The sequence below is a fragment of the Cuculus canorus genome, chromosome 9 (genome assembly GCF_017976375.1).
Source record: "Cuculus canorus isolate bCucCan1 chromosome 9, bCucCan1.pri, whole genome shotgun sequence".
Classification (NCBI taxonomy): Eukaryota; Metazoa; Chordata; class Aves; order Cuculiformes; family Cuculidae; genus Cuculus; species Cuculus canorus.
In genome coordinates, this window is record NC_071409.1 from 17,298,987 (window position 1) to 17,351,544 (window position 52,558).

At 39.4% G+C, this 52,558-nt stretch overlaps 2 protein-coding genes across 8 annotated transcripts; one reads left to right on the forward strand and one right to left on the reverse strand.

Annotated features, from left to right (window-relative positions):
• Positions 1-5,700: 5,700 nt before the first annotated feature.
• Positions 5,701-10,901, forward strand: DNAJC19 (DnaJ heat shock protein family (Hsp40) member C19). 6 transcript variants are annotated; one of them, XM_054074160.1, is made up of 7 exons: positions 5,812-5,965; positions 6,047-6,098; positions 6,380-6,453; positions 6,822-6,898; positions 7,784-7,854; positions 9,126-9,216; positions 10,666-10,901. In XM_054074160.1, exons 1-6 carry the CDS (start codon positions 5,954-5,956, stop codon positions 9,194-9,196), a joined length of 357 nt encoding a protein of 118 aa, XP_053930135.1. In that variant the 5' UTR covers positions 5,812-5,953; the 3' UTR covers positions 9,197-9,216; positions 10,666-10,901. The 6 variants fall into 6 exon arrangements, with proteins under 6 accessions (XP_053930136.1, XP_053930135.1, XP_053930134.1 ...); XM_054074159.1 differs by lacking the exon at positions 10,666-10,901 and adding an exon at positions 10,467-10,659; XM_054074161.1 differs by lacking the exons at positions 5,812-5,965; positions 10,666-10,901 and adding an exon at positions 5,701-5,805 and having other exon boundaries at positions 9,126-9,831.
• Positions 10,902-11,041: 140 nt separating this feature from the next.
• On the reverse strand, positions 11,042-47,923 carry FXR1 (FMR1 autosomal homolog 1). Of its 2 annotated transcripts, XM_054074156.1 has the most exons (17): positions 47,802-47,923; positions 38,054-38,106; positions 33,873-33,966; positions 32,529-32,600; positions 30,963-31,111; positions 30,411-30,504; positions 29,293-29,409; positions 29,023-29,193; positions 23,850-23,928; positions 21,038-21,147; positions 20,006-20,092; positions 19,064-19,271; positions 17,223-17,426; positions 16,353-16,553; positions 15,520-15,600; positions 12,928-13,019; positions 11,042-12,067 (listed from the first exon to the last, which is right to left on the reverse strand). In XM_054074156.1, the coding sequence occupies exons 1-17, from the start codon at positions 47,850-47,852 to the stop codon at positions 11,897-11,899; spliced, it is 2,034 nt and encodes a 677-aa protein (XP_053930131.1). In that variant the 5' UTR covers positions 47,853-47,923; the 3' UTR covers positions 11,042-11,896. The 2 variants fall into 2 exon arrangements, with proteins under 2 accessions (XP_053930131.1, XP_053930132.1); XM_054074157.1 differs by lacking the exon at positions 15,520-15,600 and having other exon boundaries at positions 47,802-47,921.
• Positions 47,924-52,558: the final 4,635 nt, after the last annotated feature.

The following is a 52,558-nucleotide window of genomic DNA, read 5'->3' on the forward strand; positions in this document are numbered from 1 at the left end:
AGTATTATTTCAGCATGAATTGCAGCTTGCCAGACCACTTGTTATGCACAGTTTCAGTGTCATAGTCATTCGACAGACTTCCTATTAATATCAGTCTGGGTAGGCTCTTACATGATCCCCACAGGGCTCAATTTCTTGGGGACAATAAAGTCATAAAAGGGATACTTGAGCCAAAACTTCACCAACAAAGCTGAGGATAGAGATTTCCTTACCTTTGATTTGAAGACCAAAATGAACACGTTTCTTAACTGTCCCTCATTAGCAGTACCTTTAAGCACAAATTCAAAGAAGTGAAAATAAAAAACAACCCACTCAAAACTGGCACTACATATTCGTTCATGAAGTATTACATTATGCTCTGCCACACAATCATTACTTTTCCATCATGGAGAGACAAATTCTGATCCCATTTTACATATGACAGGCAGAGATTAATCAGCCTGTTCATAGGATACAGTGAGATGTCCCAGGGTGAGACTTATGAAATTAGTCAGTGAAGAAGGAAATGCATTCTCTGACATTTCAAATTAGGGTTCAGAAGTATTGACTGGAATGAAGAAACAAGTCTCTATCTCTCCCCCAAGCCAGTAGCTAGAGCTTTTATCTGGAACACAGGGGACCACAACACAGGCTACACACCTGGTAAATAATCAAGGATTTATAGAAATTAGCAACAGTCCTAAATAAAAGAACTAAATAGAAGATAACTGTCCCAGTGTCAATACTCTGAGAAACAGTGTACTTGCTGAAGATCTGAGAGACCAGCAGCAAGTTTTCTGATTTTGTGCTATTTCTCCTGCTATGCGTGACCACACTTACTACTAGGTTGTCTTAAATACTTGACTCTGCTTCCAAAGAATGGTCTGGTAAGGTCCCAGCTCCCCAGCGTTCATACTGTAAGAAGAGATTTAGAGGTGTCCCTAATCCCTGTCTCTCCTTCCCAAATGAGGTGTTCCAGAAGACCTAGACTACCCTTCTGGCTTCTCCCAGTAAAAAAGCTAGTTGATGTGCTGATCTCATCCTGCTCCCTTCCCACTTGCTGGCTGCATGTCACTACTGAAGTGACAGCAGGATGTGCTTCACTGTTTAGCAGTCCATCAGAGTGGGTTTCTTCCTAAGTGAAATCCAGATAAACTTGTATGTTTCAAGAAAAAAAGAAAAAAAAACCTAACAACAAAGCCACAACCAAACAACTTACAACATTGCAGACACATCATATCCTCCGTTCCACATATACCAGTTTCTCAGCAACACTTTTATTAAATAGTCCTATCAAAACAAATGAGTCAAAAGGGTTATACACAAATTATTTCTTGTTGGCTATGTATTTAGAAGGTAATGTTCTTCCTGCTTCGTTTCAGTTAATTCGATAGCTGTTTGGGTTGAAACAGTCTCTGCATAGTCCATAGGAATTTTTCCTTCTTACCATTTAAAAATCTGACTGTATGCCTCCTAATCCTTTCAACTGTATCCACATTTCAGCAAAAGCCTGCCTGTGCTTTGCTGTGGTTTTTCATTTCTTTCGTGCTCTGCCTACAGTCTTGAGTCTTCTCTCACAAAGCCAGTCAGCTGCTCTTCAAAGAAAAGGAGCAATCATCTCCCACTCTGTCAAGATAGTTCCATGTAATCCAGTGATTCTTTTAAATGCAATGTAACAAGCAAACCAAGAGCAACATGCAAGCCCAACAGTGTCCATTACAGCTTCCACCATCAAACTGTGCGTTACATTTTCAACTTTCAACCTTAACAAACCTGCAAAACTCTCTGCATTCTCCTCAGTAAACCAATATCTAGAGAAAGCTCCCTGTAAACTCATGGCTGAAGAACACCATTAAAGCTTTCTCCTAGGCCTGTAGCTTTCTTCTTCTTGCTCTTGCTCCACCTTCTGCTCTCTGCTCTGCTCAAATTTTCTTTGCTGACTTACAATGTTGACATTTCAATTGTGTTCTTTAGCTAGAAGAAGAGCAGATTCTGTTGCAAATCTGAATCTACATTATATAAAGGAACTAGAGCGTACCTGTTAGCTGATTCAGGACTTGATCCTGTGATGATCTTCATATGCAGAAACCTAAGAATGAGGACCATCATTCTGGAGAATTACTTCTCACTACAATTCATTGTCAGTGCACTCTTTCTGATTTCTTTGCTACAACTACAAGCTTGTTTTCCTAATGAGAGAGTTTCACAGCATGGACATGCAAATTTCAGTGCCACACCAGGCAGAATGTTAATTTCAGAAATGAAGACTCAAGAGTAATAATAACATAATAGCCCTACTGAAACATGTCAGTATTATCTCATTTTTTTCCTCAAATAAGAAGCAAAACTCAAGACAACCACAGGTAAAAGATGATAAGTATCAAACAACTTCAGAAATCATCGAGAGAAAATGTATTCACATCTGTACTTCCTAGTTTATCTTCAGAGACTTTGTGACTAATTTACTAGCAATTCAACACCATGCCTCTCCATCACCTTCTAACAATCATACCTGTTTTTTAACTGAGCTAGGAAGTCATATAATGCCCACTGAAAGTCAGACAGATTCTCTTGTGATTATCATGAACAGGGACATGCTACATCACACACACACACACTTCACACCAGGTGTCAAATTACAGTGAAATCTTGCTTGTTTCATTAAAAAAAAAATCCACAACCATTCTTACCAAGTGAGAGAATCTCAGTTTATAATTAGTGTCATCCACACTACGCTCTAATAATTATGATTACTAATTTAACGACAAAGTGATGCTACATATATCATGCTAATCCAGCCAAAGGTAAGAAAGTGTGGCATTGAATTCTGGTACAGATGCTGAATCTCAAAAAGGACAAATGAAAAGAAAAATAAAAGAGATGTGAAATATATAACCGGCAGAATGGCATATCCAAAGAAGGTGGACTGTGGGCAAAGAGCAGGAAAAAATGTCTGCAGAAAAAAAACCCCAAAACAACAAGGTATTCTATCTAAACTTTATTGTTATGATATATAACTTAAAACATAAAAAAATACTGTCCTTAAAAGTGCTTAAGAAATTCTGTATCTCAGTCCTCTAAGGTCAAAGTATGTCTCCAAGCCTTCAAGCCTTTAAAAGCTTGGCAGTTCAGCCACTGCACACATAAGATTGATTAAGCAATGTAAGATTTGGCCAGCCTTACACATGTCAGCACAGAACTGTGATTTTCACTTAAACAAATGCTTAGCAGCCCTATACAAGCATTTAAAAGGTACACCACAAACTTTCTGAAAGCACAATCACTGGCTTCACCTTCTGTCCAGTTTGTGGAAAATACAGTTAAAAGAAAGTACTACCAGATTTCTGCTGAAATAGTCTTCTTTAATGGAAAAGTTTACTTATGTACTACATGCCAGCTGCTTTGGGTAGTCCAGTAAGATAAAGCTTCCAAAAGAAAAATAATCTTCTATCATGAGGCATTTTAACCCCGGGGTGGAAAACCTGGAGATGGAAGTAGGATAAAACTCTTGACAGAAGCAACTACAAAAGCTTCAGGGTTTCTCTGGAAAATAGGAAGTAAGCAGTTTAGAAACAGAGTACGCAAAAGAAAAGGTTTTGTACTCCAGCTGAGAGTATATTCCTTAAACACTCAATAATTTTGCCTTCTTCCTGATTTCAAAACTAGATGTTCTGCAGAAGGGTTAAAAACTAGTGCATCTGTTTCACCTGAGCCCATTACAGCTTATTAGTTTTCCCCTGTGAATGACCTTCCATACACCATCACACGGGTGACCAGTGCAAGCTCCAGAGAAATAAAGTGCTATAAAATGAACTGACCAAGCAAACAGAACAACAGTTTCTAAATAAATGGAAAATCAGATGGCAAAAGAGGTCACTTTGAACCTTATTTGTTGGAAAAAAAAAAATTAATTCTGGTTCCATGAGGTTTTCTGCATTTTCTGTTTTTGTTTGACTTTGATATTCCTCGTGATGCCCAATTCCTGCTTCCTATAAATTGTCAGTAATAACTGTTATTTCAGCATTGCGCCCCTGCGTCTATATGGCCACAAAGCTCCAGCTATAGTAGCTTGAAGGACCAAGGCTTAACAATCATGAAGTTACCTGTTGTGTAAAGAGCACAAGATTAATATTTATGTGCAGAACCAGAACAAACCAATTTTCAGCATTTGGCAAGACTTAAACACCACTTCCCAAGAGCAGCATCTAGACAATTAGTTTCTGGTTAACACAACCTGTATAAAGTTAATAATACATAAACCTTATGGTTTCAGAAATAATATAGTGGAGCTTTGATCCTTCAAGCACTTGATTAAAGTTACTCAGACAAAGAAGTGTTTACTGACTTTATATGCCAAAATGTGAACTGACATGAACGTAAACATAGCTTTTAAACACCCAGTCCCTTTGTGCACTTCATGTAGGTTTCCTGAGCAGCAGAGAAGGCAAAAGGAATAGACTTAGAGGAGCTTTGATCAGCTGTTTGCAAATTTATGATCAGCTCTCACACTGAACTGCTCACAGGAGGGGTTGTGAGCCCAAGTCCTCCAGCAACCGAAAGCTCGCTGTCTTCACCTGCCAGCTCCTCCAGGAGCCCACGAGGACACTGACACAATCTACGGGCACAGAGAATGATCGTAAAGCTTTTCACTCCTGCAAACCAAATACCAGTCAGAGCTCTGAGTTGTGGCCATAGGGTGGATCGCCGCCATGGTCTCACTGCCGCATTATTCCATTTCCAAAACTGTGACTTTAGGCTAGAACTACAGACAAAACACTCGACTGTTGTGCTGTATGCAACACTGTATTATTAACAAACGACACTATGCCATTAATAATATTCAAACCCAAGTGCCAGGCGTGTAATTCTCCCTCATTTTGTAGCAAACTTCAGCAATGAACTAACCAGGCTTGTCCATCGGGAACGAGCGCCTGACACCCCATCTCCCCAGGCCGCCCGCAGGCTCCGATACCACCGAACCCTTCGGGAGCGGGTGGCAGGGCATGGGGAACAGCAGGGAAGGAAAATGGGATGCTCAGAGAGGGGGAGGCGACTTACTAGTGAAAGACAAAAAAAGCGAGGATGGAAGAAAACCTTCTTTTTCTAAAAATTTAATCTGGTGAGCGAGAAGGCTCAAGGTCAGGGACGGAACCCCTCGAGCACAGCAAGAATAAGCTCCGCAGCATCACTTGCGAGGCGCCCCAGCTCTCGGCTCCGTTCCCACGGCGGCAGCCCCGGCCCCCGGCTCTGCACGGGACCCCAGCGCCCTCCGGGGGGCTCCCCCCGCTGCTCCCGCCGCCGGCAGCACCCGCGGGCGGCTCAGCCCGGCCCTCCTGCTCCTCTTCAGGGCTCTGCCCCTGCTGCTCCTGCTCCTGCTCCCCCTGCTGCTCCTGCTCCTGCTCCCCCTACCCCTCCTGCTCCTGCCCCTCCCCCCCCTGCTCCTGCTCCTCCTGCCTGTCCTCCCTGCCCCTGCCCCTGCCCCTGCCCCTGCCCCTGCCCCTCCTCCTCTTGCCTCTCCTGCCACTGCCTCTGCTTCTGCCCCTGCTCCTCTTGCCCCTGCTCCTGCCTCTCTGCCTCTTGCCCCTGTCTCTGCCCCTCCTTCTCCTGCTGCCCCTCCTGCCCCTGCCCTTACTCTTACTCCTGCTCCTGCCTCTCCTGCTCCTCCTGCCCGGCTCCTGCCCCGCCTGTTTTGCTGCCCCCGCCTCTCCTGCCCCTGCGCCTGCTGCCCTGGCCGACCCTGCCCCTCCCTCCCCGTTTTACGACAGTCGGTGGCAGCTTTGCGGCGGGCCCGGTTGCCGTACGGCGCGTGGGGCCGGCGCGGCCATGGTGAGCGCGGCCGGGGCAGGGAGAGCGCGGGTCGGGGCCGGCGGATCCCGACCCCTTCCCGGGCCGAGGAGCGTGGCTCCGGGGCCGGGGCTAACGCGGGGCGCCCCCGGTGCTGCTGCCGCCGGTGTCCGCTCTCCCCCCAGTGTGGATGTGCGCGCAGGTCCCAGCCGCTGCGGAGGCCGCCGCGGGGGCTTTTTACCTTTTCCTTCGATAAACAAACGCTTCTGTCTCTCCCCCGCAGGCCAGCACGATGGTGGCGGTCGGGCTGACCATCGCGGCAGCCGGATTTGCAGGTTCGTGGCTGGTGGGAGGACACTGAACGCTCGGTCGTGCTTGGCAGTGCCCGCTGCGGCGCTGGCGGCTCTCAAGGTAGTCCAGTAGCTGATAGAGGACACTCTTGGGAGGGCCCGTGGTAGGAAACGTGGCTGTAATGACAGAAAAGATCACAGTTACTACTTTTTTACGTCCCCAGAAAGCTTATTCTGCATCCTAATCCAAAAGTTAGCACTTGCACTGGGTTGCTATATCTTCATGAGAACTTGACTTGGCTCTGTTCAACACCGTTTTCTTCAAGGTCGCTATGCGCTAAAAGCTATGAAGCAAATGGAGCCTCAAGTAAAACAGGCACTTCAGAATCTACCAAAACCTGTAAGTTTTTGTTCTATCAGTAGTGTCTTTTTATTTAAAAGATTACTTGGTGAAATGACTACAGGCCATTGTCTCTATGTGGCGTTGCTGTATTTTCATCTAATACTAAACATAATTTAGTTTGTAATAACGGAATCAGTCTCAGCCATGCTGGTGGTGATTGACAAATAGAGAACTTGTTTTGGCAGGTTTAAGTACTTGTATAAATAATGATACTAAACTGAATTTCTTACAAGAGCGAAGGAAACTTTGCAGTATTCTTGCAGACTAAAAGCTGAGCAGTTACTAAAGCTGTAGTGAGTTGGTTTAACTGATAAAGTTAAACATGAAAGTTAGTGATTTTTAAACTAACAAGTTTTTTCTTTCAGACCTTCAGTGGTTATTACCGAGGTGGATTTGAACCCAAAATGACTAAACGAGAAGCAGCTTTAATACTAGGAGTGAGGTAAGAAATGGTGTTGCCTTGGTTCTGGCCTGGTTTGAAAAGGAAGTAATTCTCCGTGCTTAAGACTGTCCTGTACCCAGCTTCCCCTGGGAATGTCACTGCCACGTCAGGAAACACGAAGCAGCCTCTCAGGATTTTCTGTACTTACTTGGGATTCCTTGCTTCCAACTCTAGCTGGACTTGCATACATTTGCCAATCCCTAGCACATTCCAGAGCCGCATACAGGTCCAGCTAAACTTGCCATTTGCAAGAAGCCCTGGGGTTTACTTGTTATGAGGAACATGTTTGTGTTTCCTGTCACTGCTCCTGCATTTAAAGGAATGAAGTATGAAGGTGCTGCAGACCCAATTCTTGCATGTGGAGAAATTAATCACTTTTAGAATATCTTAGGTATGAGTGTGCTAACTAGCTGTGCCAAAACTTAGAAAGGCCTAAAACCACATACCCAAATTTATCCAATAAGATACCAAATAGGAACTATTTCTGTTTGAAGGCAACTTCCGACTCTGAAGTTTGTATACAGTTTGTTGTGTTAGTTTTTTTTTAAATAAATCGAGCAAATTTTCTTCCATTGTTTTTCCTCCAGCCTTTAGGATGTTGTCCCAATAAAAATGTTACAGTTCTGTTTGTTTTCAACCTTGTGAATGTCCCTTATCATATCAGACTGCTATAGCTTATTTTCTTCAGTGTACTGTATTTTGTAACAACCTTAGAAACCCTCTCCAGGACTTTCATGCCATACATAAATAATAGGAAAAGAAAAATATATGCAAAAACTAGAGAGCTGATGGATAAGACAGAGTGCTTGCTTGTTCTGAGACATCTTTTAAAGTTCTGGGGGATTTTATGAGGTTCTTTTAAGTCAGGTTTTCTCTCTTTTAAAGCCCTACAGCCAACAGAAGTAAAATCAGAGAAGCTCATAGACGTATCATGCTTCTGAATCATCCTGACAAAGGTAAGTAAATTGGCACTGATTAATTGTACATGTTTATAACACAGATTAATAGAACCGTGTAAGGGAGAAGTGACTGGTGTTAGCTACTAAAGAAACTTCAGAAAACACTAAGTGAAAACATGTCAGAGTGCCTTAGTCCTTGTAGTTTAAGAGCATAATTTTGTATTTGAATGCTCTAAAGCAAGCAGACAGATTCAGCAGGTCAGCTTGTTACTTGCTCTGTTTCCTCTGCATATAAGATTAAAATAGGATTTGTTAAAATGAGATTCAAAAGTCTTGATTTTAGATGAAAGGCCAGCATATATTTGTGCACTTTGTGTATGAGTTTGCACTTGTTTAATTGCATTGGGAGTTCACCATCAGTGGCAGATGTTGAGCTGTCTGTGCCTGCTGAAGACACTCTACTACAAAATATTGCTGTTTGTGATACTTGGGAAGCTCAGAATCTCATTATGCTTTAAGTTAATAACTTAAGGCATTTGTTCTAAATTTTGTTAACTTCAGCGAGTCAAAATCATGTGCTTGGCATTTCCCTTTTTAATCCTCACTTAAAGGCAATATGGCTGTTGAGCTTCATTACTTTTATGCCCCAAAATCATCCTTGGGATATGCCTTTCTTAGGCAACACCTAGAGGAAGTTAACTATAAAATTAAATTTATTGAATACACGCAGAACCAAAAAGACTGCTAGGAGGATTTCACGTTTTACATGATCTAAATAAGTTAAATTAAGCTTCAAGTAAATAGAGTAATTGTAGTACTCTTAGAGGGTTTACATGTTACAGATCTCTGCACGGCATGGCCAGTTACAGTTTCAGTGAGTTTGCCCTGGGGGTTCTGTTCCAGTATCTTCACAAGTCATTTGTGTGCAGTGTAAAAACTGAACCCACTTGTACAGCACAGTTCACGTGTTGGCCTTGAATGAGGAAGAGGTTCCTCTGCAGGTAGGCTGGTTACTTTAACGCTTTTCTCTTCACAGCAAACTATGCTAAGTGTAGCAACCAATTCACTTATGAGTGATAAAAGTGGAGGAGAAAAAACACGCCAATAAACAAAAGTAACAGAACAGGAATGAGCTGGTTGCACATTCAGCAGCTGCAGTGACTGTATGTGTAAACTCCCATAGCCTCAGCCGTAATGCGGTTAGTTCTGAATAACTTTCAGACACACTCTCACTTTTCTCTCTTTTCCTCTGTGTGTGGTGGCATTATTAACAACATAGAAAGAAAATATTTTTCATCTGATGTGACACAAGCTTATCTGTCTTCTAGGTGGTTCTCCATATGTAGCAGCCAAAATCAATGAAGCTAAAGATTTACTGGAAGACCAAGCTAAAAAATGAATGAGGGAGAAAATCAGAGGGTTTGTTGATGCAATTGATTATTTTTTTATAAATTGCTTAAGAAAAGTTCTAATGTCAATCTTTGACTTACTATAAATGAAGCTGGGAATGTGAATTCAGGGAGGTCCATCCCTCCCTGCTCAGTCACTTTTTTGAGAAACACGTGAAGGAGTGAGGCTTAAAGGCTTTTTTGTAGCTGTTCTTTATTAAGCAGCAAAATCAGCCACTCTGCTATTTTCAGTGTAAAGGAGCAGTGACATGGTTTGGCCAGTGCATGTTATCAGATACAGGTAGACTTATGTGTTGCTACCTTATTTTTGTTAAGCTAGATGTGTTTAAAGTTCACGCTGCTGTTCTTTTACGCCAAAGTTAGCAGGATGACCCAGGCTGGGGGAGGGGGTGGAAAAATATCAAGAGGATTGATTTGATGGGAAGGATTGGGACAGATGTGTGGTTGTCTCTGAAGAAATAAAGTGCAGGAAACGGCACACTCGGATGTCTCTGCCTTGTGAAAAACAATGTTGGTGGAGCTTCTTAAGTGTTACTGATGGGTCCGGAAAGGCCCAGATTTTTTAGTACCTTTCAGTTCTTAATGGATTTTATAGCATTTAATAAATTGCAAGTTTGTAATACAAGTACTGTAGTTTTATACATTATCTTACACTACAAAGTTAGAATTTGCATCTTAAAGTTTGCATTGGTAGTGATTAGGAAACGGGAACTCTACACGGACCACTGAAGATCCCCAAGGTGGATTTACTATGCTGTGTGAAGCCTACCATACCGCAGCAGATGTCCTTGTAAGCCCAAGAGCTCTGCCAGACCCTGAAAATCTTGCCTTTCTGCAACTACAATAAAACTGCTGTGCAGCACATGGCAATGTTAGTGCCTGTCCTTCAGTGTAGCGTAAGCACTTACGCCCTCTGCATGAGCGCTGGCTGCTGCATTACTGCCTTTCTGTAGGGCAGTTACAGGCTGCTTAGTAAGTGTTGCCAGATGAACAGTAGAGTTCCACGCTCTTCAGAAGAGAGGATCAAATCAGTAGCATAAGTGAGCACGAAACAGAAAACCTTTAGAGGGTATATGAAGAGAGGGATTACTTTGCTACAGAAGTGGGGTTAAAAGTAACAGCAGGTCCACAGGATGCACTTTTAAAGCCATACATGGAATGATTTTTTTTTAAAGTCTTCTCTGCTCTTGTACCTGCCTTGCCAGTTCAGGTGCTTATGCACACTTCAGTTGTAACAATTGAACTGTGTTTGTTCTCCAGGAGGAAACATTGTCAATGAGCGTCAACACTTCAGTCATATTACGCACTTGCATACCCTTAAGTGAAATACATAAGCAACCCAAGCTGGTGCAGCTCTGATACAGCTGTCTCAGCTGCACTCAGAGTGGCTCACAATACCTGGTTTTGTCCTGACTGACTTTTGACAAAATCAGGCAACAGATATTTTTCCTTTTCCAAGTCAGCACAACCTCAGCACTACCAGTCTGCTTTGACTTCTCACAGCTCCTTCCAGCTGTTTTGGAGCACCTGTATTTCCTGCTGCATTGCTCCTGCTGACATGCCTGAAGAGACAGGTTAGTGGATCATGCTTCTACTTCTCCATCAACTACATGTGGTTAACTCCCATGGATGTTAGTCAGGTTAGGTAATAAATTGTCTGGTTTAGACTTGTTAACTGATGTTTTACACTGTCACCTTAAAGAATGGAAGATTAGCATGTTATAAGACTCTAGGGTTAAAGGTTCAAGCTGCCTGGCAAGCATTCCAATTGTTAAGTGTTGACAGCTTGAAAACCTTAAAGTCAATAGTAATTTACATTTCTGATAGAAACAGTCAACAGATGGAAGATCAAAGTTTATTTTCTTTTACTACCAGCATACAAAAAAACATATTGCACATCAAACAACCAAAACAAAAATAAAAATACTCTACTAAGGACTAACATATGTAGTTTATACAGAATAAACTTTCTGGAAATTGATCTTTTCAGTAGTTCAGGTTATGTCTTAATGGACATGACTAATTCAGCTTAGTGTTAACTAAAGCTATGTTTGATTTTTAAATACTGTACAGTTTAATAAATAAACCAAACAAAGCCTCAATGTAGAACAGTCACTGCCAATGTCACCCAGTATCCCTGCAGATTATGAGAATTTAACAAATGTATTCCAGTGGTCTGCAGATTTTTTTCCTCTACATACAGCATTTAAAAAACATGTATTAAAACAGACCAGTTTCCAGACTAAACTAATGGAGAAATTACATTTCAGTGCAAAATATTTTAGACTGCATTTCTTTCTAGTATTCCTCAGGTGAAGAAGTGGTTGCATATTATTAAAAATGTAACAAAAGCAGCTAATGCTTTCATAAAGAGTATTATGTTAGGGATCCCCCTCACATCTTTGCCGTATTTTGAAAACAAAATAACATTTCCTCTAGCCAGCAATTTTGTTTATTTAAATGTTACATATACTATCTCAAGGCACATCTGATGATATATTTATAACACAGTAGGTGTCAAAGTATGTTTAACATATGATTTCTTCAGGATCCCTCCCCTTTCTGTATTCCAAAATGGAGGAACTGAAAGTGCGGTGTCAAGACTGGCGATCCATATTCTATCTTTGGCAAGCTTATACAAGCACTATTTTAAATGTAATGTAAAAGAACTGTAAACTAGGAACGTCGGTTTATGAAACACCATTCAGCACTGCTTCTTCCTGATTATTTCCATCCTCTTGAACAGTAACTTTCTTTTCATCAGGACTGTGCTGTAGTTTAGAAGGCTCATCCCCAGAAGCTGTAGCAGGACCATTCACTGCCTTTTCAGAAGGGCTGTTCTCATCAATCGCATCTTTTGCCTTGCAAAACCGAAAACAAGAGAATAGTAATTCCATAAAAACATAGCATGTAATCTGAATTTCACTCTGGCTCACGCAGCAGCTTTGCAACAGGAAACACTTAGTCTGCCGGCACCAGTATCCTATCGTCTGTAGCATCGTGATTATTTATCTTGTCATTTATAGGGTACTTCTGTATCATGTGCTTCCAAGGAAACCATGCCGAGGTAACTCTCAGACAGCATACCCAGAGCTACTTATTTCTATTTTTCTAAGCCAGTAAATAAGTTAACCAAAAAGGTGAGCTTTATGCCCTTCAAAGTCTATATGAAGACTAGATTTTGTTAATTTTATAGCAATAGATCTTTCTTATTTTCCTAAACTCTGACATAACGTGGCAATAAGTTCAGTGTTACTCCAGAAGTAAAAGAATTCTCCTGTATTCAGTTCTGAATATTATTTTTTGTAACATGTAATGCCACTCTAACCCTTAACAGATTTGAGTTCTGCTGTCCTTCATCTCTGTAACATTAATTACTTCTAAAGTAGTTTCTACCAGTCACTGAAAGTAGTTAGTTGTCAAGACTGATCCACGGAGAATTTTCACATCTTATTATGTAATGCTGCATTAGTTAAGTGTAATATTTTAAAATGTGTACAGACTGAACAGACTGTTACATGTGCTCCCTGAAAGCAGCAGTGACAGTTTACGAGACCAGGTCACGTCTGTTTATTCCACACCATTTTTGCTTCCTGTGATTTATTTTTTAACTCAAATGCATTTGTAGTCAAATGAGGATGATCTAAACGAAGCATTCCTTTACAGTTTTGCTGCAGGGGAAGAGAGAAAAGGAAAGGTGCATTAAAAAAAATAATCTTACCGTCTCTTTCTTGGTTTTGGCTAGTGTCTCCTTTGGAGGGTTTCTCTGTCTACTTTGTGATTCAGCTCGTGATATATAATCAGCTACTGTTACTGTTCAAGGAAAAAAATTAAAAGTGATGCTCACATCAGAAGTCTATCTTAGCATTACGCTTCATATGACTTTTCTGTACAAGCTATGCTCTAACTGGGAGACATCTACAAAAGGCCTTCTACTTACACGTACCAACTACATAGCAAGGGTGTTTGTTTCTGTTAAATATAATCGTCACTAAAATTGGTGGTAACATCATGATCTGAAAGTGGAATCTTAAACTTAATATATTAAGTAGTACTATTGGTCCAACTGTAAATTTTTGGGAAAAATAAGGGCTTTCTGTAATGGGTTTGAAGAGATCAGACTGCAGGCTTTTAAACAGTCTGTGGTTTAGTCACTGGGGTTCTACTATCTTGAGCAGTGAAAAGTTTCACAGTAATGAAATGAGATAAAATATGAAAAGAATTGGGGGAGGTTCAGAGTACGGTATCACTTACGATAGAGCAGCATTCAAATCTTTGTTACTTCATGGAGCAATTGGCAAGCGAACTCGCCCTCCTCCTGGTATTCAAAATGCAATCCACAGAGTTAACTCTGGCTTTGTGGGTGGTTGGATTAATTGTGGCGTGTGTACAGACACTTGAAGACTCCATGAGTGAGTGTGCTCAAAAGCTGAACATCCATGTTTGCACTGTTAGGTCTACACTTATTGGATGATGGCCAGGAGTTTTCTGACCCCTTTTCTTCTTACCACCTCAGCACATGTCTTTGTAGCCTGGGTTTTGTCTTAACCTGCCCTCTTGTAACCACACCAACTGAGAGTCAATTCTATCTTTAGAATACATAGCACTACAAATTTAATTGTATCTTCCATGAGCTAAAGCACGTTAGAGTTGGCAAGCATTATCTATTGAACAGTACAGTCAATTTCATTTAGTATATCATGCATTCAGGTGAACTATTTTTCTGGATTTAGGAATGACTGTGTGTGAAACCCACATCAGAATAGGAAGGGCAGCACATGTGTTTTCTGTTACAGTAACTGGACTTCTTACAACTGGGTCCTTGTACAGCTGCCAAGGCCAAGTGGGTTTCTGCAGATGGAAAATTACTTCTTTAAAATGAGGTTCTGTACCCAACTCCTCTAATGTAAAGATGAGGCGTGTTCATGCACGCAGTGTATGACACCAGTGCTCAATATAAATGTATGTAATGGGAACCCAAAATGTAGAGCAATGTAAATCAAGTAGTACAACTAAATGACTGAAGTACATTGGTAGCATTTAAGGGAAGAAGTTCCTTCTGTCTTAATTTCACTCCCTATGCGCTAAGTATTTGTGAAGAGATTAAATTATCAGAGCATTTTTCAAAGACAGTGTTAACAACTACCAATGCTCTTAACTGATGTATTTAAAAATATTTATTATGCAAACTGAAAATGGTAGATCAAACAAAGACATCACCAGGAAAAATCCCTGATAAAGCTTGTTTGGGAAGTTTTCTTTTATTCTTAGAATACTTAGATTTAGAAGAGAAATACCATGTTTTTTGTAGAGATAATTAACATCTCTGTGTTGCTGGTTGAAATCACTTTCTTAGAAGTAAATAAATCCATTTTTACTTTTTCTGCAGCCTTATAAACTCGTATCTCTGTTACAAAAATAGAATATTAAGAAGTAATAGGTCACTTTGGGTTTTTTTTTTTTAGCAGGGTGGGATGTTTTTTTATTCCGTCCCCAAATTTTAATTTGTGTAACACAACTTTTTTCTTCTTAAACAAATACTTTATGAGCACCACAGATCCAAGGAAGACAAGCAGGGATGAAATTTTGAGCCTATCAATCCAGAAGACCTGTTCCTACCTTATGCCATGTATGCAGAAGCATTTTCTAAGTAGGGCCTTACTGAACATGAGCTAGTTCACCTTTAACATTTCGAGTGTTAGTACACACAAAAGTGCAACAAGCCACAACAACAAGAAATTGGAAACATGCAATTTCATTTAAATTCCTCCTCCTTCCCACCCTCAATTTGTAGATGACTTACAAATATTCGCAAAAGCCGAGGACTGACAGCAGCAGTTTGATACGGGCACGGGACTGGCAGACGCCCCATGAGCTCCCTCACAGTGCTTTGCCAGGGCACCCGCATCCCTGCCACCCCAACTCTTGGCTTCTCAGCCCGTGCTGAAAAGGTTGTGTCACATTCAGTGCAAGTGCACAGATGCAAGTGAGTGCGGATCATGAACCTTCATGTTTGCCTTGATCCCGGACCGCTGAAGTCAACAGTGGTTTTGCTATTGACTGCAGTGTGAACTGGATCAGAAGCGTAACTCATATGTCCAAGCAAAAAGTTAGACATTACAAATTAGTTTCATTAGACAGATTAAGAACTTTGGTAAGTTCTCACAGTAGAAGAAATGTCTTTCATCTTTATCTAGTAGTCTTATTAGTTATTGAGTAACCTTTTTATATTATGCAGCTATATGTAAAAGAGCAGACACAACATTCTCTCATGCTTTTAACCTGAGATTACCCACAGCTCCACTCGAATTACCTGGCTGTCTATCTTCTGCCTGACCCCTGAAGCGACGCCTGCGGCTACGATTGCGTCGCTGGGGTTTTTTGTCACTATCATCTGCAATTGCAAAATTTACCATGAACTATTTCTGATAAAATAAATAAATAAATTCTTCAGCAGTTTCAGCATGGGGCATTTAAAATAGTTTCTGTTAAACAGACAAGCTAAATAAGACAGGCTGAAAGAAAAGCATTTTATACGGAAAGCACACACGATAATGCAAAAGCTAGATTTTACTTTTTTGCTCTTGGCTCATTAAAACATTTAGGCATATGCTTAATGACCTCAGGTTTCATTTATTTAATGAATAACCATATGTCAAAATTTAGCCACATAACCCACGAGAAAGGGTTTACCTTTTTTTCTACATTATTAAGTAACAGATTATGTTCTTGTCTCAGTATCCAGAGAATTTATTGAGGGAAGTCCTTAAGCAGAAGCTAGGTAGAGACAAATTAACAGCTACTGAAGTGGCTTCTCCTTCACTGAGACTGAGGTTACAAAGGACAAAATAATATGCTGACCCAGCAGTACTGTTTCTATGAAAACAGCAGTACTAATGCGAAACAAGTTAGTCTTTGGTGTCTCCATCAGTTTTTACAGAAGAGGCATATGAAAATACTAGTGGAGCTCAGTAAACAGGAGATTTCATGGCAAAGCCATGAAGGAAGTCTTTTTTAATTGACAGCAACCTTTAACAGAACAATGATTCATCACTAACAAAAACAAACACATGTTTCACTACACTTACATGGACAAAACATTTTTTCATAGCTTTTGCAGGGACTGTCCTCCGAGCGTTTACATACCTAAACCATTCTCATTAACAGAAGCTGTATCAGACTCCGTCATTCCATCCATAAGAACAGCATCTTCATCAGTCCTTCGCCGGCGTGACCTTCTGCGCCGGTTACTACTGTGGTGAGATTCACTAGCATCCGTATCCACAGTCTGGTCTGACTCTGTGTTATCAAGCAAGCTGTAAGGGTTGCTGTCCGGATCTTTAAGCACTAAAGAGAGAAAGAGTTTCCATCTAAGACACTGTAGTTCCATATAATTTCATTTCCAGACTGATGTAAATCTGTGTTTGAAAGTTTCAAAATACAAAGGAACTTTACAAAAAGGGGTAACACACACAACTACAGTGTTTATAGTTTCATACTGGTTCCTCTCAGACTTTAATCCAACAGCAAGTACTCAGAGGCACCACAACAGGCACTTGCATTATTTCACCACAAAGATTTCCAAGACGACACTTAAGAGAACTTTCACTCAAAACTGCTAAATGTGTAATACAGCTTTCACTGCCCAGTAGCACAGGACTTCTGGCACTATTCAGGTGTTACGAATTAGCACAGTCAAATTCTGATAAAACATAACTACCATTCTATGACTTCCTCCTTCATCCTTTATCTAAGTGACCATAGCTAACATGCCAAAGATTTATAAACTTGGATAGTATCATGGTATTTGTGTAGTACAGGAAGGAAATTAAGAACATCATGAGCAAAGATGAAGAATCTAACACCACAGGATGATAAACCGTCACACTACTCCACTTAAATCCCAGTGTATTAAGACTGTAACGTATAAATGGGAGTATTTTACAATAGTAAGAGGTTATACAGAAAATTGCCAAGAATAAAAACTAAATACAAGATACATTTGAGTCACAGTACCAGAGCTAATTGAAGATTTGCCACCACGAGGTCCACCACGCCCACGACCTCCTGACATACTACGTCCTCGTCCTCCAGGACGCCGTCTATTGTCACGCTGATGTCTGCTTTCTCTGTCATCTTCCCCTGCCAAGGACCAGTCACTAAGTTCATCTTTTCTCTCAGATTCTGTTTCGGAGGGATTAGAGAGCTCAGAGTTTGTACCTTGTACAAAAAGGAAAAGAAAATTGGAAAGGAATATGAAATTTGGGATTACATTCTCGTTTCAGATTCTCACAGAAGTCTTCCAAGAAGCATGGCTGGTTATAATTATGTATGCTATATAGAGAGGTTAAAATTGCATAAATATAAAGGTTAAATAGATTTATTTATATATGTATGTAAGAGTATACAAATGTAAATGCAATTTTATATTACATATACACTCATGTATAAAAACATGCTCTATCTATATTGTATATAACCATATTAGTTACCTTCATTTCTAAGATTCTCAACATAAGTTTGTTTCTAATAACATCAGAAATAAGTGCTCAGAGATTTCCAAAACTGTAACGCATGTGCATGGATAAATCAAGGACTAAACAGCATTTCTTCTCTTTGTGTATGCACTGCAGGCATTTGGTGCAGTTTCTAGGCAACTTCTCTGAAATTCCCAAGGACAACTTTGCCACCTTATAGCTGGTGGCTGTTGCTAAGCAACCTCTTCTAGCTGTTGTAATGCTGCTTGAAAAATTTAACTGTTTAGATTAAATAGGTCCATAATATCCCATCATTCTGAGCAAACCAGACCCATACAACTATATACTACTTAAAAATTCAACACTATTTATTTTAAGCATTCAGGAAACTCTCCCTACTAACCATTCCAAAATAAAGATATTTAGACCTATATGGTTCTACCATGCAATTCTTGCCATTTGGGGGGTGGGCGACCACTAACAACTTTCCCAAATGCAAGCCTGTGCGTATATAAACAAACCGAACAATCTTCATTACTGTTTAGTCAAACAATTCATTGGGAAACAGTAAAACCTGGAGTTATAAACATTAACATTACCAGCAGAATCGACATGACCAACATGGCATGATCCTGGAAGCTACAGTCAGTGGGTCAGTGGCAGATTATATAATCTAAAACTAGAACTGGTCTGATTTTGTAGCAGAAGTGAGCTACGTGTAATGATCAAGACTGATGTACTGTGTGGAATCAAAAGATTTTTTTGTATTTACTAGAGCACCTATGTTTCTTTGTGAAATAAATCTACATTAAAATGCAGGCTGTCTCCATTTGGGGAGCTGCTGCTGAATGGAAAGAGGATGCACACCACTCTAGGGAACTGAATAACACTTCCTCATTAATTTAAAAATACATCAGAATATCTCACTACATCTTAAACTCAGTCAGTTCCACATAGAATTTAAAAAAAAACCCCAGGATTCTGTGCTGTCTCCATTTTAAATTATTGTGCTTTGCTTTTCAAAAGTACATTCCTAAGATGGCCATGATCATAGTCAAATGTTTTCTCTCCTCCTCAATCAGAACAGATAACAATGTTTGTTTTGACATGTGTCTCCTGAACAGTATCTGTAGAGTATGATATAACTACTATTGCTGAAGGCCAAGATCTTACCAGAGTTTGGTTTGCTCATTTTTTCAATTCAAAATTTAATTCCAAAAAAGAATGTAAATAGAGTTAGGTGTTTTGAGCTACGTAAAAAATAAAATGCAACTCTAAATTTTCACCCCTACCATCACTCAACCATGCTAGAATCTAGAGACCATTACAGATTCAGAACTAATCCAAGGATCTGCTCAACAGATGCTCAAGAAAACTCACCGTAACCAGATGTGTAATTGGGGCCCCTGCGGCCTCTCCCTCTTCCGCTGTAGGATCTGGAACCTTGCACTGAGGAGAGGGTGCTCTCATCAGTTGTATAACCCTTTTCTTTTTCAGGAACTCTAGCGGAAGAAGGTCTGAAACCCATACCAATTTGACGCAATTGTTCATCAATCTGGAGCCTTTCCAGTCTTAGTTGTTCTACCTCCTACACAGAAGGAAACAAAGTGAAAAAAACCCCGCTCATCAAGAAATGTTCTTTCCCTTGCAAAATACCGTTGTTCATCCAGTCATCTTTAAAACTAGCATTCCCGTAGAAGAGCTAACACCATCTTGAAGGTGACTGCAAATAAAAAACTCAACTATGAGTTCTGCAATCTCTGAACTTTGGAAGAAATCTAAAGCCTATCTCTTAAATTGCTATTATTACCTTTCTTAACTACATTTCACAGGTTTTAAGTTAAATTTAAAAAATGCTACCCAACAAAGTAACCCGATTCACATTCATTCATTCATTATTCCTGTTAAGTCAACACCACAACTCAATACAAAGCCAACTAAACTAAACAGGTCATTGTTCTAATCCTACATAGTATTAGTGTGTTACTATTAGAAATTCCATCCTACCCCAACACAGCATTAACCTCACAACAATAAACTCTATCAGAGACAAAAATTGCATATTACTTTCCAAATGCCACTTAAAAAGCGTTCATCACAATCCAATCGTTTCAACACCAACAGGACTAAGCAACCATAATAATATATTTAAAAGTCTCCCTAACGCCTACGGGCGAGGGGTGCTTTTAAGGCACCAAACCTTAAATCCTACTCTAGAGAGGAACAGTTTATGAACTGCAAATGTCACCAAAGTTGTTGCTCAAAAAACCTGTTACTTTAACCAGTTCTCTCTACAGATTCTGTCTTCTGAAATACACTTACCTTTAGATATGCGATGTGGTATTCTAAAAGAACTTGGACATTTCCAATGCTTTCTTTAGTACCAACAAATACAAATGGTACCATTCCCTATAGAGATAAAACATCCAATCTTATTTTCAGAAAAAGTTCATTATCAAAACAATGCTTTATGTTTAAATTAAGAAAATCTGTTTATATTACAAATTGAGCTAAACAAGCAAAGATCATGACTGGATTTTGGGCTGCAAAGACGCACTAGAAATAGCTCTGACTGGAGTAAGGGCAGGGGCTTATATATTAAGGGACTTAAAGACTATCCAGCCTTCCCAACAACCTATTCTGGATGTTGGAAGAACTTGTCACATAGAGTTTATATTCCCCATCACACAACGAAACTGCTTTCACATTAAGTGTGTAGAAACATCAATAGTTCACCAAGTAGTGTCCAGTGGTTAATTAAACCAACTTCATATGATGAAGTGCCTTTACAAGATTTTCTCTTATGTTCTCATGTATTTAAAAATAAGCGAACACTACTATCAATCCCAAATTAGTTATGCAGCTGAAGTATAAAGATTAAAAAAAGGTCTTACTTCAGCAGCAAAAAAAAAAAAAAAAAAAGCTTTTCATGAACTGTTCCATATAAAATTTGCTGCAAGATGCCAGTTTGAAAAAAAACCTTAAAAATTGCTCTCTTGGTATCCACAGGAAAGTTCGAAAACTGGCTTCATTAAATAATCCACAAGCATCTACCCCAGAAAACCTCACAGATGCCCTGTTTTCATAACATGGACATCACTATTGTTACAGGCAGGCCATGAGAAAACGGTGCACAAGCCATGAAGGCTGCATTTATGAACCTCACAGTGATGCAGAGATGAAACAGTGATCCCATTCTGATGCCGTAAGGAAGCACTTTAACTCATTTGAGTCATGCCCCAGAAACTCTCAATTTCTGCACATACTGTCTATATATTCTTTGTTAAAAAGATTCCATGTGACTGGTTTTGAAAATAAGAACCTAATCATAGGAAGAAAGAATAAAGTACTTACATCTTCACGGGGCAGTTTATTTTCATTATCTCCTTCAATTCTCACCCTGACGACTCCAGACTTGTCTACAATCTCCTGAATCACTTTTCCATTTTTTCCAATAACTTTTCCTTCAGAGGGTAAGAATGGTTAATTTTGCACCCGCGTGCAAAATATTTTAATGGTTTTTTTGATATTTTAAGTTATGTATAACAATGTAGAAACCACCTGACTCTCCTTTATCATTCACTTTGTAGTGAAGTGTTCTATTTCAGAGGTAGGAAAAAACCCCAAAGAAAACCCCACACTGTGCCAGAAGTGAAAGCTTCCAAGATTAAATGCATAGAATGACAAGTATTGATGACAATCACCAGTACATAAAAGTTTCACGTAGAACCAGACTAAAAGTAAAATGGCATGGAAATTTTGCAAATGCCTATTTTAAATTTATATACCAAAATTATTTGGATTCCCTGGCTTCACATGTACCCTTACTCAAACTTTCCTGACATTGACAGGCATATATAATAGTTGCTCAGAAGCCTCTACAAAAAAAAAACAAAGGTAAAAATGACACAATTGTTTTCTGAAAATTATTTTTGCCTTCACAGCAAACATGAGCACTACTCCTATTACCATATTGCCTTTAAGATATTGATATTGAGATAATGCACTCAACGTAAAACAAAAGATTTTTCATAACTTGTATGTTTAAAGCTCAAAAAAAAGAGACTCCATTACTACAAGATTTTAGCTCTTCCTTACACTAAAGTTATACAGAAACATTTTTCCATCCCAGCTATAGATATCTGGCATGTAAAACCCTTTGTGTTTAAATTACGAATGAAGGAAGGTAACGCTTCTGAGAAAAGCATGAAACAGCCAAAATTGCATGACGAAATACTGCATAAAGAACATCTGTTACAGCAAATAGCAACATGACACAAAGCAAAGTGCGAAAGGCATTAGAAATGGTTTCTTTCCTCAACTGAGTTAAAGAGCTCAGCAGGGTTCTTTTTGTTATCTTTTTGTCTTAAAAATGCCATGCTACAGCCTATCATTCTGTATGCCTACAACTTCCTTTTGCACAGTGATCCTTTTACTACTACTAAGATAAACCACACTCACTGTAGTTGTAAACATCCTTCTGTGGGTAACAGCCAGTGTTTGGGAAAAAGTCCTCAATGCCAAGGAGTTTCAGTAGCTGACACCGGCAGCTCAGCAGATGGCACTGTTCTTTCTCAGCACAGAAAGAAACGCACTGGGCATAGTGCAACATCTTCAACTTGAGTCACTACTGATCACTACAGCTTGAGTGTCTCAGGCTCCCCAAGGAAGCAGTCATAGCACCAAGCCTAACAATAGTCAAGAACACCTTGGCAATGCACTCAAGGCACATGGTGTAAATGTGGGGGTTGTCCTGTGCAGGGATAGGATTTGCACTCTATGATCCTTGTGGGTCCCTTCCAACTCAGGTCATTCTGTGATTCTGTGACAAAGTGTAGCTAAACATCTATTTACATGTATGACATAGCTGCTGCTATGGACAGCATGTCTGCGTTTGTCATAAACTTGTTTGTAATTGTTTTAAAGTAGCATTTTCAGTTAAACGCATTGCTACGACTACTGCCACGGTTCCTATATGGGCATAGGCACACTAGTTAGAACACTATCCAAATCCCCCCAAAACACTGCTTTGTAAAACACTAGATTTAGTCAAGTTCCTTGGTTCAACTGGGTTTGCTGAATGAGATTACAGAAAAAAATGTTTTCACATACAAACTAACAATCCATTTGCTGAATGTTAAAGCAAGGTCTAAAATTTAGTAGATAAAATTTGCAGAGGTCCTATTTAAAAAAAAAAAACAAAACAAAAAGAAACCAAAACACTAAACCTTAACTGCTTTAAGCTACAAAACCTTGAAAGTCTTAATTTTTAGTGCATGTGAATTATTTAAATTTCTCAGTCTATAATATACAAGCTCTAAGCCCAAATCCATAGGAGGTTAAAGCACAGTTGCCAATTTCTGCTTTGGATAACCCAAACTGCTGTTGAATAAGGTACAACACCTGCACTCTTAATACTCCCTTCATACTTGCACTGCCTGTAAGCTGGTAAAGCAGAGCAGGAAGCTGCCAGACTCAGAAAGCACAAGAAGCAGGTAAGAAGCGAACGAGAGAACTGGAAAAAGTACCCTGTGAAGACTGGACTACGGAAAAATGTGTTTCTCTTGTAGGGGAGTAGAGATTAGTCTCACCGTTAGGTAGCTTACGATACAGAAGCTACCATAATATGCATTTTCAGGTTTTGGGAAGCTAGATCTTCATAAAACAGAGACAGAAAATGACCATTCTAGGCAGCTGATGAGACTGACAAGTGCTGCTTGTTAAGACAGCAGCCCAACACCACCCAACCACCACCTCTAATAAATGGGAATCCAGGAGTGGGCAATAACACAAGAATTGTCTTCTGTCATTCTTGCAACTCAACTGCAGTACTTACACATTACATACTGGAATTTTATTTCAGCACTTCTAAGTAATCAATTTAGGTACTTTTCCTAGAATCTGAACTTCGACTATTACCACTAAACGAGAGAGTACAAGTCCATAATCAAACCATTTCAAGTGTTAAAACCCTGACAAAGTACTATTTAATAATAATAGATGTAATTTCTACATAATTCCCTAATACATACAGTTTTAAAAGATTAATCACTTCCTACTTAAATGGAGAAACTGAATATTGAACTGGCATCTAAATCTCCTTTGCAGAGTCATGCTGATTAAGCTCTCTTTCCCCAAGTTGTCAAGTTTTAGCAGTATTACATACCAACAAGATTTCTGGGAACTTGAATAAAATCCTCCACAAATTCCAAGTAACTTCTAGCCTTTTTTACTGCATCAGCAGTCTGGAAAGGAATTAAAAAAAAAAAAAAAGTAAAAAAAAAAAGGAGAGGGGTTTTAACATATTACATTCACAAACGAAAATAAAACCTTGTAGCAACAGCTGCTAGCCTTCCAAACATGAGAAACATCACATGAACAAGAGATAAGATTAGTCTAGTTTTGACCCAAATGATAAAGAAACAATTGAGTAGAATGCCCAAAAAGGAAACAGCAGCAAAGTAAAGCATCAGTAAAGAATAAACCAACTTTTTCTGTGCTATTTTGAGACATTTTAAAATATTATCTGCACCTTATCAAAAGTAAACCCCACACATAACACATCTTAGAGATATATCTTGAAGCAGTTTCTGGTAGACATTAACTGAGAAAAAACCAGCTAATTATATTCTTTTTCTCTGAAATAAAACCACAATTTTCAAACCTAGAATCCATTTATAAGCAAAGCAATATAACAATTATCACAAAGATTCTGTACTGAAAAGAAGTAGATTTGTAACATTTTGTACCAGCATTCATAGACTTCACTTTACAGGAATATAATGTTAAAAGAAACTTAGGGTTCTATATCTCATTTCACCCGATGTTGCAGTGAACGAGTAGTTATAAGGCTACGATTAGAAGGGCAACCCATAAAAGTATAGAGGGAAACGCAGAGGTTAAACTATACTGCTTTGGAAGTATCCAGTTTTCCTCAATGTAAACTGTGCTACCACTGATATTGCCAGCAATATGAATTTATTTTGCAATGTTTAAGGTTATTTTTAATGTGCAATATACACTACTATTTTCCCAGAGGAACATATGGAAAAATGGGGAAAGAGAAAATGAACTTTAGATTAATTTGTCTCTTGGCAGTACCTAAAGATTATGTCACCTGATGGAGATGATGCATGCATGAAGGCAATGTCTCCACAAAACTACAGACTCACTGTAAGCAGTGATGGGCTTTACAGTCTTTTCCATTAGAAAGATGTACTGATTTTTAACAATAGCCTAAATAAAACAGCTGTTAAAATTCTTCTGTGAAGTTTCTGTTGTCTTAATCAGTAGTCAAGAGAATGGAAACAAACCAAGAAAATACACCACAAAACCTTTGCTGTAACAGACGGACCGATTCTCTGTGTGCACGTCTTGATACCAAGCACTGCTGCTTGGTATTCACACAGGAATCCTCAGTGAATAAACACTGTTAAAATTCCAGAAGTAGCTACTCCTCTAGTTGTGTGCACTCAGTGCTTGCCCACCACACAAGCCACTGGGATCTTCAGGAACAAGACTTCCTGGCAGAGCAGAGTACTGTACATGAGACTGTGGCAGCAGTCAGGCAAATCGGGGATACCAAAGAGCTACACCACTGCAGGCAGATATCACAGCATACAGACACAGCAGACCAAGTCTGATCAGAACTGGCTACAGCTGCAATTTTCTCTACGAAAATCCTTTTACTTCTGTTTCTCTCCAGTCTAATGCTTGATAGGAAGGTAAGCCTGGACCACAAGCACCTGTAGACAAGCAACTCTTGAGTAACTGCAGGCAAATCACACCAGTGCAACCTGAAATCTATAGTGACTGCTAAGATGGTGTACTGCACACTACAGAATCTATCCTAATCGTATCACCTCTACATCGCAAGTAATACCACAACCAAGGCACTCCTCCTCACAGAATGCTGATTTCTGGCCACAGTTCATCTATAATGTTGTCCAAAACAGGCCACTGCCATTGCTTAGCAGGGAGAACTTCTATGAATGCTCTCTTATACCTTTATCATTACACAACCAAAACTAACTGACAGTTAATTGAGGCTATACAGATGCTGAAACAAGAAATGAAGCTTCAAATTAGCAACAAAACAAGTACAGAATTAAGGAAAGAATATCAGCACCTAGTCAGAAATGACAGCTTCTGTGCACACTTCCCATTTTACACCGATGTCTCAGCCCTTTCATCTGTCATTTTTTAGGCAACATATGAAATAGGAGGACCACCAGCTCTTGCATATTTCAATCACGTTAGAGAAGTCCTAAACAAAAGATTTATATACCTCTACTTCAGGCATATGCTAAAATGACAGCACAAGAAACATGAACAAATTGGATTTCAAGAAAATGAAACAAGCAGAAAGCATGCAAGAACTGCTGAACAGGAAGTCGCAGAAAGCAGAAGCTACGCTGCATACTCAAAACACTGCTGAAGTGATACACTTCAACACACATCAGCAATTTTTCACCTTCAATGAACTCCACAAATAGGACACAATTAATTAAACACTTCACAATGTCCTGCCTCAGAAGTATGTATCAATTTTTTCCCAAACAGAGATGAAGGAACAGTGACTATTTTCACAGAAGCAGAGCCAGGATGAGAAAATGAACCACTGCCAGTAGGCCCGGTTCTCCAGTGCACCTGTGTGCCCATTAACACTTTGGCACAAGCGCTCAGGATTTTTGTGCAGGCACAACCTGTATGACTGACTCACAGAGCAACAGGAGATGGCACATAACACCAGTTTGGACAATGGACTCTCAGTTTCTTACAGGCAGTAACTCAAAGAAAATTAAATTTCTCTCTCTCTAAAAATCAGCGTGCACATGGATTGAAGACCTTGAAGAATTCCAGTTACTACCAACTACCTTTCTAACTTGGAATGACAGTCTACATGTCCATTCATGCTTTGGTCATCTCTTACAATCTAGACACGTACAGGTTACCTGAAAAATCTTTAAAAGAAAGATTAAATGCCAAGCATTTTTCCAAACTGCAATGTACCTTTTGCACCAGCAGATTTCTACAAGGGAGCACCAAGCAAGAACTGTATGGCTGAATATTTTAGTGAAAATGTTTTTGAAAGCAATCAGTAACATAGATCTAGTAGCTACACACTGGTGGAATGTACTCCTAGTACAAACAGTGGATCTGTCTCATGAGTCTTACACCAGTTTGAGACAAGGCTTCAAAAGCATCTCCAAAGTCCTGATATCTATTTTAGACCTTCTGTAATGGAAAAAACAAAACTACCTCTGGGAATCACTTGAGAAGACTTATCCCATACAGATAAAGACAAACTGTCCTAAGTCATGGCAGGGAACAATGCTTTTTCCATTGTACTACAAGCTTTTTACCAAGAAAAAAAATAGAAGGCATAATACTCTACTACTGTAAATGGAACTGAACTCAAAGGTCCAAAGGGAAAATTATTCTAGGTGTTTTCACCAAATGTAAAACAAGAATTAGCAGTCTTCTTGTAAGTCAGGATAGACAGTCTTGTTATCCTTCTATCCAGAGGAATGGTTATCATAGTCATGTGTGTTAAAAAACATGGTATAAGAGGCTCCAGTGCTAAGAACTGCAAAAGAATTTAATGTGATTCAATTTTGCCCATAACACAACTTTCTGACAAGCCTCTCCCTCTCTGGGGAAGCACAATATTTCAGAAGTAGGGATGGCAACTCACTGTCCAAGCTCTGAAGTTCACAGAACTGTGGTCTCAGAAACAGGTATTACAAGCAGCAGTTCAGGCAGAAGGGAAGGGTCTTGGAATCAAAATGGTCTTCAGCAGGCCAGGAAAAAGCATGAATAACATCCCATACAGTCTAGTTTCCCTCTAATCATATAGCTTTCCAATATCCATTATCTCTCTGTTCCTTCCTTTAAAGATTCTGGCCCTGGAAACGCTGAACTTTTATCTGTAAGCAAAACATTAGCTATTGGAGACCATCAGACCATGACTACAATGTCAAGGTCACCAGATCACTACACCCACACACCTCGCAGCCTAAAACTGTCTGCCCATGCGTTCAGCCATCAAGGTCTGGCTGCTTGCCAACTTCCGATGAAAAGAGGCAAAAAAGAGTAAACAAATATACCTGGATGCTGAAATCCTTGTCACATGGAATATTTAGGTTGCCTGGCTTTTTTAGAAGCAGCTATCATTTCTAGGAAAGGCAAGGCTGGATGTTTCTGTCTAAAGTAATTTTTATTTAGCAGGCATGTGGTATTTATAATCATTGCTGTGCGCTACTGTAAGAGGCTGGTGACAGGCAAAACCTTTCCACAGGTTTCAGCATCACATCATTCTCATAAAGAGATCAAAACTAGAATGCACTTGACATTTTCCTGCGTTTACAACTTGTTTGATTCTTCATGAACTGCAAGACGTGATTTATTGGTAGTACAGGGTCAAAGAAACATATCCTGCCACCTTGATACCCTGGAAGTCTTTAAGGTTTCCAAAAAAAGGACCAAGACCTTCAGAGACACTGAAATTTGTCCCTCCCTCTGCAATATCAACTTCATCTGACCCTTGGATCACAACCAAGTTCTACTCCCGACATGTGTGGAGCACAATTCAAGACCACAGGTTCCTGAAACAGCAGACACGCAAGGATTTCTAAAAGTGCTAACTAACACCAGAGACTCAGGTGTTAGTGGCAAGTACAGAGCTGGTAACACAGGATAAAAACTCTCAAGAAATGTTCTGACAGGGCCCTGGTGAAAGTGGCATCTTAGTCATTACACCTTTGCCTCTTGAACAGATCACTGCTTTGGGCCAAAGACCAGTTACGTTTCACACACTTGTGAGATTTAAAGCACATCAGTTATGGAATTGACTTGGAGCAAACCAGCATTATTTTGCCAAAGCCAGCATTAATTGCCAAAATAAAAGGGTTAGAAGCAACAGATAAATGCTTTAACACATTGGGATAGGTCAGAGCAACAGAAACCATATAGCAAAACATGAGAACTGGAATGGGGGGAAGAGAAGAACCAACAAGAACAGCATATACAGTCTGAAGGGGAAAAAAAAATCTACGATCAAGTAGAAGAGCAAGTAATACTTCTCTGACCAAGATACACAGTGCAGTTATAGATTTTGTGCATCAGCACATGGACTAGTCAGAACAAAACTCATCTTATGGAGGTCACTGCTGCCATGTCTTCTATTTCAAACAGATGTACAAGCTGCCACAGCACAAACACAGAAACTCAGATGACTATGCAGTTATTTCCAGTTCTTAGTTCTGGGTACAGCTCTTGCCTCTCTAATAGCAGGTATACAGCAAAATGCTCAGATTCACACAAAATTTCCCCCTTACCTCTCCATAGATTCTGAAAGTACCAGTATCTTCCTCAAGTTCAATGGCAGTAACTCCTGGAACCTTTCTGGCTTGTTGTATGTTACTGCCGTGTGTTCCTATAGCAAGTCCCATCAAATCTTCTCTGACTACAAATTCCTCATGAAATGCTGCAGCAAGCTGTTTTGTGCACTGCAGAGAAAACAAGGAAAGACTCATCCATGTACATTCAATGTAATGTACAGTGACACGCTCAGTTTCAAGCAACAAGAATTACAAGTCATGGCTTACTTCTAAATGTTTTGTAGCTTCTTCATTTCTTGACATAAGCATAAGTTTGGTACGAATGCTGCGCAAATGCATGTCACTCAGTATATTCACTCTCTTCACTGTTGCTTCACTGGCAGACTACAAGAGAGAAGGAATACGCAGCTTCATTTTTTAGGCAAATCTACATTTAAAGGATAAATCAGGAAAGTATTTAAATTCAAATAATAAATGCAATCCAGTACTTACATGGACATTTTTCCTCCTCAAAACAAAACATGAGAAATTCATAGAATCATACAATATTTAGGGTTGAAAGGGACCTTAAATATCATCTAATTCCAACCCCCTTGCCATGGACAGGGACATCCTACTAAATCAGGCTGCTCAAGGCCCCATCCAACCTGGCCTTGAAAATTCAGCGCCAACTCTGCAAACCAACAATTTTCTGCTCTCATCCACAGCATATTTTATACTAAAGGCTTTCTTCCGGTTGCATGGCAATTCTTTACCCTTGATGTTCCCCAACCAAGTATCATTCTACCACACAGATATACTTGCCACTCACTGTCTAAATGGCAGAGCTAAGGAAATAAGCCAGGAAAACAATTCTGGAGTAAGGTTCAAATAGATAATAAAGTAAGAACTGTGAAGAGAAACTAATGCTGGTAAAAGTCTACATAACAAGATGAAATTGTAACAGAAGAATCTAAGCGAACAACTCCCTAATGGCTATGCTGACCTAGTGCAGTTCTTCACGTGGAAGCCCAGCTACAGGTCAAAGTGCCGGGTGTAATACTGTAGTAGGGGGAAATCTACTGCTCCAGAGCAGACTAAGCTACAGTTAGCTCTGAGACACCTGCAGAAATCAGTGCAACAGCACTCAGTTGTGGATGAGAAAAATCATAAACGATGACACTGAAACCTGCTCCTAAATTTAGGCTGCATACAGTGCAGTACTTGAAGCCCTCCAAAAGGCACACCCCTTAAATTAAAGACATCTACTTACATTAAATCTCTCATAATTTACACGGCTTGACAAAGTCAAACCATTTTCCGTACAAATATACGGCTGTCTATATAATTCCTATAAATAATATACTGAAATTTCATGCAATAGTTACATAGAAATAATTAGTTACCAGTATTACTAGTTGAGCAGTTTCAGCATGATAAAAAATACGACATGCTCCCACAGCTTTCTTGAAATCTTTATGTGCATTTTCATTAGCACACCTAAGGAGACAAAACAATTTGTCATTTCAACAAGCAGCAAAACATAAAATGTTATAACATGAATAGAAACAAGAATGTTTCAGAGTAATTTAAGGCAAAGACTGTTCAGAAACTGGAAATTTCCCATTCTCCTTGAAATGGTTCCAGAGCTAATTTCTCTGCAGACTGCATATCATCATTATTATATAAAGCAAGTCTCAGTACCCGAGGCCCACTGTGAGTGCATCACCTGTGCAAACCTAAAGCAAGACTGAAGTTCCCACCTCAGAACTCACTTTTTGTCCCCACCCCAAAGGCTCAGCCAGGAGCCTAGTCAGTAGCTTCTAAACCAGCTACTGCAGCCATAGCCACTCTTAGAGTTCTTCGTGGACCTGCAAACTGGCTTCTAAAATATGGGCCAAGTGATTTTTCTCCCTCTCAAGTACAGTAAATGCCTTAAAGTGTGAAGAGCTACTCACGCATCTCTCAGATCTTCAGGAACGTCCACTGTGCACTTGAAAAAGGTGTTCTTCTTGACAGTTTTATTTTGATTCACAGGTCGGAGTCGTTCGTAAGTGACGATTTCATTGTAAGTGGCATCACAAGCAGCATACTCAATGACATAAAACTATGAAATAATTTTTTTTAAATGGTTGCTTCAGTAAGGGACAATGAAGACATAGTAATATTACCAACAACACCAAGAAATTAAAAAGCATTTCTGATTGATTTATCCCATGCCTGTCCCTCTTCAAATATCTATTTCAGTCCAGTTCAAGTTCCAAAACTCAAATTGTTTACTGAAGCTCTAATTCTAAAAAATACCTAAGAGAAGCACACATAACTAGTTCTTCACAGAAATATCTGCTCAAGTTAAAAAAAAAAAAAAACCAACAAAAAAGCAAGTTCACTGATTCAAAAGCCAAAATAGCTGTGAATCATCTAAGATAAAAAGGAAGAGAAAAAAAAGATGAATTTTTTTTGATACAGACTATCCCAAATACAAGAAGGCAAGAGAACTAAGAAGATTTAACAGCTACCAATAATCTACTCCCAGACTTCTGCCTGACACATGCAAGTAAGAAAGAGCTCATGTGCCCAGTATCACTGAAGCCTGGCTTTGTGTTAGGGATGCAGCCTTCTCTCCTATCCTCCCTTTCACCTGTGTGCAGCAGCACTTTCTCCTCTTCCTCCCTCAAGACTGGTATCTGGTTTTGTCAGATACAATTTACTCAAGTATCGGGAAAACATAAATCACTACGGTTGTGACATACTTTTCCACCTGCTATCTTCCAATTTCAGATTTTAAGTTCAGCTTATGCATCATCTGTCTACTGGCAGTTTTTAAACAGTGTCAGAATTTTTTCTTTCTAATCCCTGCTTCCTTTGGTTTTAGGAATCCAATACAGTAGAAGCATCAAAACACAGGACCCTTGCTAACATGAAAATAAATTATCTTGTCATTTCACAAAACAAAGTTTTTGTGAGATGCAGACACCGCCACAGATCTATACACTAAAGTGTCTGAACCAACACATTACTTTGCAGGTGCAACTCTTAACAGTCAGCAATAAAATACAAACTTGACACACGTAAAAGCATATCAATCAGTGTCTTTCTACTACACTCGCTAGAAATACATACACAAAAAAAGAACCCACAGCAACTCGTATCAATAACTACAGTATCTTTAATTTATGGAGTTTAAACACTGACTTTAAACACAGAGGATGCATACTGCTTAACTTGACTTTTATCACCAAGTCCAAGTCACACAGTAGGTTTGCGAAGTCCTATTCTTAGGCACACACAGAGTTCTCCATGCATTAAACTACTAATAATCAAAGTAACTTGCTCAGCTATTAAGACACAACCCTCAGTTGTGTAATGCAGCACGGGTCATTCCAAAGTCATCCCAACTTAGAACTCTGTTTTGTCATGTTTTTGTACTAATAGTACTTTATTTATAGTACTTCCACCACCAAGAACTTTCACATACTCTGTATTTAACGTAACAGCATGAAACCAGTTTTAAAATAATTTACCTCCCCTTTCATCATTCGAACTTTTGCCAGCCACCAGCCACAAGGTTCTTGGTCATTTGCTCTAGAATAAACCTGAAAATGAAAGCAGTAAGAAACACTGAAAGCAAACAGTCATAATTCACTTGCCTTCAGATGTAACCAAGAAATAATAACCCAACTTTTCTAATTTTCATTAAGCTGCAACACCAATCCAGACAGAAGTAATTTCTGTACAAATTATCCAGGCACATGCTTCCTGCACAGGTTTTGATTATTTTGCACTACAAGGACTGTGAACAGATTTTCAGTGCATTACTGACAATTCAATAGAAATTCCTAACGTAAGATAAAGCACTCGCTCAACACTTATTCAGGGGCAACTCCTCACTAAACTGAAACACTGTCTTCACACTGAAAGTTTACACATGGAAGTAACTCCACAGCTAAGATTTATTTTTTTTTTGTCCTTGGCATATTTGCTATACCAAACAGTACTGAAGTGAACCAAGCCATCATATGACTACTTATTTCACATTTAATAACCACTACCAAGTTAATGCAAGCTCAGATATAGAACAGATGACTTCTAAAACTTTAATTTTCCACATCTTCACGTTTCATTTGCTCCTCACGCAATTGTGACAAGCCAGTCACTTACATGCAGACTAAAAAAGAAAGTTTGCAACAGCAAGGAGGTAGAAAATAATCCTTTACATTTAAACTTATAACAAATGTAACAAATAGCATGTATTTCAAAGAAGATAACAGGAAACTCCACTACCTATACTAATCTTAGATTACTAGCCCAAAGCTGTAATAGTATCCTACAGAAACTCATTACCTGTCCTTAAAATCTAAGTAAAGCGAAAAGCAGAAGTTAAACTAATTACTAAAGATACTACAATGAGCTGGGAACAGGACATCCACCTTTCAATTTCTCAGCTAATACACCATTTCTAATTCATACTGTTTCTCTGTAAAACAGAGTAATTCACAGAATTTCCTACCAGATTGTACCAGATATTTCACCTGTTTTAGAATTCTTGTTATTGGAAAAGCTTTATCATAATCTTCACATGAAAACATTTCCAACAGGTACATTCCAGATAAAAAACGAAAATTACCTAATTTTGGTTTTGATTCTGCAATATTCTCAGTAATTTTAAGTTTTAGATTCTGAGAAAGTTCCACTGCTAATTCTACAAAACACCTGAAATGTCACAGTTTCACTGAAATCCTCATAAATCCACTACTAGAAACATGCTCCATTTTACATATACACTTTGCTAACGTACTTACAATCGTCATTACCAACTTCAACAGACAATCAACTATGTACTGGGTCAGTTCTTAAGATAAACTCACCTCCACTTCATCTCCTTCACCAATTTCTTTCTTAATATCAGGGGGTGGTGGTAATCTGACTTCATTAAAGGGTACCTGGCGCTCAGGTTGCCAGCTGAAAGTTGAAGAGACATTGCACATTATTTCTAGAACTTTCCTGTTGTTCTCTTAGTTTTATTTTCAGAAGCCTGAGTTTCATTAAAATTCACTCTTTCCATACAATCAAGTCTGTTTCTCCATTGCTAGAAAGCAAACCTCATAAGAAAAGGAACAAAATAACCCTGTCAAGATAAAAATAATATCTAGGAAGATATTTAATGACGAAAGTTTTAAATTAACTTAAAAATTTATTTTCATTGTGCTCACTAAATGGTTATCATAAACTCCCAGTTAGATGATGTACTTATATTTCTGCTGCTCCAATTCATAAAGCCTTTATATAGATGTAAGCTTATCTTTGCAGTCCACCGTGGGGTTCATCCATTTCTTCACCTCATACTTAACATTTCAATGACTTACCATTTATGTTTTAAGTATTCCAGGAAAGTCTGACTCTGATCATTAACAAAACTTTACATTTCTATCTACAAACTTGTTAACATTCCCCAGTAAGTGTCCAGCAGACAGATTCGGTTCATAACATACCCTTATATCTGCCTATCAATACCAATTATTACTAGGCATATAAATCTAGAATTTTACCTTCTTGTACAGAAAGGGTACTCATTTTACCATAGCTGACGCTACAAAACATTTTGCTTTGTGCATTTTACAAAGACTACTGAAGCAATTCACATCCTGTGTGTCCTCCTGACATTCCTTTTTCTTCTACTCTGTGAACGTCACAGAATATCATCAGCTGCTCCTCCCTCTCTTTGTCAGTGACACAGTTAAATACTCTACAGAAGTTGAAATAAAAGCAAGGGGAAAAACTTATTAACCTAGAATATCTGAGAGACTTGACAGGATGTTTGTTCAAAGCATTCCAAAGCTCATCACTTATGCCCATTTCAAAGTTCACATTAGGTATAGACAGGATCCAGAATCAACTTGTAACACTAACCATTACCGCAAGGTATTTGTTTTGCTAACTTCTAAATGCAAGCAAGCCAGAACCGCTCAAGGTAGCAGAGCAAGTCTCAGCACTAAGAGCAAAGGGCTTTTCTGCAACTCTCTAAAAGATGGATACATTTATATATTTTGCAAAAGATAGCTTAGGTTCAAGTACCTCAGTTAATAACAGCTACAGCAGAATTATATAGATATCTTATATCATTACTACACAAATTATTTTTCTTCTAATCACAGGGAAATTTTGAAAAACAAAAAACCCCATGAAGAACATGGATAGATATAGTTGAAGTCAGAATGTATTTTGGCCACAAAATGTTATTTAAATATCATTCTATTTCTGAGAAATGATGGAGGGGCTGGCAAAAATCACCTGCAATTCAGCTGCCCTTGTTGCAACCATAATGGTCACTAAACTCAGGGTTTGGGCTTTTTTCTGCCTTTGTGAAGCTATTACTCTCACAGATGCAAAGGCAAATAGCAAGGCTTGAGGGCAAAAGACATTCCCTAAATTACAGTGCATACAAAAATCCAGTTTAGAAACAGTATGAGCATAATAATCATAACTGAGCAACAAGATCAAAAATGTTGCAAACTCAAATGAGCTGCTTAAAGTTTTCTTGAGATTTTCAATTGTGCCTTGCAGTTAAAAAATGCAGCAAATGGAAGCTTACAGAAAGTTCTAACTATCCATAATGAGATGCTATTATTGAGGAGACCTCGTACCTCCAATAAAATCTGCTAGAAGTTGCAGTAGGCTAATTTTGTTCCCATCTCTAATTATCTAAAGGAACGCCATCCCCTAGAATTGGATGGGCCAACAAGGAGGTACCCTATCAGCTGCAAGATGCATTGGCATTTTTTTATAAAACAGTGGAGAAGTGCACAGAAGGCTCTGTTTTCAGAATGAGTTCAAGTTTTGACGGAAAAAAAGTCCAAAATTGGTGCATTTCAGACCTGAAATGCAAAAAGATACTTTAAGAAATGACTTATGACTAGCTACAAATTACCTACTGATAGAATCAGACAGAACTAACACCCGACAATCAGAAGGATTATCCCCAATATTCAGTACAAATTAAAAAACTAGGAGGTGCTTCTTACAGTAGATAAGTCTTTCTTTCAATATGGCTTCTTCAAACTCCAATGGGCCTATACGAAAATGCACCTCAAGATCCAATTCTCTGTCTTATGCAGTAATAAAGGTTCCCAGTTCTCGAAGCTTCATTCTTTGCCTCCTTACCTACAAAAATCGGCTCTTCAAGGAATTGAGGATATCTGCTCAGAGATTTATTGCTATGGCCACAAAATCATTAGTAGTCTGTGCTAGTAAACCAACTTTGGGAATCTCAGCTGTAAAGAATGGTTAACAACAGCAGAAAATGCAAACTGACAATTTACACTGCTTTTAGCAGAGTATATGTGTTTACTTCATTAATGCTGATTGCTATCACAACAGAAAGATGCGTTCAGGACAGGACACTTGCCAGCTTTGGTTCTACTAGAGCCCTTAAAGGAATTTAACTCAGTCAAAAGGATAGTAATTTATCAGCTTTACATCACAGAAACGTTTGACTAGAACTGCCTACACACTTCCCATTAAGACCTATTTTTGGTCAACAAAATGTCTGACATATGTTGTAGACCATCCTTTTTGGAAGATGGCTGCCACCACCAACTTTCTGTAAAACACATGGACTCCAAACACTAGAAATGTGTTTGCCAACAATTAGACCTCTGCTGTGAACCACAGGCACTTCATTTAGCTTACTTGGTCTCTCAGGTGAAATGATATGCTTTGAACACAAAGAGCCTCCTACCTTAAAGAAAAATACTACAGATCCTGTATGTGCAATGAAGATGGGTCACTCCCAAATTTTTTTTTTTTTTTTTTTTTTTAAATCATTCTGAGGGTTTTGCAGCAGGGGTATGAAAACCGAGGAGATAGAAGCAACTTCCATAACACCTTGGTAAGTGTTAGTATGATTTATCGTCGCCACCCCATCTTCTAACTATTTTTCATAAAAGAAACTAGGACTAGAAAATAGAGAAAACAGGCTAAGAATAAACAAAGGCTGGATTTCACCGGGTAAACCCTAAGATTACTTCCCCACCCCTAAGATTTATTTTTAAACACATGTATATATGTATACACACATACATGTGCTCACATTTATGTATACACATACACGCCCTAGGATTATATATTTAGGATTACAAAATACTATCTATAAACACATTTGCACAGTTCCTAGTACTACTTTTACTACTCAGCAATCTTTCTTGAAGAAAGGCTCAAAGACTAATGTACAGCTTGGTGTTGCTGGGGTTTAGTAACAATCTTCACATTGAAAGCCAACACATTTTTAAAATACGCACCTACGAACTTTAAGGGAAACACGAAAGAGGATGTAGCTCCCAGAATACCTTGAATTAGCCCTGCAATCTCCCAGGTAATCCATGGTGTTATCAGTCTGAATGCTGAACAACAGGCATTCATTTGTACTTTACCATCCCATGGATTACCTTGACTCACCACTACAAGTCCTTAGTATCACTCCTGTGCTTATGTATTAAATTAAAAGGGCCTCATAGATAACTCTTTCTCCAGATCTGCTTACAGATTTGCACTCTCTTCTACTACAAAAAAATTGGGGTTTAGACTGTATACATAGGTATATCTACTTTTTTTAATACTTAAAAAGAAAAATAATCATCATCGGTATACTTCTATCTACTTTTCTGGCTGAGAAAACTTATCAGCATTCCTCAGATTAGACATATGGAGAATTGTTTATTTAATAGAAGTACTTTGGTATTTTCCATCTTTTTCTGCTTTACTATAGGCCTCTGCCCCTCCTTATTATTTCAATTAAATTTCCTGTAACATCTGTGGGCATCACTAAAGATACCAAAAAATGTAAAGGACTGTGTAACTGATAAGCTGAATACAGTGATTCAATAAAGTAGTTTATGAAGACTGAATAGAACTGTGAGCCTGTACTTCTAGAACTACACTTGGAATGAAATCTTCCTCTAAATGTCAAAACACACAAACAAAAAGCAATGCTAAAACCACAAAACCAAAATAAACTAGAACTTAAATGATTATTTTTTAATAAACTACTTACTTGTTTTCAAATACGACTGTGAGCGAGTCCTCATGAACATCTTTGATAAATCCCTAAAACAAAAACATTTTTGTTAGAAGAATGCAAGGGAAGCCAAAAGAAGGCAACAATTTCAATACATCCTGAAACGAAGCCAAACAGCAGACCATCGCTAGTACTACGGTTCCAATTTAGGAAACTTCCAAGACATGATCCTGCTGTTCGCATGAGGTGGCTGATATTCATAGCTGGCTATTCTAAGAAATACAGTGCACAAGGATAGTTTTAAATGACTGCTCAAATCTGACCAGCACATTCACAATTGAAAACTTCCTATCAAGAGTTCATTATTTTATCTACAGACATGCACAACTGTTTTACAGGAGAAAAAATGAGGCTCTGGTCCAGGACAATTAATACAGCTCACAATATGACATCAAATAGCTGTGCGTTACGCTATCTGCTTTATAGGTGGTGTTCTCAACACGAAACTGAATCCCAAACAACTGTCCTTCAGAACAGTATGATAGAAAGTTCGGATAAAATTTGGTTATGCAGGCTGCCATACAGCTAGTTATGGTATCACCTTTCAAGTACCAAATTGGGGACTGTATGAGACCAAATATCTGCAAGATCTCACAGGAATACAAAGAAAGAGTACAATATTTCACTTTTGTGTGTCACATTATTATGATCTCAGAACAACTAAGGGGAAATCCCACTTCTCTTTCTTTCTTTTGAAAAATAACAGGCTTCTTTGGGGCCACTGATTATGTCAAAAACCTGAAGACAAAGAACAACCTGACAGATGCAATTGTACTCAAGTATTTATACAGAAACTAAGTTTCTACATCTCTTGGTTAATGAAGGCAGGCATGTTGCAAAAAAAAGCAGGTAAAGAGACAAATAAGACCTTTCAAACTACTCCTGCTTTTGATATAGTCTACTATTTGCTGAAGTTCAGGATGTCAAGGGGGAATCTGCAGTTCTTTAAAGGAGTAAGAGAGTTGTGCAGCTATGTTAAGAGAAGTTCCAGGAAATCTGCTGAATGGATTATGTCCACTTCAGAAACTGCCAGCTGAGGAGGACGAAGATCATATCAACTGTGCAAGGAACAACTAGCCCACGGGGGTATCATGTGTCAGCTCAGGGAAAGATAAATTTTGATACAGGAGATTCCCTCAATGTAATGATGGACAGAAAGGGAGCTTGTACTGACAGCGGTTGCAGAAGGCCTAATAAACAAATCTTCCTTTAATTTAACTTGTACTCGGGCAATGCTGTGAAAGCATTTGCTCAAAAAACCTGCCCTTCTGCTCCCTGAGCTTCACTCAAAACCACCTGCGAGCAACACAAAAGATTGGTTCCAGCAGAAAGTATACTGGTAATCCTGAATAAGCAGGTCACCAGCAATCACAGAAATCTCTTCATTGATCTACCTACCACGTTCCTAATAAAATAAACCCTTTGAAAGGCTGTCCTGCCACTGCAAATCTCTTTCTTTGAAAGGTAAGCAACTGAAACAGTTGGCAATAAAATACACCTGCAATCGGGGACTTTCAGATTCAAGAAAGTTTGTGGGCAGGAATACTGAAGTTATGTCTGTTCAAAGATGCAAAAAGCATACACATTTCTACTGCCTGAGCTATGTTTAAGAAAACAGAGGTAAAGAAGAGCTTCTACTTAATTTATGCTAACGACATCCCATTTAAATATGCCCCAACATGGGGATGAATTAACATAGCATAAAATGCAGGAAATAAAGAGCTGTTCTACTACAACTCATTCAAACTCTATCCAGGGACAAAATGCCCAAGCCACAGTGCTGCACGAGTTTGTGCAATCCAACATTCTGCCAAATGACAACTTATCAACAGGATGATATTTAACTCCCTATTATGGACAGCCATTTATCTGCATTCCAAGAGTCTGTGATTCAGTATTATTCTTTGCCTCATTATGCAGCTCTATTTCATAGCTGAACCTTATCTCTTATTCTCACAGTATTCAACATGAGGGGGAAAATTTATATAAAATTTCTGAGGTCAGAATTTATTAGCTAAAATTTTATTCTTTAGACCTGAATTGAGTTACCTTTCCTCTGTTAAAAAACAGAACTTCAGAATCAAGAGTTTTGGAATCAGCAGCATAAAATACCTGAAAAATATTCATAACAATGCTCTGCAGAGTTTAGAAAATTCCGAATCCACTGACTAGCTGCAGATTTCATAAGGCAAAAGAAATGCGAAAAATTATTCCAAAATGCACAGACTTTCCAGGATTTCAGACAATTAGACCATTACTAGGTAAAGCCTGGCTTTCTGCATAACGGCACACAGAGGTTTAATATTCACAACTGATGTTCAAGCTAATGTCTGGCTGAAGAATGGGAAAGCTGAAGTGGAAGAATAATGCAGAGATATGACTAGCAGCAGACTAACAGCTGACAATGCACAAACCTCAGCTACATAAACGGAAACACTGAATATTTTCTAATAAAATTCAAAGTACAAATTTCCACAAAGAGTCTGAATGTTTTACACCACCGTGTGGGTTTCAGGAACTTCTTTACACAAGAATGTCTTTCAGTTCAAAGTGTGCGCACTGCTCTTCCCATACGACAATATAATGCAGACTCATGGCTGGCAGACACGTATGCAGTAACTCACTTGAAGTTATTTGAACAGCATTTACAGTTGGCACTCTCCCAACTCTTTCACTCCTTCCCTGGAGGTGTTCAAAAAACACCTACATGTGGCACTTCATGACATGGTTTAGTAGTCATGTTGGTGATGGGCTGACGGTTGGACTCTATGATCTTAGAGGCCTTTTCCAACCTCAATGACTTTCTGAAACACCCCAAAATCAAATAAAGTGTTAGTTCAGTATGCACTTAACGTTACAAACAGACATACGTAAAGCACTGAATAAAATCACATAATTATTTAAGTAAATACATTGTTGACAAGAGTCTGATATAACTGTACAAACAAGGTGGAAGGAGCAACATCGAAATAAAAAATTCCAAGTATAATTCTTTATACTATTATCAATTTCTCTACTGCTGTGGGAAGAAATCCCACTTACAGTAAGCACAGCAGTCTAAAGAAGCATAATAGACTGTATAGTCCATTCATAATACAACCAGAAATAATCAGAATTCAATTTACGCTTTAAATACAGTTTCATAAGAAATCGTTCCATTATTGCCAAGAAATATGCCAAATCTTCATTACGTTTGTTAAAAGTAAAAATTCCTGCATACTATTTTCCTGCCTACAACCCTGACCTTCACTGTAAGAATTATCAGCTGTCACAACTGCAAGATAAGAACAGAAATAGATTTCACACGTGTCAGGATGAGATTTAGTGTAATTATTAAAGAAGTATTCCAAAAGTCTAGAGATTTCTTTTTTGAAAAAAATGGTTTTAACAAAAAACCAAACTGTGACACTAAGATATTTTGCAATACAAAGAAGATTGTTTTTTTACCTTAAAAACTATATTAAATCCTATAAACTCACAAAGATTTCTTCAGAAAGGGTGTGATGAACAAAAACTAGAGAAGTAAATATCCTGGTTTTCAACTAGGGAGTTGGAAAGAGCTCTTGATCAGTGAGGTAGCCTATAAAAATAGATTCGTACGCTAAGCTTGCACTAGTCATGTCTATATTGTATCAAAAACATTTTCTACTACATAAAGATGCCTCCTGACTTTTGCTCAAATTAACAAGGTACTCCATTACTGACATTTAATTTAGCCATGATGCCCAAGACAGACAATGCCAATATCCAAGTTTGAAATGTTCTACACTTGTTACACACCATTCCACGTATCCTCAGTCCAAACAACAGTGATGAGGCAGAGTTATGAAGAGACCATCAAACACATCAATAAAAGATATTGGCATCAAAACCACACAGTGATGAACTGTATTATCAACAAGTAAGCTTACACATACCACTTCCGTGTGTTTTACCACACACACAACTGTGGAGGGCAGGAATGGAAGCAACATTGATGTGACTTCATCTTGCCAGACCTCTGATTTGGACTGTGCAGATATTAGTGTCAGTCACACAATGTAGGCGGTGAGCTATGTCTCTGGAAGTCCATGTATGACCTGCTCTCTGCAGCCCAGCTCCTGAGGGAGACAGGAGCCTGTACTGTACTATAGGCTATTAATGTCATGCAGGCTCCTCAGGCACTGTGGTACAGACCTGTCTCTGCCACTCACTTGGTGGAAGCCACATTCCCAATACTCACACTGGTAAAACAAGGGGTAGTATTGCTACAACAATTGCCTAGTTTGGGGATCAGAGATGCAGCAAATCTAACACAGGTCCATACAATGATAAGTATGAGCAAAAGGACAGGAAACTACAAACAGATGATTTGCCACTAAAATCTCTGCAGTTGAGATTTCTTCATCTCGTAACACACACACGCTTTCCCTTTTACTTAGGTTTTGCTCATGGATTTAGGATTAGTATCTGCTGATAACATAAACGGATCAAGACTTACAGAAATGCCCTTACTGTGAACTTTATGTCTCTGTATATATACGCACACTTTTTTTTCAAATCCAGTTCCAGGCAAAGTCACAAGATCCATATAACAGGCAGATGCAATGCAAGTTCCCTCTTAATACCGCTTTCTTAGGTTTACCTGGTCTCCAAGTAGGATAGTCAAACCTAGAACTGAGGTGTTGTTAGTTCAGCTGCAAATATTCTTTCCAGGGATAGCAACTGTGTTGGCTTTTGAGTCACACATACCCGCACACTAAAAACTATACTAAGATCACCTTTCCCACTGCTGAGCAAATTTCTAACGGTAAACGTTTTGGCATCTGGTATCATGGACTGTTTCTGAATAAGTGACATGAAGGTCAAGAGGCTGAAATAAGATTACCAGTCCTTTCACTCTTTTCAGAAGAAAGAACTGTTAGTATTTTTAACTAACATTCAAACACAAATGTTTCAGGTAACAAATACATGGAATAATTATTACTAAGAGATGTATCCCATGCTGCCCCCACGGAAAATAACAATAAAAAAAAAACCCAAACCAAAAAATCAAAGCAAACAGAGAACTTGTAAATAACCACATCATTGGACAAGAAAGGCTAAGCTTCATAAAGTATTATTTTCATTAGAAATTATTAGCTGCACCTGCTTATACAGGAAACTGATAAAAGAAAGCAGATCTAGGCTGCTGCAAACCACAAACATTACAAGCATTCATCAGGCAAGAATGAGATCCTGCACTGTATCTATTTTAGCAACCCCCTTTAAATCTATGGCATTACCCTTCACAATCATAATTATCACATGTAAATTCAAGAGTCTTTGTGACAGTTATGCAAGAACTTCAGCACTGAATCCCCTGGTTTAGCCTTATTGGTGAAAGTCTAGATGACTCACATTACTGCTTTCTTCACAGCATATTCCCAAAGGGCAAAACTTCGGAAAGACACCCTCCACTGATTACGTACATGAGCGATCAATAATCACTGCCAGTGGCATCTGCCTTCTGTCAGCCTAAAAGGGTCAAGCAAATGGCTCCTCAACAGCAATAATGACTACAGATACTCCCTGCACCAGCCTACCCAACTTTCATGAGGTCAGTAAAAACTTTAAAATGCCTAAAATTCCCCACCCATTAGGGTTAGATACAAGAAATAAATGCTAAGCATTGCAATACAGTTAAGAACGTCATTCCAGTTACCATGTTTCCTGGTGTAGTAACTGGCTACAAACAGCTGTGTAAGCTATACTCTTAATGACAGTTTCCTTTTTAAATAGCTGTCAAGCTAAACACCATTCAAACTAACTCAGAGTTGTTTTCAAAGCCACTAATTAAAAATTAAAAACCTATTATATTTTTAATTGATACAAACTTCTCACACAGAATTCCTCATCATGCTTTAACATTGTACATGCAGAGAAACACTGTCTATTTCTCTCCTGTCATTTTTAACTTTAGCAATATTTTGGCTAGTCTCTGTCTCTAGGCCTTTGCCAGCTCCTGCTACCAGCGATTTAGTAAGTCCTGTTATCAGACCAACTGCACCACTTCAAAGAGGAACAGAGGAAGCACTCTAGAATCTCTAAACTAAAGCTTGAGTTTCATTCCAATTCACATTTTCACATATTTAATGCTCTTGCAGAGTCTGAACAGTTACTACTCTAGAACAAAAAGAGTGCGAGGACACACAATGCACCAGTCACGTTTTTCAGCACATGGAAGGCCCTACAATGAAAACTGCAACGGATCTTTCATTCAGACGACATTGAAGGACTCGGGTTGAGGAACTTATCTGGTGTTCAATTTACGTACCTTGGTCTCAACCTACTTCATGTAAGCTGACATCTGAACTCATGAATAAGGTGCAGGACCAGGGCTCCAATTTGCATACAAGTGAGCACATGCAGGCTGAAGGAGACACTGGATAAAATTGAAGCTTTTGTCTCATTCTTACTAAGAGCTGCACAGACACTCTTCACAAATGGCAAGGCCACGGGCAATGAGCACTTACTGAAACCATAAGAGATTCTGTATGGACATCAGGAAATGCTTTTTTACTGTGAGGGTGACTGAGCATGGGCACAGGTTGCTAGCTGCCCAGGAAGACTGTGAGATACATCCTCAGAGATACTCAAAAGCCATCTGGATGTCGTCCTGGGCAACTGCTCTAGGTGCTTAAACAGAAGCGTGGACGAGATGACCTCCCAGTCTCTGCCTACCTCAACCATCAGTGATTATCTGAATTACTTAATGATCTTAATGACACAGTGAAACATCATTCTGAAGTCACTGCTGGCAGGCCAATAAGAAGCTGGGAATATTGAACTTTCACTCTCTACAACCCACTTGAAGCCCAAAGACATCCAGACATTTTTGGCCATTTCACATAATAAAAGAAATGTCTAACGGCCCAAAGATAAAAACTAACCTGCAATCTAGCACACACCTAGAAAGTAGAAGAACTGTTCTGCTCTCAGGAAGTTCTCACCACACCTCTAATATATGTAAAACCTTAACAAGTAGTTCATCAACCAGTCCATTCTTCTCCCTGTTCTTCAACAAAGACCTCACTTTTTTTCAGAAGACCACGACCATTGACCACTTTGAGCCCCATAAGTGCCATCTGTTCTTTAAAGACAATGGGTGCTCAATATTATGATATATGCAAAGTCTTCTTGCGCTGCAGGGAGTGGCTAAACATTGGCTCTGCTCTATACTGGTACATAATCTGGGAAAAAATACAAAATAAATGCTGTCCTGTTCTCCAGATTATCTTACTTATATAAAACAAAAAGGAAAAAAAGGCATAAATTAGTTTGGAGACTTATAAATGGAAAATTAAATTTATATCTTAACATTTTTTTGTACAGGACAGAGCATAAAAAAATTATAGTGGGTGTCTACCACATCTACAGTTACTGTCCATTGATGCATCCACATGAAAAACATTGACTTTTCATGTATTTTAATATAATACATAGCATTCCTTATTAATTTATTGCAACCACAGTATATACATATAAATATACAAAAAAAGAAATCCCTGTTAAAATTTAATTTTACTGGAAAGAACAATTATCAGGGAACAAAAGAACCTATAAAGTATATCATTTCCCATCTCTACTGAAAGCCCCATTGTAATGCTCCAAGAGATTTAATCACTGCATTTGTTCTACCACAGCCAAGTTACAGACCATATTAACAACTCATTAAAAAAAAAAAAAAATCCCGTCATGTAATTGTTTACATAATTATTTTGGGTTTTGTCTCTGTTGGCAGAGCAGGATCCTTCTCATCTCATATATCACGAATCTGAACTCAGACTGTTCAGAGGGAAAAACTCAAATTTCATTCCATCTTACAAATTCTGCTTTTCTCTTCAGAAATTTTTGCCTCCTATCTAGTGTATGCGGTTTAGACAAGATTAGCCTGTTCTAATTATCTTACAAATGCTACTATTGGTGCTATCAGTGTCCAAAATAGGATGCTTTCTAAGTAAGACCAACACACCTCCCTCCTTTGCTTCAGAAACTTTAAACAGAAAGTTACTAGTACTGTTACTTAGCCCCAAGACACATGCATAACCTCTGCCTACCTCAACAGTAAGAATCACAAAATGGAGTCACTGACAGACCCATTTCACTGCATTTAGCTCACAATAAAAATCTTTTGAAATTGTGTGTTGACTCGGTTTGTGGGTTTTTTGTGGTTTTTTTTCACCCCTGCACATTAACAGTGTATTAGTCCGAGTTGAAGCTGTGGTCACTATGGGTCCATTCACTCTAGTCTAACTTCATCCAACAAGAAGATGCCAGCACAGGACTTACCCCCCATTTTCACTGATCTAAAAGCCATTAATATCACCTTTAAGTAAAATTTCTTCTTTTGTTTGCCACTGTTCACAGAGCTAAAAACCAGGATGGTGCTAATCCAATCCTGATAATTCTCGCTGACTTATGAGACTACATCACCACTGCAGATTTTACATCACGCTTATTGTAATAAATTCTGAGCACATAGATTCCTTCAGCCCAAGAATTCAGTACACTGCCTAATACACCCATTAGTCTTAGTTCCTCTTAAGCAGAAAAAACTAAATCACAGTTTATAAGTTGTTCAAGATCACAATGTAAAAAAATGGAACACTGATGACTCCATATCCTGGGCTTCCTAATGGGCTGGGGAAGAGGCAAAACCCTCTACAATCCTATTTAGGAATAACGTGTTCTAAATGCAAATGATTCTGATGTGGGCTTCTGTGTGGTATTTCAAGTCCAACTAAAAATGTATCTGATTTATAAAATTTATTGCCTGCTGGCTTTGGTAAAAATTTAATAAGAGGCTTACCTAGCAAGGGGATATAGCTTACCCCACTACATTCCTTCCTCATAAGAGTATCTCCTATTTGCCTCTTTTAATAGACACCCAGTTGAAAGAACTAGCTCCTGAAGTCAGCTGGTTACAATCCTTTCAACACCAACTGCCTTCACATACTGTACAATTTCCACATGACTTCCAAGCCGAATCCACAGCTGCACACAGGATATCCAGAAAAATAAAACGGACACCCCCACAGTGCAACACTGCGTGTGCAATGCCACAGTGCCTGTGCCGTTAGGCACAATAGCTAAAGACTGTCCTGAGATTAAATACTCCCAGAACACAGCTACCCCTGTGTGCTCACAATACGGGCTGGAATCAGCCCTCCTGGAAAGGAAGGGAGAAGGCTCTTGCCATAAAAAGAGCTGGGATTCTTGAACATCTGAAGCCAGGCTTAGGGGAAAATGACTGACGGGCAACAGCTGAGAGTATTTTGCATTGATCCTGTAACATCCTGACATTCCAGGGAGGGTGATGGCGAAGGAAGCTTTCTGATGACATAAATAAAACCCGAAATCTTCAAAGAATTATTTAAAACAGTTAAAAAAAAAAATCACTATTTTCGGCTCACCTCACCCCATTCCACCTAAAGGCCCTACTTCTTGCAAAAATACCCACTCCCCCTTCCCAAGATGAAGGGGCTCCCTTTCCCACAGAGAATCCCTCCAGGAGCCCCCAAACCCCGCTCCATCCCCCTCCCAACGCCCTTCCCCCTCACCTTTCCCCCCTCCGCCGGGGCCCGCCCCGGGGCTACCCCCCTCCCCCCAGGTTTCCCCTCAGCGCCCGTCCCCTCGCCCCGGGGCTCCCCCTCCTCGCCCCGGGGCTCCCCTCACCGCCGCCGCCCCTCCCCCGCGCCGGTACCTTGTAGAAGGCCCCGTTGGAGCCGCGCACTTCCACCGTCAGCTCCTCCATGTTGCGAGCGCAAAGGACGCCGGGACGTGCTTCTAGAAACTGTCACCACGGGGGGGAGCGCTCCCCTCCGCCCGCCCCCCCTGCAGCCTGGGGGCCGCTCGGACCCCGCCCCGCCCCTGCTCCCCCTGCGGCGGGCGGTGGCGCAGCCCAAGCCGCGAGTGAACGCCGGGGGGGGTTACGGCCGGCGGAGCGCGGCGCTCCCTGCCGGCGGGGCAGCCGACCGCTGCTAACCCCCCTCTCCCCGCGGGAGTGGGAGCGTCCGGTGCGGCTGCGGAGATTGGGGGGGGAGAGCGAGCGGCCCCAGGAGGAACGCGGCGGTTTAAACGAATAGCGGTGGAGCGGGCCGGGCTTTCAGGGCCACCCTCCTTCCCAGAGTCGCCTCAAGGCGGTCAATATGGTGGCCGGCGTCTCCTCGCGTCGCTTTGTTTCCCTCTCTCCAATTTCCGCTGTCCCGGCCCCGCGAGGTTGCCCCGAGCTTCCCCCCCTCCCCCCCCCCCGGTGCTGCTGCGGAGAAAAAGGAATGACTGGGCTGTTGGGCGGCCCCGGCTCGGTCTGAGCTCACTGCTCGCACGAGCTTAGTCATGCCCGGCCTGATGCACAGCCTGCATCCCTGCCAAACGCATATGATTATCGCAGTGGCTTTAAAATATCAATAACGGTGCTTTCAAACGTCCTTTCTGCTGATCGTTCCCATTAGAACGGCGGGAGTATGTGATGCTGTATTAACCATCGAATGTACCTGAAAAAGGGGCTACAGGAGAGCTGGGGAGGGACTGTTCACAAAGGCTTGTAGGGATAGGACAAGGGGCAATGGGTATAAACTGGAGAGGGGAGACTTAGACTGGACATAAGGAAGAATTTCTTCAGAATGAGACACTGGCACAGCTTCCCCTGGAAGTAGCCTTTGTGCCAGTTTTAACTGTCAGAGCAATGAGGATTTCAGATAATAGAGGCCTAAGAGTGTTGAGAAAGCTGGTTACTGGGTAAGGAGACTCAAATGTGCCACAATTGAAAGATGGGGTTCAACGTCATCAGCTTTGCTTGCATGCTGCTGGCAAACACCCACGCCTGCCAGATGGTTAGCATGCAACTCTGACCATGCTCCTGTTGCCCAGGGAGTAGCTGGAACGCATGGGGAGGAGCTGGGAGGGTTCTGTTGGGTGAAAAGTGAAGATCATAGGTAGAGCTGACTTTATAGGCTCTGTGGACAGTAGAGACTTGAGTCACTGTGGTGAAGAGACACAAATTAATTTGGGAAAAACCCAATAGGCTCTGCTTGTTCCAGAAAACATCATGTTTTTTCAGTCAATAAAACATACCTTTCTTTGTCTAAGAGGTAGTGTTCAGAAAAAAAAAGCAATTGTGTGACCCACTCCTTTCCCATGCTATGTGCATGAACATACTGATTCTTGCATAATATTTATTCCGCAGGAATGTTGGAGGGTACCTTTTATTATAACTATTGTTTAGATCTTTATTTGGTCAATGGTGCCTAGGCCACCCATGGGTATCATCCAGAATGATGGGTGCTCCCATTCCTATTGACAAAGGGCACTCAGGACTTCCCAGGATAGGATAAAATATGAAAACTGATAATATGAAGCAAACTGTTGTGCTACAAAAATTCTATACCAGCAGTTTTCATTGCCCCGTGATGGAATAGCCTGAGGTTCATTTATTCACGTTCGAAGACACAGACTCTCAGTGTCAACTGCTTTAAAAAAAAAAGGTGTTTGGAGTTTAAAAAAAAAAAAGACAAAACCAAACTAGGCATGAGCCGCTTGTCCTCAGGAGGCAGATTAAACAAAAAAAAAAAAAAAACCAAAAAAAGAAAACAAAACAAAAAAAAAGATTACTTCAGAACTGCAAGAGTTGCCTGGGTGTCCAAATTTGTAAAACAGAGGCGGGGAGGTGGTTCTGGTCAATAATGATAAGGAGAACTGGCTTAAGCCAATGCAATCAGCATGTGAATTTCCCTGATAAAACTTGTTTTTCTGTAAGCGTGCACATGATAGTAGTTGAAGTGGCTGGGTTGTTTACTGAGGCAGATTGCTAGGTGAAAATGAGGGTAGAAGAAGGTTATTATTAGGTTGTGAGCCATAGTAGTTTGCAGCACATCAGCCAGACTAATCTAAAACAATCTGTTCTAAGCTTAGCTCTCACTTAATGTAAATTAGAAGTAACCAGTAAATTGAATTACTTTTAAGTATCTAGTGAAATAAGAAAAGGGAGGATCTTTTCTCTACTCAGCTTCAGGAACTCAAGAGTCTTCCTGTGGTAGTAGGTACTTAGAACTTTATTCACAAGGCTACATAAGGTGATTAATTTTTGTTTTCACTTTGCAACACCCACAGAGAAACTGCTACCTACATTTCATAGAGCTGTGCTAGTCAGGGAGATGCTATGAGTAAGTCTAGTTGAACTACTCTCTGTCCTCTGTTGAAACTGTTCAGCAATGCAGAAGGGAGTGCAGGCTTCATCATGCCACAGTACAGTAAGCAAGAAATAGCAAGATTCTGTATCCTTTGGGCCCTTGGTTGGAAAAAGCAGGAGAAGGGTTTGCTTATTTAAGTGAGCAAAATAAAGGGTGAAGATTTAAACATTGAAGAGTCATGATTGTTGTCTTCAGATACATCCAGGCTCCCAGAGGGAATAATGATCAATGAGAGACTAAGGCTATAAAAGACAGAAAACAAGACTAGCAAAAAGACTCCCAAATAGGTATAGGCTGACCACTAATAAATGTAGTCTGGAAGATGCAGCTTAAAGTAGGAGGTTGAGGAAGTTTCTGGAACAGCCTTTCAGAATGAAAGTTAATAAAGCCTGTCTAATTTTAGGATGGAAAAAGCATTTATGATGGTGATATTTCATTAGTAATATAAACCATACTTTCAAGATGGGAGACTTTGAAAGTATTGATTCTAACAAATAAACAACCAACGCCCACCCTGATCCTTCCAAATGCCATTGTCTAAAATTCAGGAATTATGTGGACAAACTGCAGAGGGTTCAGGAAAAAAAAAACACAAACCAAGAATTGAAAATGTAACTCTCAGTGAAACAGTATATTTTGAAAGAGTGATTTTTGGTCACAATCTGCAAGTTCCCAGGCAGGAGAAAAAAATATAAACGTCTCTTTAGATTCCTATTACTAGTAATTTGAAAATCAATTGGATATACCCTAGTTCATACAAAAATGGATTCATGGAAATCTTACCATCTGTATGATAACCAGAGGTCAGAATGGAATTGTCATTCTGGGACCTTCTGACATAAAAATCTATTAAACATTCATCTTAACCAAAAGCAGATGATTTTTAGCCATTTTCAAGGACTCGGGAAGGATTGAGATGACTACAAGAACAGCAACATAACTCCTCAGAATAGTGATCTTTTTAACTGTTTATATTTAATTAGGAAAAGATAGACAAAATGGTAGCCCTCTTAAACTACTCGTAGGCTGAGCTTATTTTTGACAGTTTTTTTGTAGTATTAAACTCATCACTTCTCTGCCAATGAATTTTAGTGCCTTTGTTGGTACCAAAACAAGTGGTATTGCTGTGTTTTACTGAACATGTTCCCTACTCTTCAGTAAAATAAAACATCAGAAATATACTTTCTGAGCACATTTTGTAAAAAAAAAATAAGGCAAAAATCGAGCTCAACTGAATTCAGACTTGTGCCTTTGCTTACAAACACGGAGTATAATAACCTGGGTCTCACATTCCATTCAGTGAAGGGAAATGCTGACACAGCAACTTGTGCCATAAAAAATAGAACAGGGCTAAAATATTAATCTAGCTTCGCCTTTAAGTGGGTAAAAACCTCTCTGGTTCACTTGCTTATTCTGAAATTTTGGCAGAAGTCTGATACCTATGAGACATGTCCAACCAGAGACTCCCAGCCTTAGCAGCACTAAGACCATCTATAAATTAGCGTGCATCCCCGGTGCTCAGTGGAGACAAACACAGGTGAATATTTGAAGGAGGTAAGATACAAGATAAGATCATATCAGCCTCATGTCTTACCAAATGAGAAAACTACATTACAACTCAGAAGAAGTCTTTTCCTTTGGAAAACTACATATTTCCCAGTGTGGGGGCTTTATTCATTTATGTGTAAGTTTACTTTGTCCCACAATTTGCACTGGGTAGCAAAAGGAAGTTTGTGAGAGATGTAAAATCAGTGCCAACAGACTTGTGCAAGTAGAGCAGGGTATCTAATATTCTGTGGCACAAAACTGGTGTTAAGGTATCTGGTCTTGATACAGATTGTCCTGTTGGGCTGCTCCCATATAAAAGGCCAGTGGTTTGTTGTAGAAATGGAAAGAGAACTCCTAAAGAATAGCTTGTGTTTTATTTATTTTGTCTTTCACTGTGATTTTTGCAGTATTTGAACACTGAGCTGAAGAAGAATCTCTACCAATTTCCAGCAGCCTTTTACAAATGCATTCCTGACCTTTACAAATGAATGAATATTTGTCTGGAGGTTAGCTGAACTGAGTGTGCCATGCCCAGATACATCTGCAAGTACTGTAAGCAGACACCGCTTCTGAAAATAGGATCCACAAAAGGTGTTGCTAAGTGAGTGTCTGTAAAAACATTTTTGTGCAGTGCAGTTTAAAACCCTCTGTCTGGTATGGAAATCAGAGAATGAAAATATCCAAAGTGTTCCTATAATTGCAAATAAACATTTGTAGTTATTTA

What these genes read in the sequence shown, in the direction of transcription:
- FXR1 (XM_054074156.1), bottom strand. Translation starts at nt 47,852, where the DNA reads ATGGAGGAGCTGACGGTGGAAGTGCGCGGCTCCAACGGGGCCTTCTAC. An exon ending in CCTGAAGATCTGAGAGATGC is followed by an intron (nt 30,505 to 30,962) that starts GTGAGTAGCTCT and finishes TTGTCTCCTTAG; the next exon opens with GTGTGCTAATGAAAATGCAC. An exon ending in CAAATCTTCAATTAGCTCTG is followed by an intron (nt 16,554 to 17,222) that starts GTACTGTGACTC and finishes TTCTCTCTTTAG; the next exon opens with TGCTTAAAGATCCGGACAGC.
- DNAJC19 (XM_054074160.1), top strand. An exon ending in CGCGGCAGCCGGATTTGCAG is followed by an intron (nt 6,099 to 6,379) that starts GTTCGTGGCTGG and finishes GTTTTCTTCAAG; the next exon opens with GTCGCTATGCGCTAAAAGCT. An exon ending in GCTTTAATACTAGGAGTGAG is followed by an intron (nt 6,899 to 7,783) that starts GTAAGAAATGGT and finishes TCTCTTTTAAAG; the next exon opens with CCCTACAGCCAACAGAAGTA.